This window comes from Euphorbia lathyris, chromosome 6, assembly GCF_963576675.1.
Source record: "Euphorbia lathyris chromosome 6, ddEupLath1.1, whole genome shotgun sequence".
Lineage (NCBI taxonomy): Eukaryota > Viridiplantae > Streptophyta > Magnoliopsida > Malpighiales > Euphorbiaceae > Euphorbia > Euphorbia lathyris.
This window is the reverse complement of record NC_088915.1, coordinates 18,693,952-18,766,040: the sequence shown is the minus strand read 5'-3', so window position 1 is coordinate 18,766,040 and position 72,089 is coordinate 18,693,952. Positions and strand designations below refer to the sequence as shown.

At 36.7% G+C, this 72,089-nt stretch overlaps 3 protein-coding genes across 3 annotated transcripts in view; 2 read left to right on the top strand and 1 right to left on the bottom strand.

The window, feature by feature from the left end:
• The window catches only part of LOC136232516 (CLP protease regulatory subunit CLPX3, mitochondrial), an 8,545-nt gene extending 5,008 nt beyond the window's left edge, over positions 1-3,537 (top strand). Inside the window, exons 6-15 of the mRNA XM_066021720.1 lie at positions 63-137; positions 249-326; positions 1,124-1,180; positions 1,493-1,563; positions 1,677-1,776; positions 1,947-2,051; positions 2,665-2,727; positions 2,802-2,924; positions 3,011-3,172; positions 3,260-3,537. Of these exons, the coding sequence (XP_065877792.1) occupies positions 63-137; positions 249-326; positions 1,124-1,180; positions 1,493-1,563; positions 1,677-1,776; positions 1,947-2,051; positions 2,665-2,727; positions 2,802-2,924; positions 3,011-3,172; positions 3,260-3,325 (900 nt within the window). The 3' untranslated portion in view covers positions 3,326-3,537. The remainder of the gene's footprint in view (positions 1-62; positions 138-248; positions 327-1,123; positions 1,181-1,492; positions 1,564-1,676; positions 1,777-1,946; positions 2,052-2,664; positions 2,728-2,801; positions 2,925-3,010; positions 3,173-3,259) is intronic.
• Positions 3,538-34,650: 31,113 nt separating this feature from the next.
• Positions 34,651-40,131, top strand: LOC136232727 (probable fructokinase-5). The gene is made up of 5 exons (XM_066022099.1): positions 34,651-34,867; positions 36,302-36,712; positions 38,318-38,452; positions 38,547-38,663; positions 39,924-40,131. The coding sequence occupies exons 1-5, from the start codon at positions 34,694-34,696 to the stop codon at positions 40,056-40,058; spliced, it is 972 nt and encodes a 323-aa protein (XP_065878171.1). The 5' UTR covers positions 34,651-34,693; the 3' UTR covers positions 40,059-40,131.
• Positions 40,132-41,675: 1,544 nt separating this feature from the next.
• Positions 41,676-48,921, bottom strand: LOC136232725 (protein root UVB sensitive 1, chloroplastic). Its single transcript, XM_066022098.1, has 8 exons — positions 48,709-48,921; positions 47,264-48,537; positions 46,870-47,145; positions 46,371-46,427; positions 45,872-46,070; positions 43,235-43,341; positions 42,903-43,079; positions 41,676-42,283 (listed from the first exon to the last, which is right to left on the bottom strand). Exons 2-8 carry the CDS (start codon positions 48,044-48,046, stop codon positions 41,999-42,001), a joined length of 1,884 nt encoding a protein of 627 aa, XP_065878170.1. The 5' UTR covers positions 48,047-48,537; positions 48,709-48,921; the 3' UTR covers positions 41,676-41,998.
• Between the last annotated feature and the right edge of the window lie 23,168 nt (positions 48,922-72,089).

Sequence of the window (72,089 nt, the reverse complement as noted above, 5' to 3'; positions counted from 1 at the left end):
TAGATATAATTTATCCTTCTATTTTTGTAACTTATGGCTAATCTAAGCATAATCTTTGTTAGGTGGCCGAGTTCAATGTGCAAGCAGCTCAGCAAGGGATTGTCTATATTGATGAAGTTGATAAGATAACTAAGAAGGTTCTCCAAGTCTAATTTTATATTTTCAATCATTTAATGCTTATCTTCCTTGTCCAAATTCTCTGCAAATTGAGATTTTGGTCAATTTCTTCATGATTATACTGATTTCAGGCAGAAAGCCTAAACATTAGCAGAGATGTTTCAGGGGAGGGTGTCCAACAAGCATTGTTGAAAATGCTGGAGGGAACTGTGAGTTACTGGTCTCTATACCACTTATTGGTTGTTTGCTTGTTTAATATCTTTCACCAAGTTTCTTTGTCCTTAGCTTCTAAGATGATAATTGCTAAAAATTTGAGGTATTTTTTATTTGATTCATTGATGCCTTGTGGTCTATGATGGTTGTGATTATTTTCTTTGATGGATATTATGAATTTATATTGTGGCATTGCAATTGTTAACAGACCGTCATTTTCCTCAAATTTGATAAAATATTGCAGTTAAGACTTTCTTGTTGCCCTTCATATCTCGTTGGAAAATATAAGAAAATCTCTTTGGCAATCCATCAATAAACTTTTGTCTTTGGGACCCCATGACATCAACTAAACAGTGAGGATAAATAGGTACTAATAGAACGTCTGACTGATCAATGGCTGATAAATGGGTCTGTTCTGTATTTTCTTTATAAACAATGGATTGCCGATGAAAGTTATTATCTTGTTGTGAAGAATGAATTGTGGTCAACGTCTGAGTCTCTGTTGTCATCATTGTACAACAGAACATCATTCGGGACTGAGTTCTTTTCATAACATGAATGTAACCATGTTTTCTTCTCTTTCTCTTTATTGCATAAATTGTTATATATAGATTTTGTTCTAGAAGAATCTCTTTAGCTTCTTGGGTCTTCCTGTTGCTTTAATTTGTAACACTGCATTCCATTTATCGCATTTTGTTAGCAAATAGCATGCGCCGACAGATGTCTTTTTTTTTTTTCCAGATAAATCATAATTTTGATGATGCTGTGTAAATATGGTTTTTATTTTTTCCAGATAGTGAATGTTCCTGAGAAGGGGGCAAGGAAGCATCCTCGCGGTGATAACATACAAGTAAGATTTTTTTCCCTAGAAATTATTATTAATTCAGAGTGAATTAAAATAAGGGATTTGTGTTTGTATAATATTAGATTTAATTCATTAGTCACAACCACGGTTTAAAGCAATGTAAACAACGCTCTGGGCCTTTCTTTTTCTTTTTGATAATCATGGGAATTAAAGAGGTTGATTATTGAACCTGTGACCTCTCACCTCCACTTTGTGTGAAGATGTACCAATGGTGCTAGACGCCATGATAAATTTAGTCTAGTCTAGAATCAGAAAAGTTGTCTTTGCCATCATCATAATTTGTTATATATCATGCAGATAGATACAAAGGATATCCTCTTTATATGTGGTGGAGCATTTGTGGACCTTGAAAAGACCATTTCAGAGAGGTACTCCTTCTTTTGAATTTAAATAATTGTCTTTCCCAGAAATTTGTGAAATATTTTGGTTATGTTCCAGGGAGTTTTAGCTTGAAATTTGAATTATTTGTGGCATTTGCTAGACGGCAAGATTCTTCAATTGGATTTGGAGCACCTGTCCGCGCTAACATGAGAGTAGGTGGAGCTATAGATTCTGCAATCACATCATCATTGCTTGAATCTGTAAGAATGAATCTCCAAAGTCACTTAAATGAGGATTTAAAGATTTTAGCCATTGATTGTGCTTGCTTTTCTTATATTAAAACAAAGTTATGCATGCTGTTCATAGAACAGGAAAGAAAATATGCTAAAATGATTGCGATACAGAACCTGAAATCTCATTTTCGTTGCAGGTTGAGAGTGCTGATCTCATGCAATATGGCCTCATACCAGAGTTTATTGGGCGGTTTCCTATATTAGTTAGTTTGTCAGCTCTTACTGAGGACCAACTTGTGCAGGTAACTCTTCATTAACACTGGTCAATCATGGGTTTTCTGCCTTGACCATATCTTGAAATGGAATATGAATATTCCATTTATCAATTGTAGAAATTTAGGTATATGATGAATATTTATAGGTATACGTGACTTTGTATTTGCCTAATTGTGTCGCTATAAATTTCCGTTACTTTTGACTATATCTTCACTTTTTCATGTTGTGTTTCATGAAGCTCAGTTTAGAATTTTCGAACCTTGTCTTGAATCTAATTCAGTTATGGTGGCCGATATGCAGTTTAAGTGCACCTACATGGCAAATTTATGAAATATAAATATTTTATTTATGCAAACTGTTGGAGCCTTAAGGTATATTAGTTCAATCCCGCTTTTGCAAAGCGCCTCAATTAGAGTAGTTCAGAGACAACATCCCACAAAACTAGCTTCTTAGCAGGTTGAGCCTGGACAATTCCTGGGCTCGTAAGCAAGCCAGCATTCAAGTGTGTATTTCTACAAGTTACACTGCATTGATGCATCATTCATCAGTGTTATTTTGCTTGAAAATAAGCTATATCTAGATATCCATCAGAACTTGCAATGTGCTTTTCTCTAATAATTTATCGTCTTTTTCTATCAGGTCCTGACAGAACCGAAAAATGCTCTTGGCAAACAGTACAAGAAATTACTTGGCATGAATAAAGTACGAACAGTACTCTCTCCATGCTCATTCTTCCTCTCTCTTTCTCTCTCTGACTGTTGGACTTTGGATCTCAGGTGAAGCTGCATTTTACAGAAGAAGCTTTAAGATTAATTGCCAAAAAGGCAATGGCTAAGAATACTGGTGCGAGGGGTTTAAGAGCTCTACTGGAGAGTATTCTAACTGAAGCCATGTATGAGGTATATGCAAGACTTGACCCCTAGAAAGCAATAAGGTTGTCAGTAATATGCGGAGAAATTAATATTATGGTTTGCATTTGTTTCAGATCCCTGATGAGAAAACAGGAAGAGATAGAGTAGATGCAGTTGTAATTGACGAGGAGTCTGTAGGTTCAATAAATGCTCCTGGATCCGGCGGGAAGATCCTTCGCGGAGATGGTGCTTTGGAGCTTTATCTCGCAGAACATAATAAGCTCAAGGAATCAGTGGTACTTATATCTCCTCTCCTATAATCCATTGAGCTGATTTGTAGGATCAATTTAGTTATTAGAATTGAATTGTGGATTTTTTTATAGGAAAATGTGGAGGTTGTCGATGCGGAGGGTGAATCGGAAGTATCATCACGAGCCATGAGCATGTAACCACTGCAACGGTAGAGTAGTTAGTGAATTTACCATTGTAAAATTGATCTTGTTATTTGTAAAAGTTACAATTCATAATGTAAATCTTCTTGTAAAACACAATAGAAAAGAAAGTTCTAATAATAACACAAAAGAAAATGATAAGGAATTTGTACATTTGCTAGTTTATGCAAAACATGTATGCTCAATTTGATGAAAGAGCTTCAATTTTATCAATTTCTAATCTCTCTTAAACTTTAAAGTGACTTATTGATTTATTGATTCCTTAAGGACCTTTTTGTATATTTTCTGTCAATCTTGTATTATACCACTAGAGATGTATTTATTTGAATCTTTAAATTAAGAGGTGTATTTATTTGTATTCTCTCACCTGATGGTGGAACGGGAGGTGGAAAGTATGGCTGACGCCGTTGCCACCACGGGCGGAACGAATTCGTTCCGCCCGTGGTGGCAACGGCGTCGGAGTTCCGTTTAGGAAAAAAAAAAAAGGGTTCCGCCTCTGATTTCGGAGGCGGGACATGTGATTTCGGACATATTTTTTTTTAAAAAAATTTATCGGAAGATTCATTAAGCCTTTTCCCATTCCTTCTTTTGGTGGCATGTCGTTTTAGGCCGGGTTTTATGAAAAGCTTCAAAAGCTAGAGAGGATTTAAGAGTTTTTGGTTATTGGTTTGAAATTGTAAGGAGGGCATAAATGTCAAAAGGGTGTGGTGGAAAGTATAACCTTTGCGGTATATAGCAATACCCTATAAATAATTGACCCATTTTCTTATTGACATGTGAATTGAAACTAATAATATTTTTATGTTTCTTATTGACAAGTGATTTGAAACTAATAATATGTTATACATAAAAAAAAAAAACGGTAATCTTTATTAATAAAAGTATTTTTTTATATAATTAATAATTATTATTCAATATTCATCAATAACATAATATAATTAAGGGTTAAGGTGCAAAAATACCCCTAACGTTTTGGGTCAGGAGCAATTTTACCCCTAACGTCTAAAATGGTGCAATTTTACCCCTAACGTTGAAAGCAAAGAGCAATTTTACCCCTAACGTTGATAAATTGGGTTAATTTGAGAAATAATTCATCAAACTGTTTTCTCGATCATGAATCTTGTATCTACACTTTACAAGTGCGTCATTTTATCAATAACAAATCACAAACATATAGGGATGTGAAAAAATATAACAAATAAAATAAAATAAAGTTATATGTTTTTTGTACGAATTAGACAAAAAAAATCAAAAAATTCACCGAATTTATAAATATTAATCTCCAATTCTATTATTAAATTACAAAAAAACATGAAATCCTTTGTTTTAGAACGAATTGATATGCAATTGGTGCAAAATAAGGAGCAAAAATATATGTGTTTTATAATAGGGGTAAAATTGACCCAAATTATCAACGTTAGGGGTAAAATTGCTCTTGGCTACAAACGTTAGGGGTAAAATTGCACCATTTTGGACGTTAGGGGTAAAATTGCTCCTGACAAAAAACATTAGGGGTATTTTTGCACCTTAACCCTATAATTAATGGAAAAATTACAACCATGGCCGCTGAACTTTTAATTCTTAACAATATGATCACTGAACTTTACACTTTTTAACATCGGTGACCACTCAACTTTATCTAACTCTTCAAAATGATCGTTAACAACATCAAAATGAAAATATTCAAAAATTAAAGTTGTTCAGAACGACATTTATCATTTAATCACATTTTTTATTTTCCAAAATTACCTTTATTGGAACTTTCTCTCTCTAAAGATTCGTTCACTCTCTCCTAACCAAACAACACCTAAATGACCTCAAAACAAAAAATTTCAAGAGTTAAAGTACCTTAGAATATCATTAACTCTTTGATTTTTTATTTTGAGACCGTTAACGGTCGTTTTGAGGCGTTGAGTGATAAAATTCAGTGTACATACCGTTAAGACTTGAAGTTCAATGACTACAATGTTAAAATAAGTAAAGTTCAGTGACCATGTGTGTAATTTACCCTATAATTAATATAAAAAGTTAAATTAAATTAAATAAAATGTATTATGTATTCACATAAGGAAAATACTCATTAGAGTGTTGTTTTTGTTAAATTAAGGGTAAGGGTCAATTAGGGTCCTCAAATTGACATATAAGTCCAATTTAGTCCAACTCTTTAAGCTGCAATAAAGTTGTAATATTTAACAAATTAGTCCAATTCAATGAGCTTCAATACCTATTCCTTACTTAACTGCCTTATCTCTCTCTTTCTATCCGATACTAACTTGAGCGTCGGAGCGTCCCTAAGGACCGATCCCTACACAGAGACGCCGTTCGAACCCCCTGGACGAAGGCTATTCCAACTCCACATTAAAAGCTATAATGTAAGTTTAGTGAATGAATGAATGAAGTAATGTACCTTGTCAGAAATTAATATAAAAATTATTATTGGACTTTAACTATCAGCTTAAACTTTTAGTTCAAATTGGGGAGTGTCTAACTCTATTTATACTGTGATCGAGTTATGAGATGTGGTTATAAACTGATTTGGAATATCACAAAGGCCCAACAGGGCCCAAAAGCCCAAGGAGCAAGGCCCACTAAGCCATCTCAGCTCATGATAAATACCCCCAACATTGGGAGGTGAAGGGGGCAGAAAAACTAGCTAACGACAATCGGGTAACCTCTTCAAAGCTATTCGATTATTTCCTTTCCTTTAGAATCTCGAACATTTAACTGTCTTGATCGTCGGAGTGTTCGCAGGGACCGCTCCCCGCGCAGAGACGATCCCCGAAGAACGACCAAGATCCCCGACGAGCCGCTCGAATCCCTGTAGTCCGTTCCCTAATTATTTGGTGCGGTGATCGTGGACTACAAGTGATTTTCAAAATTTTCAGCGGGATGCAGACACCAACTGAGTCCACTACGACCGGAGTGCCAAACATCGCGGCTACCAGTTCCATGACCAGCGCAGAAGATCCAGCGTTTTTTGGATAAAAGAGCGCTCGGAGGAGTAATGGGGGGAAGTATCACCTCCAGCAAAACTCCGCTGGTGCAAAGAATCATCGAAACAAGGTTCCCTCGTGACTGGAAGGCCCCACGCTTATCCCTGTATTCGGGAACCGAGGACCCAAATGATCACATAGCCTCTTTTATGAGCACCATCAACCTCTACTCCAAGGATGAGGACATCATGTGCAAGGTTTTCCCCACCACACTGTCCGCAAGTGCGCAGGAGTGGTATCGAGGATTGGCACCTGAATCCATTGACTCCTTCGACCTATTAAAGGACCTTTTCCTCTCCAGATTCGCCGCGACAGCAAAAGTGAGGAATATCAGCTTGGACCTCAACGGCCTCAAGCAACGGACAACCGAGCCCCTACGCAATTTCTTCTCAAGGTTCCACCACATGGCCTCTCAAGTCAAAGGCCTCAATCTGGAAGTGGCCCACGATGCCCTTGCAAAGGGTACTTCGTGTGAGCCCCCTAAACAGAAGTGCTTCAGGAAGATGCCCCGGTCTTTCGAAGAGCTCATGACCATGGCGCAGACCTTCGTCCGGTACGACGACTATGATCGGCCTACATGGTATGAGGAATCGGAGAAAGACAAGGCTAGAGGAGACTCCCGGAAAGAAGAAAAGGGCAAGGGGACCGAGGATGCTCGGGATGGAGGACGGAGCCGCAGGGAGGTCCCTTTTCCATTTCCCCCGCGAGTGGAATCGACAAACTCGGATCGCAGAGGCGACCGGTCCCGCGGTAAGGAGGTGCACTATGTCACTCAGAACCCGGCTCGAAGATACGCACACCAGACCCCGCTAGCGGACAAAGGCAAGACCCACATTGAAAAGGAATACTGCAAATACCACAAGTCCTCCGGACACTCCACGGAGAACTGTTATCAACTGCAGAAGGAAGTCGATCGCATCACGCAGCAGGGAGCCCCGCCGAGATCCCTCAGGCAAAGAGAGAAGAGCCCAAAGCAGCGTGACGCCGGCCGTGCCGAGGACCCGAAAAGACCAAGGTTCCACGGGGAGATTCACGTCATACGAGAAGGGGCACCAGCGCTCTGCCCCCATCCGGACACCTCCCGGAAGAGAAAGACAACCGATCAGACCCTGACACTACATCCACCACTCCGAACCAGCCACTCGGAGGCCCTCGTTGTCACTATCAATATCGCCAGCTTTAAGGTACACCGGGTCCTAGTTGACACGGGAAGCTCAGTCAATTTGCTGACCTGGACAGCGTTGCGCGCCATGAAAAATACCCACACCGCCCTCCACGTAGGAACTTTTCCCCTCGTAGGGCTATCCGAGATAGAAGTCCCCGTCAAGGGAATCATCTCTCTCCCTACGATCCTCGGTGATGGCGGTAAAGAGGTAGAAAGCATCACCGAATGGGTAGTGGTGGACATCCCCTCGGCCTACAACGCTATCATCAAAAGACCCCTGCTGGCTAGCCTGAAGGCTATGATTAACGTCTCCGAGTTGTGCCTGACCATACCACATCAAAGCGGCGAGATCACCGTCCATGGAGACCGAATCTTGGCTAAGAAACTGCAGTGGCAGGCTACTCAACCTCGGACGGCTCTCTATCTTGAGGACGATCTGATGGATATGAGGGGGTACAATCCCACTCCCATTGAGCCGGTCGCAGACTGCCCGGTCGGGGAAAGCAAGACATTGAAGATTGGGACTAAGCTGCAACCTGATAGGGGTCAAACACCCCTATCTTTGGGTACGGTTTTAGGACGGGTTTTAGCATTATTTAGTTAATAAGCGAGCATTTTTCGCATTTAAATGCTTTTGTGTGAGTTAGTAAGGAATTGGAAATGTTTTATTTATTTTTCGTTGTTTAGGCTCGTTTTATGACCAATTTAGGCAATTACGGCCAAAATAGCATGCATAGTATAATTCCGTTATCTTTTGAAGCTAATTGGTCCGTCAAAAGTCGCACCAAACGAAGCGTTTGCTCAAAATAAGCGATTGGCGGGTCAATTTAGCCTTTGGACTAATGTTATCTAGAGTTTCTGTACATGCGCAGGTATAAGTTCGGACGAAAAAGGCATCGACGGCAGTCGGAAAGCACGCGGGGGCATACCGGGTAAGAATGCTCGACGAGCGGGCCTCCGTAGGCCATGCCTGCTCGCCGAGCAGGCCCCTGGAGGCCTACTCGCCGAGCAGGCCATGCCCGCTCACCGAGCAGGCCACCAGAGGCCTGCTCGCCGAGCAGGGCGCTGCTCGCCGCGAGTAGCGCCTGCTCGCCGAGCAGCTCGCCCTGCTCGGCGAGCAGACCTGCGGGTATTGGTCAAAAAGACCAATTCCGCCCCCACGATGCCACGACGGACCCCACGACTTCCTACCTGCATAAAGACACGAAAATAGGTCAAAAAGAGGGCCGAGCCACGCCTATAAATAGAGTTTTTCCAATGTAAATTAGTATCTTTTATCTTTGTAATTTTCTTAGCTTTTCATCTTGAGAAATCCTCTCCACCTTCTCCATATCCTTCAAACCTCCATTGAAGACAACTCCGAAGCTCCGTTCACCGAGGATTGCTCAAGCTCCATCCTTAAGTCCTAGGAAGACGCCTGCATTGGTAGACAGGTTCCCTGAAAGGGATTTTTCTTCTTTTATATTCTGTCTAGCCTCTGATACATGTTATGAATCCTAGGCTCATTGTAACTTCGTGACAATACTTTCATCTTTGATATATATTATAGTTCTTGTTCATTCAATTGTTTTAATGCTTTAATCTTTGTCTTACGCTTTGTCTGATTGGTTTAACTCATTCGATAATCCCAAAATCAAGTTGGCACATATTGCAAGCTGAATCTGACCTAGTCAGTGCCTATAGGATTGACGACCCTATAGAAAATTAAGCCCAAATTGCTGAGCCTTAGAGCTAGTTTCGGCCTTACAAGGGAATCACGAACTAGGGACTTTAGGAGGATAGGTCGGGTTAATCGCCTCGGACACAAGTGACTTAGGTTTTAATTCAATTGCTTAAACAATCTATTTTCATTATCATCGTACCCCTTCATGTTCCTTCGGATAATTGCATTGGTAAAAGATCACTTAGGAGTAGTTTAACTTAATTAGGGGTAGAGTAACTTAATTAGGCGTAGAATAACTTAGTTAGAATCAGATAACTTAGCTAGGAATAGTATAATTCAACCTAGGAGTAGATTAACTTAGAAAAACCAACTCAAAACCCCCTAAGCCTAGATAACACCTGAAACCAAGTAACTCGATACTTGCAGAAATAAATCCTGTGGACGATAACCTGGACTTAACCAGAAATTTATTACTTGATAACGACGGGGTACACTTATCCCTTAGTGAGTCTTCATCCCAACTTAGGTGAAGGCGCATCAAGTTTTTGGCGCCGTTGCCGGGGATTTATTTCTTCTGAAATATCGAACCAAAGGTCGATTTGTTAGTTTAGGCATTCATTGTGAATATCTTTGTTTATATCACTCATACTTGCCTATAGCTTATACTTGTCTATATATATACTTGTTTATATCATACTTGCTTATATTCGACTATAACTTATACTTGTATATACAAATACTTGTTGATATACTATTACTTAAATTTTGTAACATTACTTGTACTTATAAAATCGTTCTTCCAGCAACTATGGACAACAGAGCGTCAAATCCGTCCATGAACGATCTCAACACAAAAATGGATTTCCTTGTGGCTTCATACAGCCGTAATAACCAACCAAGGACACCATTTTGCGAGAGATGCGGCCAGAATCACCCCGGTAGGGTATGCCACATCAACTATTACGTACCTAGAGGTGAGAATGTAAGTTACTTGGGTAATCATCAAAGGTATAATTCTGAACCCCCAACTTACAACTATTACGATCAGGAGCATACACGATATCCACCGGCGCAATACATGGCACCCGTGGATACCCTTCCATGTTCCCATTCTAACTCTGATTTTTATGGCAGGCAAACAGAGTGCTCAGAAGGAATAATGACCCTCTTAAGAGAGATATCCGTCTGAATGGCAGCCAACGAGGAGGCATGCAGGACCCTGAGCAACTAGCTTGCCGCAATCAGACAAGAAGAAAGGGAGTGCCAAGAGGCGTTCCTGTTACAAGAGGAGGCAATTAAGCCATCGCCCTAAGGAGCGGCAAAGAAGTGGACACACTCATGGCACCTCCCTCGCAAACACATCTGTCACCTCAGGTAAGTAGGGAACCGGAAGTGGTAAGCAACCCCGGTCCCGCATCTGAAACTCCAGCTCCTGAAGTAGCTGTAGAAAAAGTAGTTAGGCCTTATGCACCAAAACTGCCATTTCCTCAGAAACAGAAAAAGGCCAACCTAGATAAGAAATTTGCTCGGTTTTCGGAAATTCTTAGTAGACTAGAAATCAATATTCCATTAATGGAAGCATTATAGGAAATGCCGAACTATGCAAAATTTCTTAAAGACATGTTGTCGAAAAAGAAAAAGTTTGGGGAAAATGAGATAGTGGCTTTAACAGAACAATGCTCAGCCATAATCACCCATAAATTACCCCCCAAGCTTAAAGATCAAGGGAGCTTTACCATCACGTGTAGGATAGGCAACATGCACATAGATAGGGCATTATGTGATTTAGGAGCAAGTATTAATCTTATGCCTTTATCAATTTTCAGGAAATTGAGACTCGGAGAGCCTAAACCAACAAACATGACACTGCAGCTAGCGGATAGGTCGATCGCACGGCCTAGAGGCATAGTTGAAGATGTATTGGTAAAGGTGGACAAACTGATCTTCCCGGTCGATTTTGTGGTCCTCGACATGGAAGAAGATGACTCCGTCCCCATTCTTCTTGGGAGACCGTTCCTTGCAACCGGTAGGACACTGATAGACGTCCATGGAGGTAAATTGGTCCTAAGGGTGCAGGACGAAGAGGTAACATTTAATGTTTATGAGTCTATGAAATTTCCTCAAGAACGCTCCAAAAGTTGTAACTTTGTAGATGCGCTAATAGATGAATGTATTGAGGAAGTTGACCTTAACATGAGAAATACCTCTTTAGAACTCGGTCTAGGTGGTGAGGGATGTGAAAACTCGAATGAACCATTTGAAGATCTCCCACCTGAAAAAATGTTATTGGGTCAAGGGTAGAAAAGAGGATCTTGATCGCGAGATTAAACCTAAACCCAAAACCTCGTTAGAGGAACCTCCAGAATTGGAGCTTAAGCCCTTGCCCAACAATCTGAAATATGTTTTTCTTCAACCTCCCACAGATTTACCCGTTATTATTTCTTCTTTGTTGATAGTTGAACAGGAAGAAAAATTGGTGGAGGTGCTGATGCGACATAAAGGGGCCTTTGGATGGTCAATCCACGACATCAAAGGCATCGACCCCAAAATCTGCACGCATAGGATTTTCCTTGAGGAAGAGATCAAGCCATCTGCCCAACCTCAACGACGGCTCAACCCTAACATGAAAGAGGTGGTAAAAGCCGAGGTTATAAAACTCCTCGACGCAGGTATCATCTTTCCGATTTCTGATAGCCAATGGGTAAGCTCGGTTCAATGCGTGCCCAAAAAGGGGGGGGGGGGCGACGGTAATGGAGAACGAAAAGGGGGAATTAATCCCAACTAGAAAGGTTACGGGTTGGCGTGTATGCATAGATTATAGGAAATTAAACGAGGCCACCCGTAAAGACCACTTCACTTTACCATTTATTGATCAAATGTTGGAACGGTTGGCAGGGCACGAATTTTTCTGTACTTTAGATGGGCTATCCGGCTATATGCAAATTCCTGTAGACCCTTTGGACCAAGAGAAAACCACATTCACTTGTCCCTATGGGACTTTCGCATATAGGCGGATGCCTTTCGGATTATGTAATGCCCCTGCCACATTCCAACGTTGTATGATGGCTATGTTTTCTGACATGGTCGAGGAGTTCCTAGAAATTTTCATGGATGATTTTAATGTTGTAGGACCTACTTTCGACCAATGTCTTGAAAACTTGGACCGAGTCTTAGAACGTTGTGAAGATAAAAACTTGGCACTCAATTGGGAAAAGTGCCAGTTTATGGTCCAAAATTGGATAGTGTTAGGACACAAGGTGTCGGGAAAGGGGATCGAGGTCGATCCGGCAAAAATTGAGGTAATTGAAAAACTGCCACCCCCTACCAATGTAAAATTGGTTAGGAGCTTTTTAGGACATGCGGGGTTTTATAGACGGTTCATAAAAGACTTTCAAAAATCACTAAACCCCTCACTCAATTATTACTGAAAGATGCTGATTTTAATTTCAATGAAGAATGTATGCTTGCATTTAAATTACTGAAAAAGAAATTAATCGAAGCACCTATTATGGTAAGCCCGGATTGGTCCCTTCCCTTTGAGTTAATGTGCGATGCCAGTGATCTGGCTGTAGGAGCCTGTCTTGGGCAGAGGGTAGATAAACTTTTTCGACCAATCTTCTATGCTAGCAAAACCTTAAATGATGCACAGCAGAATTACTCAATAACTGAAAAGGAATTGCTAGCCGTAGTTTTTGCCTTTGACAAATTTAGATCTTATTTGGTGCTGTCTAAGGTAATTGTTCTTACTGACCATGCAGCCTTGAGATATCTAATGAGCAAGCAGGATGCAAAACCTAGGCTGATCCGTTGGATCTTACTACTCCAAGAATTTGACATCGAGATCAGAGACAAGAAAGGGGTGGAAAACGTGATAGCGGACCACCTATCCAGGTTAGAGTCAGATCAGCAATCCTTAGAGCATGAGGCAATCAAGGAGGTATTCCCGGATGAAACGTTATATTCGGTAAAAACTCTCCCCTGGTTTGCAGACATCGCGAACTACAAAGTCGGTAACATTCTTCCTCTTGATTTAGATGCAAACAAAAGACGTAAGTTTTTGTTTGAAAGCAAACAATATTTTTGGGAAGAACCTTATTTATTTCGATTCTGCACCGATGGCATGATTAGGAGATGTATACCTGAGGAGGAGGTAGAGTCAGTGATTAACATGTGCCACTCTAGGGAACCAGGCGTCCACTTTGGGCCAGATAGGACAGTGGCAAAAATCCTCCAAAGTGGGCTTTGGTGGCCACAAATGCATAATGATGTCAATAGTTATATTAAATACTGTGGTGCATGTCAGAGAGTAGGGAATATCTCTAGGAGGAATGAGATGCTTCAACAAGGCATACTCGTCTGTGAGCTATTTGATGTTTGGGGCATAGACTTTATGGGACCTTTCCCTATGTCACACACCAACCAATACATTCTTGTCGCGGTTGATTATGTCTCTAAATGGGTAGAGGCCGAAGCCTTACCCACAAACGATGCTCGAGTAGTGATAAAATTCCTAAGAAAGAATATCTTTGCCAGATTTGGAACCCCCCGGACTATCATTAGTGATGGGGGATCCCATTTCTGCAATAAGCAGTTTGACACGTTGCTCCAAAAGTATGGCGTAGCCCATAGGGTCGCAACACCTTACCATCCTCAGACAAGTGGTCAGGTAGAAGTGTCAAACAGAGAGCTAAAACGTATTCTTGAGAAAACGGTGGGGAATGCTAGAAAAGATTGGAGTCTTAAACTGGACGATGCTCTATGGGCATACCGGACAACATTCAAGACTCCCATAGGAATGTCCCCCTACCGTTTAGTTTTTGGGAAATCTTGTCATTTGCCTGTTGAATTAGAGCACAAAGCTTATTGGGCTCTGAAATTTCTAAACTTTGACCCTAAACTTTCAGGTGACCTACGGTTAACACAACTACATGAACTGGATGAGCTCCGATATAACTCTTACGAGAATGCCAAACTGTACAAAGAACGAACCAAGAGGGTGCACGATAAAAAAGTACAGCGGAAAACCTTCCAAAAAGGCGACCAAGTGCTGCTTTATAACTCTCGATTGAGATTCTTCCCTAGCAAGCTCAAGAGTAGATGGTATGGACCATTCTCAGCTCTTGACGCACATCCCTCCGGTATGGTTGAGATTATGTTGAATGATGGAACCACCCAGAAAGTAAATGGACATCGACTCAAACTTTATCTCGGTAAAGACACTTCGGGTGTCCAAATCCTCCGTCTTCAAGATGATCAGTAAGTTGTCTTCTCCACCCTAACTCTTTACACTTGTTCTTTATGATATGTGATGCAATGTTGGAACTTATTGCATATTTTTAGTGTGAGGAGGAGGGGTAGACAAACTTACAAAAATTGTATAATTTTTAAAATTTTTGTTGCGTCGTGTCTAGTTTAGTTTTGCATTTTTCGGGTTTTATTTATGTTTTGCATGTTTATGACCTAAAACCGTGAACCTCCTTCGAATCTAAACTTCGTTATTTGTCATTGAGGACTGAGAACCGAATCTAAAATTGCATGACAACTAGTTTAGGTATAGGACACAATCCTTGTATCTGTAAAAGCATGAGCTAAAGTTTGCATTTAGACCCTACTTTTGAAGAAATGTCAAAATCATTACTTAGGTAGATAACTTAAGAATTGAAGGCATGTGATGTTGAACTTGATTTTGGGGAAAACTAGTAAACACAAAATTGAAACCCAAAGAATTGTGAGTTGGATTTGAGCCTAAGAGCGAACATCAAAAAGCTCTTTTTCTTGACATTTTTGTGTGAATGCTTTGACTTGTGGAAAGATTACAGATTTTGCACCTAATACTGTGTTGAACCTACATGCAATGATTTGAGATGATAAACGATGAATCAGCCTCATTAGAATTAACCCTTTTCTTTACCTTATTTTCTCTTTTTCGTCCACTCTAGGAAGCCCCTTTGAGCCTATATTTTTGTAGTTTATAGATTTTTCTTTCGTTCTAACCTATTTTTGCAAACCACAACTTGGTTTGCTACTTAACCCAAAATTTTTGCAAAGCTCAAATTGAGCCTTTGTTTTCTTCTAGCGCTTTTTCTTTGTTTATGGAATTATAGTAGCAAGCCAAAAGGCTAAGAAGTGAATGAGCATCACTATCCAAAAAAAAGGGAAGAAGAGAAAAAAAAAAAAAAAAAGAAGAAAAGAGACGAACTAAAAGGGGAGAACTTCATCCCCCAGTTCTTTAAATCAAAACGTCTCAAGAAAACATCCCAAAAAGAGAATAATGGATGAATAAAAAGCTCAATCACTTCATATTTGCTAAAGCCATTTGAACTTTGTTTTTCTAGCGCTAGAACTATTAACCCTTGTTGTACCTTTAACCCTCTAACCACATTACAACCCCAATTCGAGGCTGTTTTTGATATCATCGGAGTCATATAGCATAGTAGAGGAACTCGGATGAACGTGCAAAATCAACGTAATCCTAAGCAAGAATATAAGCCGAGAGTAAACACTTTAGCCACCAAAATTGTGTGAATTGAGTGAACTACCTATGGTGAGGTGTTTTACTTAGCGATCCCCTCAAGCTCGTTTAATTGAACATGTGTCCTTTTGCTTAAAACTATGACCTATGATAATTGAAATGCGGCTTTTGGATATTGTGTCTCTACTTTGTATTTCTGAATGCATGTAATTACAGATGCTCGAAATTGTGTCAAGCACCTAGTCAAACCGGGAGGTTTTCTAGCTTGCTTGTGATTGCGGGTTTAGTTTTTTAGTTTACTTGGGGACAAGTAAAGTTTTAAGTGCGAGGAGGTTTGATAGGGGTCAAAAACCCCTATCTTTGGGTACGGTTTTAGGACGGGTTTTAGCATTATTTAGTTAATAAGCGAGCATTTTTCGCATTTAAATGCTTTTGTGTGAGTTAGTTAGGAATTGGAAACGTTTTATTTATTTTTCGTTGTTTAGGCTCGTTTTATGACCAATTTAGGCAATTACGGCCAAAATAGCATGCATAGTATAATTCCGTTATCTTTTGAAGCTAATTGGTCCGTCAAAAGTTGCACTGAATGAAGCGTTTGCTCAAAATAAGCGATTGGCGGGTCAATTTAGCCTTTGGACTAATGTTATCTGGAGTTTCTGTACATGCGCAGGTATAAGTTCGGACGAAAAAGGCATCGACGGCAGTCGGCAAGCACGCGGGGGCATACCGGGCAAGAATGCTCGACGAGCGGGCCTCCGTAGGCCATGCCTGCTCGCTGAGCAGGCCCCTGGAGGCCTACTCGCCGAGCAGGCCATACCTGCTCGCCGAGCAGGCCATGCCCGCTCGCCGAGCAGGCCACCAGAGGCCTGCTCGGGCGAGCAGGATGCCTGCTCGTCGAGTAGGCCACTAGAGGCCTGCTCGGGCGAGCAGGATGCCTGCTCGCCGAGGAGGCCGCCAGAGGCCTGCTCGCCGCGAGTAGCGCCTGCTCGCCGAGTAGCTCGCCCTGCTCGGCGAGCAGACCTGCGGGAATTGGTCAAAAAGACCAATTCCGCCCCCACGATGCCACGACGGACCCCACGACTTCCTACCTGCATAAGGACACGAAAATAGGTCAAAAAGAGGGCCGAGCCACGCCTATAAATAGAGTTTTTCCAATGTAAATTAGTATCTTTTATCTTTGTAATTTTCTTAGCTTTTCATCTTGAGAAATCCTCTCCACCTCCTCCATATCCTTCAAACCTCCATTGAAGACACCTCCGAAGCTCCGTTCACCGAGGATTGCTCAAGCTCCATCCTTAAGTCCTAGGAAGACGCCTGCATTGGTAGACAGGTTCCCTAAAAGGGATTTTTCTTCTTTTATATTCTGTCTAGCCTCTGATACATGTTATGAATCCTAGGCTCATTGTAACTTCGTGACAATACTTTCATCTTTGATATATATTATAGTTCTTGTTCATTCAATTGTTTTAATGCTTTAATCTTTGTCTTACGCTTTGTCTGATTGGTTTAACTCATTTGATAATCCCAAAATCAAGTTGGCACATATTGCGAGCTGAATCTGACCTAGTCAGTGCCTATAGGATTGACGACCCTATAGAAGATTAAGCCCAAATTGCTGAGCCTTAGAGCTAGTTTCGGCCTTACAAGGGAATCACGAACTAGGGACTTTAGGAGGATAGGTCGGGTTAATCGCCTCGGACACAAGTGACTTAGGTTTTAATTCAATTGCTTAAACAATCTATTTTCATTATCATCGTACCCCTTCATGTTCCTTCGGATAATTGCATTGGTAAAAGATCACTTAGGAGTAGTTTAACTTAATCAGGGGTAGAGTAACTTAATTAGGCGTAGAATAACTTAGTTAGAATCAGATAACTTAGCTAGGAATAGTATAATTCAACCTAGGAGTAGATTAACTTAGAAAAACCAACTCAAAACCCCCTAAGCCTAGATAACACCTGAAACCAAGTAACTCAATACTTGCAGAAATAAATCCTGTGGACGATAACCTGGACTTAACCAGAAATTTATTACTTGATAACGACGGGGTACACTTATCCCTTAGTGAGTCTTCATCCCAACTTAGGTGAAGGCGCATCACAACCCCAGCTGGTCAATGAGATAAAGGCCGTCCTTACCGAACACTCAGACATGTTCGCTTGGTGCACCAAAGACATCACTGGCGTTTCACCCGAGCAGGCAACTCACAAGTTGAATATCGATCCTTCTGTCGAGCCTCTGAAACAGAAGAAGCGGGTACAAGCAAGGGACAAGCAGGCAGCTGTCAAGGCAGACACTGTCCGGATTGGTTTTCTAATGTTGTACTTGTAAAGAAAGCCAGCGGAAAGTACAGCATGTGTATAGACTTTACCGATGTTAATAAAGCATGTCCCAAAGATTCTTACCCGCTGCCTAACATAGATCAGCTTCTCGACCAAATAGCAGAACGCAAAATCCTATCCCAATTTGATGCCATAGCCGGTTTCCAGCAGATACCCCTGGACCCAGCCGATGCTGAAAAAACCTCTTTCATAACGCATGAAGGCACATATTGTGTAACGACCCGGTCCGGAGTGGGTGGCGCAGGGGTAAGAAGACCTGAGCAAGGAAAGGCCCTAAGGGATGGCGATGGGGACAGGAATGAACGGAATCCCACATCGGAAATGGAGAGGGAGTGATTGGGGCTTATTAGTAAGATGTGAATCCAATACATGCAGACGCGTTTTAAAGCCGTGAGGCCCAATGGGTTGGAATTGGGCCAGAGCGGACAATATCTACATGGTATTGGATCGGGGTGTTACAATTGGTATCAGAGCCGACTCTCCACGTACGATGTGTGGTTCGGGGACGAACCAGGCGGAAGCTGGTGGGCCTGTAACGACCCGGTCTGGAGTGGGTGGCGCTGGGGTAAGAAGACCTGAGCAAGGAGTGGCCCTAAGGGATGGCGATGGGGACAGGAATGAACTGAATCCCACATCGGAAATGGAGAGGGAGTGATTGGGGCTTATTAGTAAGATGTGAATCTAATACATGCAGACGCGTTTTAAAGCCGTGAGGCCCAATGTGTTGGAATTGGGCCAGAGCGGACAATATCTACATGGTATTGGACCAGGGTGTTACATATTGCTATAACGTAATGCTTTTTGGTCTAAAGAACTGTTTGCACCAAAAATAAAGTTTTTTTATTGCATACTCTGGTTTACTCTTTTTCATGGGATAAACTTTTCTTTTTAGGAAACTTTTTCTTAAAAGAACATTTTAGGAAACTTTTTCTTAAAAGGCCTGTTTAGGAAACTTTTCATTTCGGGAAACTTTTCATATTTTCCTAGTACATCGTTCACTTAGGATTTCCTAGAGTGAACCTTAGTTTCCCTCAAGAGAAACATCTAAAATACTGTACCAACTTCCTAGACGGTGTACCTTAGGGGAAACCATGGTCTACCTTAGGGGAAACCATGTAGTGTACCTCATGGGAAATCATAGTGTACCTCGTGGGAAACCAACTTCCTATAACGGACATCAGGGGGACTTAAAGTAAACATATGGAAAATCATGTAATGTACCTCATGGGAAATCATAGTGTACCTCACGAGAAATCAACTTCCTATAGTGGACATCAGGGGGGACTTAAAGTAAACATATGGGAAATCATGTAGTGTACCTCATGGGAAATCATAGTGTACCTCATGGGAAATCAACTTCCTATAGTGGACATCAGGGGGGACTTAAAGTAAACATAAGGGAAATCATGTAGTGTACCTCATGGGAAATCATAGTGTACCTCATGGAAATCAACTTCCTATAGTGGACATCAGGGGGAACTTAAAGTAAACATAGGGGAACCAAGTGCCAGCTAATATTTTAACATGTTTTCGTGAGCCAATTAAAAAGCAGGAACAATCAGAAACTGTACGTATCAATCCATCATGGAAGTTAAAGTGGAGGTTACTCAATGTGGCAGAGAACGTGGATTAGTGGAAGCAAACAGGAAGTTACCTCCAACATTTATAAATGGAAGGAATCACGATGAAATAGGCCCAATAAACCAACCGATCAATCAACTCAACAACAACTATCCAAAACTCTAGCAAATTATCTCTAGACTTCAGCATTTTTACAATTCTCGATTGTTTCCTTAGATTTAATTTTCAAGTGCAAAGTTCATTCCAGCTTCCAGTACATTTTTATTTTATTTGTTGTTCAACCATTTTATGTAAGGTCGGTATCGTTTTGATAATCGAATCTTAGGAATTTTACGGTCTCTTTATTCCTTACAATCGTTTTGATAATTAGAAGTTAGCAAGCGCACTCAATTTCACTCCATAGTTTGATAATACTATAATTATCTGGCACGCCCGTAATTTCCCACGAAAGAGCCAAACAAAAATTGGCACGCTCAGTGGGACACGAATCACAATACCGCCAAAGGAAAATGATAAGAAAAGCAAAGATCATGTAGCAGCCAACTCTAAAGAAGAAGAGATCATGGCAACATGCAATGTTCCACACACGGTGGGAGGAATTGAAGGGGAAAATAATGTTAACCCCAGAGGACACACTTGGATCTCTGGAGAGATCCAAAATTCACAATTCTTGCATAGACATTTCAATTCCATTGACAAGAATTTGGAAGCTCTAAGGAGCGATATGAATCAGAAGATGGACAAGATACTCGAGAAGTTATCACAGCCAGGGGCATCAAAAGTGGAGAAAACCATGTTCCTCAAGGCTCCTTGGAGTCCAATAAAGGATGTGGTGTGTCCATCACTGAGAAGTATCAGATTCCACCTTTGAGGGAGGAAGTTGTCTCAAATAAGGCCGCTAGTTCTGCAGGCCAAGAAAATTCTAGTAAGTCACCTGCTCCTCAATGTTTTGAAAACACTAATCCTACCTCCCATACAGCTTCATATCACGAGGAGACAGGAGGCCATCATATCATTGGAGAGATAGGGGGCAACCATAAAGGAAATGGGAGAAACACTAGAATTTGTAATGTGCCTTATGTTCACCAACAGATTGGCAACCCTCAACAGATTCCCCTAGTTACTGCAGAGATCATCCAAGAAGCTGTCCAAAAACTATATGAGTATGGCCTTCGTCAAGTTGGCCACTTTGAGTTTCACAAGCCAAGAAAAAAATAAAGCAGCGATGAGATGCTAAGTCAATGGAGAAGTAAGAGGTGAAGTTGAGGCTGGTGAGAATTCCTCTGATTGAGGAAATGAGATATTAGTATGAAGGTGATACAAAGGCTGACTCCACGGCCTATATATTTTGTGTCACCTAAAGAGTTATCATGCAACACTTTTAAAAGCTGACACCACGGCTTTTGAAGAATCAAGCATGAAATTTACGTTCCTCAAATTTATGCTTGAGGGGGGCAATTGTTTGCACCAAAAATAAAGTTTTTTTATTGCATACTCTGGTTTACTCTTTTTCATGGGATAAACTTTTCTTTTTAGGAAACTTTTTCTTAAACGAACATTTTAGGAAACTTTTTCTTAAAAGGCCTGTTTAGGAAACTTTTCATTTCGGGAAACTTTTCATATTTTCCTAGTACATCGTTCACTTAGGATTTCCTAGAGTGAACCTCAGTTTCCCTCAAGAGAAACATCTAAAATACTGTACCAACTTCCTAGACGGTGTACCTTAGGGGAAACCATGGTCTACCTTAGGGGAAACCATGTAGTGTACCTCATGGGAAATCATAGTGTACCTCGTGGGAAACCAACTTCCTATAACGGACATCAGGGGGGACTTAAAGTAAACATATGGGAAATCATGTAATGTACCTCATGGGAAATCATAGTGTACCTCATGGGAAATCAACTTCCTATAGTGGACATCAGGGGGGACTTAAAGTAAACATATGGGAAATCATGTAGTGTACCTCATGGGAAATCATAGTGTACCTCATGGGAAATCAACTTCCTATAGTGGACATCAGGGGGGACTTAAAGTAAACATAAGGGAAATCATGTAGTGTACCTCATGGGAAATCACAGTGTACCTCATGGGAAATCAACTTCCTATAGTGGACATCAGGGGGAACTTAAAGTAAACATAGGGGAACCAAGTGCCAGCTAATATTTTAGCATGTTTTCGTGAGCCAATTAAAAAGCAGGAACAATCAGAAACTGTACATATCAATCCATCATGGAAGTTAAAGTGGAGGTTACTCAATATGGTGGAGAACGTGGATTAGTGGAAGCAAACAGGAAGTTACCTCCAACATTTATAAATGGAAGGAATCACGATGAAATAGGCCCAATCAACCAACCGATCAATCAACTCAACAACAACTACCAAAAACTCTAGCAAATTATCTCTAGACTTCAGCATTTTTACAATTCTCGATTGTTTCCTTAGATTTAATTTTCAAGTGCAAAGTTCATTCCAACTTCCAGTACATTTTTATTTTATTTGTTCTTCAACCATTTTATGTAAGGTCGGTATATCGTTTTGATAATCGTATCTTAGGAATTTTACGGTCTCTTTATTCCTTACAATCGTTTTGATAATTAGAAGTTAGCAAGCGCACTCAATTTCACTCCATAGTTTGATAATACTATAATTATCTGGCACGCCCGCAATTTCCCACGAAAGAGCCAAACAAGAACGCATGAGCCACCTATCAGCGACTGATAGACAAGATGTTTTCTCATCTCATTGGTAAGACGGTACAAGTATACATTGACGATATGGTCGTCTTAAGCACGGAGGAAAGCGATCACCCACGGGATTTGGCAGAGGTGTTCAAGATTTTTCGAAATTACAACCTTAAACTCAACCCGAAAAAGTGCTTCTTCGGAATTCGTTCGGGCAAGTTCCTCGGTTGCGTAGTTTCGGAGAAAGGTATTGAACCTAATCCCGCGAAGATCGAGGAAATCTTAGAAATGAAAGCACCGCACAATCTACAGGGCATTCAGAGACTTAATGGGAGGATCATTGTCTTGGGGCGGTTTATCTCCTGCTCGGCACAGCGTTGCCTCCCTTTCTACAAAGCAATAAAAAAGGAGCATCCATTCAAATGGTCAACAGACTGTCAGGCGGCATTCAACGCCATCAAAACCTTCCTCGCCACTCCACCCCTGCTGTCAGTACCAAAGCAAGGCCGAGACATCCAGCTATACTTCACCATAGCCGACGAAACCGTGGCAATGGTTCTCACTCAAGTCGAGGGTACTGAGCTCTACCCGATATATTTCTTAAGCAAGGTGCTCAAGGGAGCAGAAATCCGGTACTCTGAGGTTGAAAAGGCTCTGTTCTCCATCACACAAGCATCCGAATGCCTACGGCCGTATTTCCAAGCACATACGGTTGTCGTCAAGACCAATTACCCTCTCAAGAAGGCAGTCCAGAAGCCCGAGGTTTCCGATCGCATTACCAACTGGTCGGTCCGACTGTCGCAGTTGATGTACACTTTGAGGCCCGCACCACAATCAAAGCTCAAGTGCTTTCAGATTTCCTCATCGAGTTCACCAGGTCATCAACCGATGACCTCTCCCTGGATAAAGCTCATAACAGCGACCAGTGGACTATGAGTGTGGATGGGTCTTGTGGCCCACGATGGGCAGGCGCGGGCATCGCCATTCAAGGACCTAACGACCTCCGCCTGTGATACGCCATCCGACTTGATTTTCCAACCACAAACAACCAAGCAGAATATAAGGCCCTGATCGTGGCCCTCCGGCTAGCTAAGACAATGGTAACAAGGCACCTGACAATGTACTCAGACTCCAAGCTCGTCGTCAGCCACGTCAGTGGTACTTACAAAGCAAAGGACCCAACCATGTGTCAATACTTGGAGCTTGCCAAGTCCCTGCTCGAGGATCTCAAAAGCAAGGGAGTTACATTCACCCCTAAGCTCGTTCCGCGAGAAGAAAACGAAGAGGCAGACGGCATCGCCGCCCTCGCAGCAGGAGAACAGTCCAGTGATCCGCATACCCTTATAGAAACCACTGCTGCCCCAACAATTGGCACACAATGTTCCTTACATATCGACACAGCCGACGCAGCAACAAACGGATGGAGGAGTCATATAATCAAATATCTAGAGGATGGAGCCCTACCGGAAGATAGGACTCAAGCATCCCTCGTGGTTCGGTGATCCTGGCGATACGCGATGCATGAAGGCATCCTGTATCGAAAGTCGTCCAGCGAGCCTTGGTTGTGATACATATCCGAGGAAGAAGGAGATCGCTGTCTAAAATAAATACACCAGGGAGTCTGCAGCTCGCATCAGGGTGCTCGATCCATTACGAAAAAGGCCCAGCTTCAGGGACTTTACTGGCAGACCATGGACTCAAACGCGGTCCGAATAGTGCACAAATGCCAGGCATGTCAGATGCACGCGAATACCCATCATGCGCCGGCAGCTCCACTCATGGGCATCATCACACCCTGGCCTTTCGCCGTATGGGGGGTTGATCTGCTCGGTCCTTTTTCGCTAGCCTTAACACAGAAGCATTTCATTGTAGTCGCTGTCGACCACTTCACAAAGTGGATTGAGGCAGAAGCCATCGCAAAGATAACCGCCAACAATGTCATAAGCTTCCTCAAACGAACAATAATATACTGCTTCGGAGTCCCTCATTCTTTCATCACAGATAACGGATGACAGTTTGACTGCATTCTGTTCCGCGACTTCTGCTCCGAATGGGGCATCAGGGGGCGCTACACATCGGTTGCACACCCTCAGAGTAACGGACTCACTGAAGTCAGCAACCGAACAATTTTGCGAGGAATAAAAGCACGCCTTTTTGACAAAGGGCAAGCATGGCTCGACCACATCCCAGCGGTGTTATGGTCATATCGCACAACCCCGCACTCCGGCACGGGGCAAACTCCTTTCTTCTTAACCTATGGAGCGGAAGCAATGGCACCCTCCGAAGTCATCCTTCGATCTCCTCACCAAATCACTTACACGAAGGCCAGTAATGATGAGGAACTTACTGAGGCCGGTGAGCGACTCGAGGAGGAACGCCTTAATGCCCTGCTCCACATCACGGCCCATAAATAAAACTTGGCACGGTATCACAACAAACGGGTGCGACCCCGCACATTCCAAGTAGGGGACCTTGTGCTCCGAGATGCGGCCGCCGCTCAATCCCCGCTCGTCAAAGGAAAGCTAGGACAAATGTGGAAAGGACCCTACAAGATTGACACGGTCCTACACAACGGGGCCTACAGAATCGCCTCCTTAGACGGGCTAGTTTTCAACAATAGTTGGAACATCTAGACATTGAAAAAGTATTATCAATAGCTCATGTAACCTATCAATGACTAATCAAATCAAATGCTTATTTAACAACATCAGACGTTATTCAAAGGCTTCTCGAGCATCTCGAACGCCTCTTAGAAATCGCTTAAACAACCCCATGTTGTTACCGATTGACCAAAACGCGAGCTACCCGATACGGTCCTTGCTTAACAACATCAGATGTTATTCAAAGGCTTCTCGAGCATCTCGAACGCCTCTTAGCAATCGCTTAAACAACCCCATGTTGTTACCGATTGACCAAAACACGAGCTACCCGATACGGTCCTCGCTTAACAACATCAGATGTTATTCAAAGGCTTCTCGAACATCTCGAACGCCTCTTAGCAATCGCTTAAGCAATCCCATGTTGTTACCGATTGACCAAAACGCGAGCTACCCGATACGGTCCTCGCTTAACAACATCAGATGTTATTCAAAGGCTTCTCGAACATCTTGAACGCCTCTTAGCAATCGCTTAAACAACCCCATGTTGTTACCGATTGACCAAAATGCGAGCTACCCGATATGGTCCTCGCTTAACAACATCAGATGTTATTCAAAGGCTTCTCGAATATCTTGAACGCCTCTTAGCAATCGCTTAAACAACCCCATGTTGTTACCGATTGACCAAAACACGAGTACTCCGATACGGTCCTCGCTTAGCAAAATCAGATGTTATTCAAAGGCTTCTCGAGCATCTCGAACGCCTCTTAGCAATCGCTTAAACAACCCCATGTTGTTACCGATTGACCAAAACGCGAGCTACCCGATACGGTCCTCGCTCAATAACACCAGATGTTATTCAAAGGCTTCTCGAGCAGCTCGAACGCCTAAAAAACGACCCGATGTTATAACCCATTGATAAAAATACAAACTATACAAATTTCGAAGCTGGGAAAAGCGTCACAAAGTTCATCGACAAACAAAAAGTCATACATTGCACATACATTAAAAGCACATATCCAGCACAGAAATCTAGAAGCATAAATAGAAACCGCTCGCAAACAGGGTACGTCTAAAAAAACCAACATCCACTAAGGCAACACGTTGGCACAGTCAAGATTAGGGATAGCCTCATCATCCATCAAATCTTGATGCACTGCTCGCCAATCCGCACACTCATCAGTATTATGCCCATTTTGCCTATGATACAAGCACGCCTTGCCAACATGAGTCACGCGATGATTTGGGTTCGCTGGGACAGGCCCGAGATAACCCTGCCTGGCAAACTCAAGGAAAACCACGCTACGAGGCTTCAGAGGGTCAACAAACGTCGGGCCATACGGGCGAGACCGTGAAGCATGGCATCCCACACGTCGGTACTCAAATTCGGGAGGAAGATTTGTCACCCTTTCCAGTTCATCGGCAAGAAGCCTCTTAATCCACGAAGGGTGCGGGTTCAACACAGGCGCGACCGTCTCATCAGGGTTGAGAAAGCCAATACCATCTTGCGACCAAATCTTTTTCTCGATCATAGAGAACGCACTAGCCGCCACTTCGCAGGAATCCGTCACTGATCCATTATACGGAGTAGAACTCTCACTCTCCGTATTTCTTTTTTACGAGTTAGCACCTCGTTTCATCCACACCGGGGAGGCATACCGGGCTTTCCGCTCCCCGTCATGATCCACAGTCGGCGGATAGTACACATAGGGATGTGGCATCGCTGATATCGCCTTTTGCACCTCAAGCACTCTGGCAGGATCGACAATATCCCGAAGAGACATTACAAAAGAAGAACAGGTCAAAGAGCGACCAAGAAAAAATCCTAGCAAACAAAGCAACCCAAAATAAACACAAAATCGGCTCCTATTTATAGCCCAGAAAGACGGGACATGAAAGACAGTTCAGTAAAAGTAAACATCAGATCAATTGTAGAAGAATAATGATAGAATTCAAAGAATCCGTCCAAAAGATCTTCCGATCCCAAAAGTATGAATACATCATTATAGAAGAAAACAAATAAAAGATAAACTATCTTCGCCTACTTCTTCTTCTTAAAGCGCCCACAAAATTCGACAGCTTTCGCCTGGGCCTCTTTATCGAAAACATCCGGAGAAAATACAACCTCTGGAGGGACAGCATATCGGGTAGTATGAGCAGCAGCGATCAGCATCATTCGGTCCATCTTAACAAGTTTTTCTTCGTGCTGCCTCGCGAAAGCACGAAGGTCAACAGCCTCTTTCCGCGCTACCTCGAGGTCCCGACGAAGTCTCTCGTTCTCCGTCTGCACGCTCATCTTCTCCTCGGCCAGCACGGCAATCTGACGAGTCTTGTCTTGTAAATTCTCTTTGACGCGATGAGTCCAGAGCATTGCCACCCTCAACAGCACCTTACGACAACGTAGCTCTTCGGCATCGCGTGCCAACGCCTGCAGCAGCTCAGAATTTTTCTTCTTTTCCTCCGTCAGCTGATCGGACAAACTGGCAATCTTGGCTTCATGACGCTCCAGCAACTCGCCAGCACTAGCCAACTTCACATTCGCCGCCTCTAGCTCGTCCACAGCACCTCGCAGACCCTGCTCCATCTCCCGGAACACTTTCTCATCATTAACGCACATGTCGAACACCATATTAGCATTCGCGGTGGCCTGCGGACAAAACAACACAATGGGACTCTGATCTTTAAATGAATCACAACATATTAAGGAAAACTTACCACACCAAGCACCGACAAAGTCTCTATCCCCAGATTCATCTTCGATACACCATCCATCCGAAATGACTCTCCAGGGACCCTGGCAACCCGGGCCATCACCCGCGGCAAGTCCGACGACATCATGTCTGCGTGCACTAATAACCCCATGACGAAAAAGCGAAACTTCGCCAGTTTCACGTCCATCCTCTTCACCATCTCAAGATGATCACCCACCCTATCGACCAGGTCTGCCGCCAACTCGGCCTCCCCCTCGGCACGTGTTCGCTTTGAACCCTCGCTAGCACCACCAACAACGTCATCTGCGACCAACCCTTCCTTCTCGCTCCCAATCACTTCTTTCCCCTTGCTCATTTTTTGCTTCCGGGATGACACAGCCTCAATCTGACCCTCACCAACCGAACTATCTTCGAGCACAACCTTTGGTTCCTCCCCGGCCTTGACCAACTTATTTTCTTTCACGGGAAGCCCCCCGGGGACCTCTGCTGTCATATCACCATCATCAGCGGTAGAAAGCACCCCACCCATACTTTGGATCACCTGATTCGCATCTTCGAGTGACGAAAATGAGGCCAAAGAAGCCGAAGCAGCAGCAAAAGCTTCCTCAGTATTCTCGATACCGACACCAAACTCATCCGGATCAAAGTCCATACTCACCCGAGGATTCCCAGCACCTGCAAAACAACAGAGGAGTCAAATACTTAGCACATTTCCAAACGAAAGAAAAATCACTATCACATCTAAGCCACCCATATGCCTCACCTATAATGGCAATGTTTACGGTTATCGACTCCAATTCGGCAAGCTCACCGGGTGAGAAATTGTACCCTCTCTTCCACTTCTCGAAATCCGACGCCACCCATCCCCGCAGCTGAGCCATCTGCCACTGATTCCAGATATAATAACCTGAGGCAAGGAAGTGACCGACGAGTTCATCCATATCCTGTTTCTGATCCTTTCCTGTAGGTAAGTCCTTCAGGTACTTCACCAACTAAATCTCCGATTCCAGCATCTCCTGAGACCTCAGCCACCGACCAGAGTGCATGGGATCCTCATTCCAGACCACTCGGAATGGAAAGTCCCCGTCCAGCTTCCGGACAAGCAGGAAGCGATGCCTAAATTCATTCACTTTATCTTTCAGACCCCCTATTACTTTGAATTTTTTGTGGGAAAAGGTAACATGTTGTGATCGCGGTCCTTTGTTTGGCCGAAAGAACTGACGAAATACAAGACCAGTTGCTCGAAATCCCGCTGACCGGCACATGGAGTAAAATGCGACCATCATCCTCCATCCGTTCGGGTGAATTTGGCCAGGACAAAGGTCGTACTCCTTCAGGGCCTCCACGAAGAAAGGAAGAAGGGGGAGCCGCATCCCCGATTCAAGCTGCTCCTCATAAACTATCAGCTCATTTGCCCCACCCGCATGATGAGCACGATCCTCCTCGTCCAGTGCAGCCAATTCGTACGGTTGGCCTATTTGATAAACCGCGGAGATAAAGGCTAGATCTGCGGACACAATAATACTGTGGGCGTCCTCTACAACGAAATACTCCGGCCTCTTCGGACGCTCCACCCGCTCAAAGCGCCTACCATCGGTACCCGATGCACCCGGTTGCCTCGTCCATAACTTAGCCCTCATCTCTTCGTATATCGTGCCCAAATGACGAGCCGACGTTATTAAACCGTCTGGAACAACCACCACAACCTCAAGAGCCTCGGCAACAACACCACCAACAGGTCATTCCTTACTCGGTACAGCTCATGGCACGACCGACTTTTTCTTCTTCGCCTTTACAACAGGGGAACTACTTTCCCCTTTCGATTCTATCTGCCTTTTCCGCTTCGAGGAGCGGGTCCGTGATACGTCACGAAACGTGAAATCGTCCGGAGTAACAGGCGGCAATCTTCTGAAGGCTCCCCGGGAAGAACCTTCTGACATACTCCCTCTCTCCCAAAGAAAATAGTAAAACAAAAGCAGAAAGAGGAAGGTATGACTGACCTTCGAAAAAAACAAGAGGAGAAACGGCCAGAAAGAGCTTTCCCCAGATGACACGAGAAGCACTAAAATCCTGGACACTCCAACCTAAAGACGATCGAACTCCACGGAGCGGCAGCCAACTTTCGCAAGTTTGGGATCCAGTTGGAAGAGACGAGTCACGCCAAGAAAAATAGGAAACAAGAAATGAGAAGAAATCATTCTCAAAGTATTTATACTAAAGCCAAAAGTAAAAGCGCCGGCAAAGCACTCCATCCAAGGTATCTGGCGGCGCGTGCAAACAAAAAATAAATGTCACATTTAATGCTACAACGGTAGCCCTAAAAGCACAGGTGTGGAAATTGAGGAATCTCTTCAGTGAAATTCGGACCGCTTACGCTACCTCCGTTTCACTACTCGACCACGTCGTTTTATGATACTCACTCCACCGCTCGCATGCAATGCTCGCCATGCTTGTTTGCGGGGGGACTACTTGATTCGGAATATCACAAAGGCCCAACAGGGCCCAAAAGCCCAAGGAGTAAGGCCCACTAAGCCATCTCAGCTCATGATAAATACCCCCAACATTGGGAGGTGAAGGGGGCAGAAAAACTAGCTAACGACAATCGGGTAACCTCTTCAAAGCTATTCGATTATTTCATTTCCTTTAGAATCTCGAACATTTAACTGTCTTGATCGTCGAAGTGTTCGCATGGATAGCTCCCCGCGCAGAGACGATCCCTAAAGAACGACCAAGATCCCCGACGAGCCGCTCGAATCCCTATAGTCCGTTCCCTAATTATAAGCTTTGGAGCGGGACAAGCTACGTGTCACCCGTTGATAGGTGAATGTATCCTAATAGATCGGTGTTTAGAATTCCCAAAACCCATTTGGTCCATGATTCATGGGATTGCATGGTATTGCTGTAACGAGCTAATTCTAAAATCATCTTTTGGTACCAAATTCCGGGTTTTGAGTTTGACTAAAACTTGCGCATGCCATAAATTTTTCGTTAGACCTCTGGTTTTGTCATGCAATATGGAGTCGGAAAGCTTATGAAAAGTTATACGAGTCTCATGAATACTCTGGGACCTAATTCGATTTCGGTAAAAAAAGGTTGACTTCTTTAGCTTGATATTTTAACTTTTATACGACTTTTCTATTTTCATCCATTGCAAGTGTATGTTTTTTTAAAGTAACTTATTTATAACAACACAAATAGCATGTTATGCATACTCGAGCACGTCTAACAGGCTCAGTTACGGACGTTGCAAAAAAACTTTTTGTAATGTGCTTTTACACGATGCGTTACAATTTAGGAAAAATTATAAAATTGGATCAAATGGGAGACTCATTTTTACATTTTTAATTTATTTACTCAATTTACTACATATCTAGACTGTTTTTATGTGACTTTCCCATAATACCCTTAATATATATATAACACTTAGAAATTTTTTAGCCTTTCGTCTTTCTCCCTCTGTCTGACTACGCAGATTTTCGCATATTGTGAAATCTGCGGAGCTAATGTTTGGTTCAGTAGATGATTTTAATTCGTAGATTTCACAATATGCGAAAATATGTGAATTGGTAAAAGACGTGTTTTTAAGCATTTTTAACTTCGCATATTGTGTCATCTGCGAATTGGTATATAACAAAAAAAAACATAACAACAAAGGATTCTAACATTAAAATCATAACATTATCAAAATTTACAACAAGATTGCTACAATAACAACATTAAAATCATAACATTATCAAAATTTACAACAAGATTGCCCCAAATGGTAAAACATTTTTCCCAAGACATACGCGTTTAGAGAAAAATAGGGAAAACGTTAAAAAATGTAAAAATATGAAACCCGGAAAACATGAATAACGTGAAATCGTTACAAAACACGAGAATATGAAAAAAAAACCCTGCAAAAAACATGAAAAAGTGAACAAACGCGAAAAATACAAAAACGCAAAAAAAAAACACTTGAAAAAGCACAAAACATGAACAACGCGAAAAAGTGACAGAACACGAAATATACAAAAATGTGAAAAATACAAAAAAACACGAAAACGTGAAAAAATACGAAAAACATGAAAAATGCTAAAACGCAAAAACGTGACAATACATGAAAAAATGTGATAAACATGAAAAGACGAAAGATGCAAACAAAACACGAAAACGTGAAAAATATGAAAAAAAAACGTGAATAACACGAAAAAGTAACAAACTGCGGAAAATAAAAAAACGCGAAAAAAAAAAGAAAAAGGGAAAACCGAAAAAACCGAAAAACTAAACGTGAAAAAATGAAGAAAAAATACAAAAAAAAACGTTAATAACACGAGAAAACGTACAATTTATAGTAATAGATTTGAGGGGTAAATTTCATGAATGGTGTACAACTTTTATTCAATTTCACACTTTGGTGTATAACCTTCAATTTGTCTCGTTAATATGTACGAACTTATAGGTGAACTCCCACTTTGGTGTACAGCCGGTAAAAATGACCGGTCAATGCCTGGTCAACGCGCCACCTCATCATTTTTCATTAAAGTCATTAATAAAGTGGGACCCACAAATTATTTTAAAAAATCAATTTTTAACCTTTGTCTCTTTTACCCTTCTCCCTCTATCTCTATCTCTTCATCTTCTTCCTTCTATTCTTTTCTCTCTCTTCAAAATTCTTTCTCTCTCTAACCCCTCTCTTTAAATTTCTCTCTCTAACTTGTTTAAAGCTTACATGTTATTATGGTTTTTGAGGGATTTGTACCACTTATTGTTAAGAGATATATTGATCACTGGTGAATGGCTTATCGCCAGGAACAACAATCTTTTCGCCAGGAACAACAATCTTTTCACTGTTTAATCACATAGCTAACGAGTTGACAAACATGACAATAAACAACCCAGAAATCACCAAGTCTGATGGTTCAGATGTTTCCATTTCTTTTCGCTTTGTCATTTTCGGTTTTGATAAGATTTGATTAAGGAGTTTTAATAGCATAAGCTATATACGGATGATATTACAAATAATTGGTCAGACTATTGGAGAAGTCAGATCTATGTCTGATATGCACTAAAGAAAAGCAGAAATCGCTGGTCAAACTGATGCCTTCATTGCACTTCCTGGTAAAATTAAGATTTCGTCCATAAATTAATTAACTTTATTAATTAATGACCTAACATTTGAAAATGACATTCATTAATGATAGGTGGATATGGCATCATTGAAGAATTGTTGGAGGTTATTATCTAAGGTCAGCTTGGTATTCATTCAGAAACTAAAAGTAGAGCCAAAGAGAGAAGGAGAAGATTGAAATTTAAACAAGTTAGAGAAAAACTATAATGTAAACGAAAGAACATTGAAATTAAAATAAAGAAAATCACAACTTCCCTAATTACTTAAAAGTAGAGTCATTTATGGATTTGTTCTTGTTTTTCTATAGTAATACATAGATGAATAAAAATTTATTTAGCATGTTGGTAATGAAGAAATTATTAACATGGAAGCTTTAAGCAAGTTAGAGAGAGAAATTTAAAGAGGGAGAGAGGTTAGAGAGAGAAAGAATTTTGAAGAGAGCGAAATAAATAAATAGAGAGAAGAAGATGAAAAGATAGAGGGAAAAGGGTAAAAGAGAGAAAGATTAAAAATTGATTTTTTTTTTAATAATTTGTGGGTCCCAATTTATTAATGACTTTAATGAAAATGATGAGGTGGCGCGTTGACTAGACGTTGACCGGTCATTTTTACCGGATGTACACCAAAGTGGGAGATCACCTATAAGTTTGTACATATTAATGAGACAAATTGAAGGTTGTACACCAAAGTGTGAAATGGAGCAAAGATTGTACACCATTCATGAAATTTACCCTAGATTTGAGGGTAATGTTGTCTTTTGAATGAAAAATTATATATTCTATTCTATCTTATTCCACCAACCAAACATATGAATAGTTATTACTAAGGTATTTCTATTTCATTCTTTGTTATTCTATTCCTTTGGAATAGCAATTCTATTTCATTCCGCGAACCAAACGACACTTTACAATTTATGAATGTTTTTTGTGTTTAATTTGTGCTTAATACATGTGAATCTCTTTTTTGCGTTTTATATATACAATTGAAAATAAAAAAAATACAGAAAATCTATATTTAGTGGTTGGAAAATATTTTCCAGTGTTGTAGCAAAACACCAGAAAATATTTTTCAGTGTTGTTACCAAACACAGAAAAATATTTTATTTTTGTGCATAAAATTTTCCAAAATACAATATTTTTCTCTAAACAAACGGAGCCTAAATTTAGTTAAAATTTTGAAACTGAAAGGAGAAGAAATCAAAATTTATTAGAAATAATGATAACATATTTAACATGTAAATAAAATACAGAAACGATGAACAGTAAACAAAGAAGAAAAAGCAATTTATAAGCTTAATATATCTTTTGCTCACTCAACTTGTCTAAAAAACTTGATTGAACCCTAAATTTTCAAAGCATTCCGATAGCTCTTTTAACTTATATAAAATATTCAATTAGCCCCCTAAACTTACGCCAATATGTAATTAATTGATCACTCGGTTATAAAAAAAAGTAATTTAAATTAGAAAGATATATTGCACGTGTCTTAAAAAAAAGTAAAACGATCAATATTATAGTACGCGGTTCTAATATTAGAGTTGACAAGTTTTATAATTAAGCAAGTCATAACTTCCTTTCTAATCTATTTTTGAATTGTGTAATAACGTTCTAAGATGCGTGGAATACATTTTCCGTATTTAACTTACTTTTTTTACAATCGATTGATCAATTGATTACATTTTATGCAAATTCAGGGAGTTAACTAAACATTTTATGCAAGTTCAGAGGGCTATCAGAATAATTTGAATTATGAAAAATATTGAAAAATAAATAAAAGTTAATTAAGAAATATATCCCTTGATAATAGTAAAATTAAAGTCGAATGAATAGGTATAAACTCTAAATATTACATCATCTCAGGTAGAATAGGTATACACTACAACTGAATCTCAGATTTTCTAAACATAATTTAATTAATTATTCTAAATAGGGTATAAACCAAAATTAATTAGCATTTTAGATAAGATTTAATTGCAGATTCTCTGTATATTTATATGTGATCACAAACAGAAAAAGGGCAAATTAAAGATCCAATTATATATCAAAGAAAATGACGAGCCCATCGATAGTGAGCTTTGGAGAGATGCTGATTGATTTTGTGCCGGATGTAGCTGGTGTTTCCTTGGCGGAATCCGGTGCCTTTATTAAAGCTCCCGGCGGTGCTCCGGCTAATGTTGCTTGCGCCATTACTAAACTTGGTGGTTCTTGTGCTTTCATTGGAAAGGTCAATACAACTCTTCTCTTCCTCTCTCTTTTTTAGGGGTTAAATGCTTCGTAACTGAACTTAATTTCAATTTTTCTCAATAAAATGACTCGGTTTTGAGTTTTGTCTCAATTAGGTCATCCCATCAATTTCAATGAGATTTGTCTCAATTAGGTCATCACGTCAACATCAGCATGGGTCAAATCAGATATATGACCAAAACGATACATGACATCCATTTATACACATATTTTTATGGAAAAAAAATAACCAACATGTGGCTGCAACGTGTCATTTCGGTTAGATATCTGAGTTAACTCATGCTCACGTGTCAGTCATGATATCATTCCGATGCATTTTAACCATTGAAAGCCGGAGTGGCCTAATTGCGACAAAACTCAAATTTGAGTGTTTTTATTGAGACAAATTGAAGTTGAATGCCCATTTTGAAACAAACATATAAATTCAGTGACCAATATTGCATTTAACCCATTTTTTTAGAAATAAGTTTTGGTAATTTAGGTTATACACATGACGTAACATAATTAAAGGACTCACTAACGGAAATTGATACATTAAATGATTGTGTCATAGCGGGGAGTTCTTATATTAAGCACCGGGTCTTCCATGTCACTCGAAGGACCTCCAATTCACATTTGGACACGTGTATTGTGACCCCATGTAATAATTAAAATAGTGGGGCCTCTTATAATATACGTGGGTCCATGTTACACGTGTCAAAATATGTATGGAAGGTCTTCCATTTGACATGGAGAACCCGGTACTTCTAATAATTTGCCCATAGCGGGAAGAGCTAATTTGAGATGTGTCATGCCATGTGGATTAGAACGGAAGCATGAAGTGGTAAATTGCATTCAATATGTAATCGTGTCACTAATTATACTTAGTAGAACAAAAATTTATATATGATTGAGTAGCTAGAAATAAATATATGGGAGTCAATGGACGAAAATGTAATAAAAGTTGCAGAATTTTATCGAAACTAAACATCTAACATATAAATTTGTCGCATATTCTATCATGATATCAAGTTTACTGCGGATTCTAATTTATTTTATTTCTCCCCGGCATTGTGGACCGACATATCATCCCTTCACCCTTAGATCTCATATGTATGGGACCCACACGCATCAACGAGTATAATGCATCATAATCTATCTATTCGGGTAATGGAGAAAAATTTAGTAAGAAAAACAGTTTTGTGTCTTTATTAAAAGTCGGGACAGCAAAATTCGTCACCAATTCCATCGTGGTGTCAAATTCGTCCCAGAAAATGAAATTACGGACATATTTCTTATGTTTGGCGACGCAAGTATCCATCGTAAAAGTAATTCTTGTTAGTTCCATTAGTTTCCGTAAGTAAACATAATGTCCGTGAGTAAATAAATTTAGTTTCTCTTCTAAATATATATATGATTGTTAATAATTTGATAGGTTGGAGATGATGAATTCGGGCACATGCTAGTGAACATATTGAAAACTAACGGAGTGAATAGTTCCGGAGTATGCTTCGATAAAGAAGCAAGAACCGCGTTAGCATTTGTGACATTGAAGAAGAACGGAGAAAGAGAGTTTATGTTTTATAGAAATCCGAGTGCGGATATGCTTCTTAAGGAATCGGAAATCAACATGGATTTGATAAAAAAGGCGAAGATCTTTCACTACGGATCGATCAGTTTGATATGCGAACCTTGCCGATCTGCTCATATAGCTGCCATGAAATCTGCTAAATCAGCTGGGATTTTGCTATCTTATGATCCTAATGTTAGATTGCCTCTTTGGCCTTCTCCTGATGCTGCTAGAGATGGGATTAAAAGTATTTGGAATGAAGCTGATTTCATCAAGGTAATTCAGTTCTATTTTTTTTTTTTTATCGCTTTTCAAAGGATTTTGTGGAAATTACGGACGGATTTTTATTTGTCGGTAGTATTCGTTGATAATGACTTGAAAAAGGGCAATCCGAACTAGAATAAAGACCACGAGGACAACATTGAACCCTTAAAAACGTTAAGGTATAATTGTGACTATACCTGTTTATGAGTTGGGCCGAGTTGGGCTCATATCTAATCTAATATGACTTGACACTTAACTACCTTGTTCGAATCCATTCCACACTATATTCAAGTCGGATTCGGAATAGACTGGCTAGGCTAAGAAAACTAATTCTAAAATCTTTAAAAAAATTAAACTATGTCGATGAGCAATAAAAAGGCAAAAAACATTCTGATGCTCCTTATCGTTCTAATTTGGTACTAAAACATTTGATCTTTCATTTTTGTCACAATAAGTTTATATTTGCCAAATTAGTTAGTTGTGAACTAAAACTCAGTTAATAGAGTGTTATTCATTTCATCTGTATTTGAAATGATATGTTTTATAGTTCGAAATAAAAAAATTACAGTTTTCCTGTAATCATTGCACATGTATAAAAAAATTGCCAAACTATTAAAAATGCAAATTTTCAATGCAGATTAAATGAATAGTACTATTATGTTAACTCTAGTTTTATATTAAAAACTTACTTTTCTAATCATTGGAAACTTAATGTGGCCAAAAATAAAAACTCGGGAGTTTAATATGTTATAATGAAATACTAGAGGCTCAATGCACCAAAATGATCAGCGGTCTCACAATGCTTTTTGCTAATTAAAAAATGAAGCAAATTGATTAATTCAATAAAACTCAACCATTATAAAAATAATAAGAAATCAAATATAGCTAAGAAGAAAAAATATAATAAATACAATATAAAGGCGGGTTGGGCCAAGTTCAAACTTTTGAAATAAATCTCAAGAATTTAGTTGGATCCAGGATGGAGACAGGGGGGAGGGGGGCCGGAGAGCTTGGGTCTCTCCGGCCGCCGGAACCACCATGGTCATGAGTAGTTTCGGTCTTAGTCTCCATAAAATTTAAGGTTCTGGTGATTCCGGCCCCTCTGTTTTCAAGAAATTTAGCTCGGGTGCTATATTAGTACCCAAAAATTGGCCCAAGTCCCGTTAAGTCCTCTCTAAATCCAAAATTCCAAATTTTTTTGGGCCTATTAGGCTCTCTCTAAGTCTAAATTTCTAATCTTTTTCACATATTAGGCCTTTTCTAAATCCGATTTTTTTCCATTAGAAACCGAATTAGAAAAAAACAAATTTTACACACCACGTGAAAAATCGGCCCCCAACCGAACAATCTTGTATTCGCCACTGGTTGGATCAAATATTAAATAGGTATGTCTAAACTACTCCATATAAAAAAAAAAAAAAAAAAAAAAACGGGTTTAGATGGGCTGGGCTGGGTTGGCAGTAAGCCGATGGACATGTTTAATTGTGACTCACTCAAATAAAATAGGAGACTTTTTTTTATCGTTAACCCAATATAATTAGGTAAGACTAATTTTACATTAATGGACTAATTAATTAAAATTAGTGATAAATTAAGTAAAAATTAACGATGATGCAGGTGAGTGATGATGAAGTGTCGTTTTTGACAAAAGGAGATGCTAGTAAGGAAGAAGTTGTTCTTTCTCTATGGCATGATAAGCTTAAGTTGCTTCTGGTCACTGATGGAGAGAAAGGCTGCAGATACTTCACTAAGGCATACTTCTTTTTTTAATTAAATTTCTTAATATATAATTAATCACTTAATTAAAATATAATATAATTGGAATTAATTTTATTTTATTTTACAGAAATTCAAAGGAAAAGTTGGAGGGTATTCAGTGAAAACAGTTGATACAACTGGAGCTGGTGATGCTTTTGTTGGTTCCTTTCTGCTTTCTGTTGCCAAAGACACTTCTATTTTTGAGGTACTTTTTTATACATCTAAACTTATTTATGGGTCAAGGTGGATCGGGTTCGAGCCGAGCCAATGGGGTTTTGGCTAAACCCAATCCAGCTTACTATTAATTTAGACCGGTTTGGACTGGACTGGGCTCTAACTTAAAAAAATAATATCAAGCTCAGTAAGCTTATATAAAAAAAAAAAAAAAAAAAAAAAATTAGGTGTACATCATTTGTCCAGTCAACTTGTCCAAAAAGCTTGAGTGACTTTCTGAACTTTCAAAGTGTTCCGATAGTCCTCCTCCCCCAACTTGCTTAAATTGGCCCGATAGCCCCCTTAAGTTGTTTAAAATGTAGTTAATTAATCATTCCGTTGCAAAAAAGTAAATGTGTATGCTTTGAAAGGTTAGGATATTGGGTTCTAATATCAGAAAGGACGAGTTTTACAACTGAACAAATAAGAACTTCATTTTGAATATGTTTGAATCTATTATCTCAATTATGTAATAACATTTCAAAACGCGTGGGGCACATCTTTTGCATGCAGTTTACTTTTTTGCAACCGAGTGATCGATTGATTACATTTTAAGCAAGTTGAAGGGCTATTAGACTTGACTTTTTCAAAGTTTTAAGGACCAATCAACTTTTTTGAACAAATTCATGGAAGCAAATGATGCATTCAGACTATCAAATTTTAATTTTTATTATGATATATATATATATATCATAATAAAAATTAAAAGTTATATTTAAAAAAAATATTTAATATATAAATAAATAAATTTTAATAAGTAAACGGGAGTGTGCCTTGTCGGACAAACCCATCCTATTTTTAGAATTGGCGGGCCTAAGCTAGGTTGGACTGAGCCTAATGCCAATTTATCCAAGCTTGGTCCATTGGCTACGGGCCTAGGTGACTCCCAAGCCCGTAAACATGTCTACTTATATTGGACTTATCACATGCATAAACTTGTCAATTTAGACCTATTATACATCTAAACTTATTAATTTTGAATATCTCACACTATTATTGGAATATTCCAAGTTACATGTTGTGTCAGATGTCTTTGATTGACCTGAATAGTGTTTAATATATCTGAATTGATAAATTTAAGTGTATGATAGGTCAAAATATAAGTGTATGATAGGTCAAAATATAAGTACAGAATGTCAAACTGGCAAAACATTACAAGTTCGGATGTGTAATTATATATTAAGCCTACTTTAATTTATTTGTTTTGAGGAAATATGATAAATGTTATTAATTTCATATAATAAAATTGCAGAATGAAGAGAAATTGAAAGAGGCACTATCATTTTCAAATGCATGTGGAGCAATTTGCACAACAAAGAAAGGAGCAATTCCAGCTCTTCCTTCTGAATCTGATGCTCTTGCCCTTATTAAGTCTTCTCCCAAATAATTTTTATTATTATTTTCTAGTTTTCAATATTTCCATTTTATGTTCAATTTCTAGTACCTTATTTGTTTAGTTTTCTCCATTGAAAATAATTTTAATATCATTATTCAGTACTCATCTTCTTATATATTTGCAGAAACCTCTTCACTCATTATACCATGAGAAACATGAAATAAAAAAATAGATTAGGAAAAAGAAATGTGAAATAAAAGTTTACTACAGTATATAATTAAAATTTTAAATTTTAGATAAAATACCTCATTATTTCAGAGTTTTGATGTTTGTTTTTGGATCTCCTAAATTTGTTAGATGCATAAAATAACAATGGTGCAAGCTATAGTCACTTTGTTTCTAACAAAGTAAACATTACTTTGTTTTTTTCACCATTGGATGATGAAGTGTAGAATTCATCCAATGGTGAAAAGATACAAAGTAAGGATTACTTTGTTAAAAACAAAGTGACCATAACCTTTACTAATAACAATTGAATGTCCTAAATTGAAATATTACTAGTTTATTTTACTTTCTTTTTTATAAAAATATATTATTAGTTTTAAAATTAACTTAGATAATAGTGCTGCTATTGGTAAAATATTGGGTTCACATTAATTGAAATGTAGAGAAGAAAAGAATAAATCGGTAATTATAAAATGAGTTTATCTTGGCAAATAAGCCTACAAACCTGAAGAAAAAAAAATTTAACTTTCAGTAGGTACTCTTTAAATACGAAATTATAAATTCGTAAAATTAGCTCAATTATCACAACTACATATAGACATTTAATTTGCAAAATCTTTATCAAAATTGTTAAATTAGGAAAAAGTAACCTTGAGAAAAGACTTTAGGATGAGAACAAACTTAAACAAATGAATTCTGACATCTATGGTAAGAATTTGAGTAGGATTGCAAACGGGATGGAAATTCCCCTATTAGAATTGGGATTGTTTTGTCCCCTTGCAAACGGAGATAGATATCCTACCCCGTGGGAATCTCCTTACATGTCCCTAATATAGGTATTCCGTCCCATGGGGATCTCTGTACTTATCCCCGATATAGGTATCCCGTCCTGCGGGGATCTCCGTACTTGTCCCTAATATTGCCCCACAGAAATCCCCACGGACTCTCCGATTAATTCCTCTTTTAATATTTGTTTTTTTTTATTCTTATATATATTCTATTATTCTCAGGGCGGCTTCTACGTCTCATATCTTCTCTCACTTCAAGCTATCGAATTGTTGTTAATATGGTTTTGTTTACTTCCATTGCAGACTTGCTCTTATTTTTTACCCTAATTTTTGTTTCTCCTTGCTATTAGACTTTTTTTTCTTCTTTTTTTTTCAAAAAGATGAAGAAATAAATTTTGATCTATAAGATTAATTCATAGGAACAAAAGAAAAAATAATATAATTAAGTATCTGGAAAAGCATCTCTTCATATAGAATAAAAGTTTTATATGTAAAAAAAACAGAATGAAACAGGTCTTGCAGGGATGGGGACAAAATTGTCTTCGTTTAAGTTTCGGGGACGGGGACGCGGAATCCCTGATAGGTCAGGAATCCCCGCCCTGCCCCGCCCTGCCCTGCCCTGCCCTGCCCCGCCCCGCCCCATTTATATCCCTACTTAAGGGAAAAGTTCTTTGTAAATAAAATAGGTACAGAATAACTAAAATGTAAACACTAAAATTCATTTCTAAAAGCTTCCTTCGACATGGACTATAACTCTGTAAAATGACAATATATATGCAGAGAAACAACTGCCTATTCATCCGTTTCAAAAAATCAGAATGCTCTGTAAAAGCAGATTGATTACCGACAGAACACAGCATTTTTGCAGCAAGAGTAGTTCAATAAAAGCCACAATGGATCGACAACATATGAAGAGGATGGGAAGTTTATACCAGTTTGCTTCATATGTTGTGCAATAGAATTCACCTGAAGATCGCATCAACTTGCCGTTAAAGAGGTCATATTACCTGGACATATCCTATTTGATAAAGGCCTTGCAATAAGTCCGTCGACAACCCAACCCGTTGCTACACTATCGTTTCTTACATGGATAAATTCCCTTTGCATATATTCCAAGGATATCTGTAGCAATCCCCCCATTCTGGAATCAACTGAGGTTCCTCTTGCTTTAAGTCCGGCATTTCTCTCCAACCAGTACAGATAATTCACTTGGAATACTGCCTTGAGCATGTCTTGCGCTGAACAACTTTCTTTAAGTACTACCTGATTCCGGTCAATAAACGAAATAAACACTAGTAAGCGTAAAAGGAACACCGAGAAGAACAGGGAACGACTTTCTCTAAATAATTGCTTGTACTCCCATTTTCTGCTACTAAACAAATGGGGTTTTTTACTTATTTCAAGACATGCAACACCAAGAAGAACTTGACCAGTAGTTACAGTAGCAAGATATCATATTGAAAAACGAGACAGATACGAAAGGACTATATAGACACACACATATATATATACAAAAAGAAAGAAGTAAAAATAATGAAGTACAAAGGTGAGAAAGGGAAACCAAATTAGACTTAAACCTCAATATGCTCTTTAAGTTGAGATGAAGCAGGAGAAAACATGATTTCCTATTTATTGCATTTTGATTTTAAAGTTTACAATTTCTTATCATTTTAAATATTATCATTTACGTATCTATATAATTTTATTCTTTTAGTGCACCTTGGGTCGCCCAGGCACGCGTCAGCACCTTAAGCTGTGCACCAAGGCTCCAGGACGCCTTTGCGCCCTAGTGCGCCTTGCACCTTTAATAACTATGGGAGAAACTATATAGATTCATAAATAAAGAAAAACTAAAGAAGAAGCGGGTAGAGTTGGTGCTTACACAGAACCTTCCCTCATGCTCAGTCAAAATGTAGCCTTCGTCTTTATACAGATTGAACAATGCAAACACATCATCCTTGCTGTTTACAATATCACTGAGCTTTGACCCTAATTGCAACCGCCTCTCAATTTCAGAAGCTGCAAGCTTTGCTTCAGGAGACAGTACAACTGATTGTAGCTGAAAGAGATATCCACAACAACACAATAAGTATAAAGTGACTTGCACAGTCGTACAATAAGAAATACAACATTTTTCATGACTGGGAATTTTTTTGACTATCTCAACCCAGGAATTTGAACTTACAAGAGGATAAGAAATAGAAGGCAACTCACTTGACTTTTAAGACTAATATTCAGAGCTGGGAAAAGTGGTTCCTCATCATTAACTTCTTTAACTGGAGGTACTTGGCCACTGAGAAGATATTCACTAAAAACTAAGCCTGCCAACAAAAATGAACAGTTTCTATTACATGATGAGCTCATTTACTGTAGGAATATGAGGACACCAAGGCCGAATGCCATTAGTCACAGCTCAATCTTAAAATTTTAAAACTTAGAATTATAGATGCAACCAAGCACAGCCAAGTCAGCAAAGTGCATTACTCAAAGTCATTTCATTTCAACTTAAGGCTTGAACTTAAAATTTAACTCAATCTGTGCTGACTGCTGAGTCTTAAATTTTAATTTTGAACTATGCTCTATATGGTATTTCAAATACTGGAGCTGGACTGAGCTTAACTTGATCACCATAAGGAATTCAAATAGTCCATGATCTTGAATGAGCAGTAACAACCTTGACTGAGCATTGTTGAGTTCTGCTAGACTCGTTACCAGAAGAATGTGAATATTGTCTAAATAGATTCAAATTGCATTGAATTTGCACTTTCATGTCCAATCTCAGTACCTTTATCTAATTTACGTCTTATCTAAAACTAGTCTCCTCGCCAACTCTTCTCAACTATAAGGGTATGCGGTGGATCAGTTGACCCAATGGCAATGACAAAACAAATGAGCTAGTCAATAAAAGGCAGCGGAATAACTTAAACTGCTGCTACATCACCTAACCTACGAACCTAATATGAGGATTTAATACTTTGCAAGAGGACTGATTGAATCATTTTATGCCAAACACTTGACCAAGTGTTGTTCTGTGATCATTTTTGCTGAGTAAAAGCAAACTCTCTCCTTAAAAGTTAAAACAACATATATTCCAAATTATTAAGTCCCTAAAATATCAGTTTTTGTTCTATTCAGCCCTCGATTTTTTTGTTTTGAGTTACATTAAATTGTCAAGTTTCAATTTCTATATCACATTGAGGACTCTTGTAACAATAGAATGTCATTCCTAGACTAACCCTCTGTGTGGCTTAAAATATCAAAAAGATCAGTGTGACTTAAAATAATAACTCAAGTTTGAAGGCACAATAAAACAAAATTGAAGTTCGATAACTCAATAAAGTAAAACTGAATAATTCAAGAGGTAAATAATAGGTATTCCAAATGCAACTGATGTATAGTTCACAACTCTTTGGCTTATATATTTTCCTAAAAGTAATAGAAAATTTAAAAATATAGAAAAACAATAGTGAAAAAGGTTCAAAAAGGTTCAAAAACAACAATGAAAAATTTGAAGGATACCCCTTGCTTAAACTTTAACAACAAATACAATTGCCCCTTTCAAACCTTGAAAGTTTTTCTTCTTAGTTTGATAAATATTCCAGTTATTACTACTGCATTTGTGAAAACGTGAGAAGCCCACAACAGAAAATGCATATCTACTTTGTTACACAACACAACTCCTTAACATAGAGTTCATTCAGAGATGATAATAAACTGATATTTTCACTTCAACCAGTGTCAAATGAATCAATCATTAGAAGCCATAGAGCTTCCCACTCACTCAGCTTAGCAAAGATAATTCAACTACACAACCCATGACCCTTTCCATTTTAACTCTAAACATGCCCCTCAGTCTTCTGTATCCTTCCTGTAGTAGAATTCCTTTTTTAGGCTGAACCTTGCTGTTTAACTTAAGGTCAGGCTTCTGTGTATCTTTTCATTGGAATGAAATATATTTACATAGAATAAATATCACAATATCATAAAAAAGAAAAATCGATAAGCTATAACGGTTTCTTAATTGTAGGTTCCTAGTCAAGAAAAGTAGTATTAAGTTCTCTTTCCTTTCTATGGAGAAAATGTTCCTGATCCTGAATATAAACGAGCTTCAGAAGTATATGCCTATGATGGATGTGCAGGATGCTATTTTCAGCATTTCAATTCCCTAATGATCTGTGCTTGTTCCAAATCACAAATTGCTAAGGTATATGTTTTCTTGTAACCCAAATGCCTCCGCTGAAATTCGACTGACTTCCTTGCAAATAACATAGCTAGAGAAATCGAAGTCCAGGTCTGAAATACATTACTCTCTCCGTCCCAAAAGACAATCCACTTTTAGCCTTTTCATACTTTAAAAATTATAGTTAAGATAGCCTACGAACAAAATTTTGCTATTAATTTTCTTAATGCATAAATACCCCCTACATAAATTTGACAATTATTGGTCAATTCAATTCATAGTTTCAAGTAGAAGTTAAAAATCTCTTTTATGTTTTGTAACTAACAATGTATATTAAATAAGGGCATATTGAGAAAATAAAAAAAAATATTTACAATATTAAAAAGGAAAGTGGGATATAATTTTGGACAGACCAAAATAGAAACATTGACAATCTTTTTGAGATGGAAGAACTAATATATATACCAAACGTAAATGATATAAAACCAATGAAATCCCATCAGTGTTGCATCATAGTGATAATACTGCCAAGTCTTTGTGATTGGATAAGTCAATTATGTGCGACGCATTGACTTCATTTCTTTTTTACAAACTAATTTGATGAGAAAAGCATGAAGCAAGCAACATACTCCAATTGGGAGAAAGGATATATAAGAAAATATATAACTTACTTGCACGATAGGGATTTAAGGTTCTCACTTGAATGGATTGATATGACTTCAGATTGCAATACATGTGGATCGACGTCACCACAATAAAAGAAGCAAGTGCAAGGGGAATAGAAGAGCCTATGCAATTAGCCAATCCTATACCAAGCACGATACCAATAAACTTGCTCACCATTCCTTGAGCTTCGCCCTTCGCGATCACCTACAACCACAAATTGCTTTTAGAAAGGAAACCTATACACCAAGGTCAAAGCATCAAGGGATTCAGAACATTTATCGGCTTAGAATCCAACTTTATTTTTATATTCATGTGATTGGGAAGTGCAGGGGCTTGTTTTAGAACCCAGAATCTCCACCTCCACTATGGAGGTTTAATTGGTACCAGAATCTAACTTTTACTTTTATCTTCTTTTAAAAAATAAAAATAAAAAAAACACTTGTGTTGTCTCTTCTATCCAAAGGCATCCTGAATTTAAAATAACTCAAAGTAATCATGTTTTACCTCAGCAAAGTTCCTTTGAGCAGCAAAGCCAGCATAGAAACAGCTCCGAGTAGCAGCCTATAAATTGTAAAATTCCAGCACCTTTATAAATTATAACATCAAATTAAATATAGAATTGTAATCAGGAAATCAGACAATATTGAACACAGCATTTTACTTTAGGAAACTACACCATGAAAGAAGAAAACATTACACCAAAGAAAAAAAAAAGAGCCCAAAGAAAGCATTTACCTGACATAATTTGAAACTTTTACATGATTGAAAAGACACCCAAAAGGACAGTGAAGAGCACAACAAGTATACATGTTAAAGAAATACTCCAAAAATTCCTTGACTTCTTTTGTTAATATATTATCCGATGTCAAGATTAACAAGGACCATTGCATGGGAGTAGCCAGTAAAATTTGAAGTAATCATGTACAAGCATAAGAGTAATGAAATATAGCAAGTCTAGAAATGTTGGTCTTGTTTAACACTACATAACAGCATCAGTAGGTACCTGGATAAGAGCAGCAGCAGATCGTCCAGCTCCAGCAGCAGCACCAATGAAAATAAAGAGATGAGGAAAAGCAGGAGTCAAGATCTCCAATCCAAAGGCAGCATTTTCCAGAAGATCAGCGAACAACCTCCAACCTTTAGGATGGACATCAAAATGGCGTCCATATTTGGACAAGAAAATTTTGCTTAGATATCCAATTCCATCCTTAAGGACCCAATTGATGGCCGCCGCAGTTGGAATAGCACCTTTCCCCAATCCAACAGCATAAAGCAATGCCTAATTATATGTTTATTGAAAATAAATAAACAAATATAGTGACTGCAAAACTGCACCTAAAAAAGAAAAAAAATGTAAAGAAAAAGCTTACAAATAATACTTCAAGAATGGTGTATACCTGGGTTGCAAGAACACCGCTTATTTGGCTGGCAACTCCTTGAACAGCCCGCCAAAGAGAGTAATCCAAGTAGTCAGAGGTAACACTGAGAGGAAATCCTTCAGGAAGCATGAGGCGAGTGAAGAGAGCTCTACATTGTAGCCATAAATTTCCACCAATATGCGACAATGATGATGCATTATAATTTGATGGCGTTGACGAAGGAGCAACAACAAATTCATCCTTGAAGAGATCAGGAATGAGCTTAATCCGCCTGCTTCCTTTAACTTCCCAAACAGATTCCTCAACCTCTTCTTGTTGAGAAAGTGTTGCCCGTGCAAGTGCAGAAGAAGCCAATTGTAAGTGGATGAAGCTCCAGAAGACCACAGAGCAGCATAACAACCAGACAAATGGATCATGACTCTCTGAACCAATACTTCCATCATTCCACCACCATGGATCAACAGGATTGTTGTTATTATTTTTGTTGTTGTTGTTGTTGTTGTTTTTATTCCAACCACCACCACCACTCTCCAAGGGAAAATCAAAAGAAAATGGATTTGCTTTGGTAATTGATATTTCTTTATTACAACTGGTGCTACTATCTGATGATGCCTTTATGCGAACTACAGCATCCACGCAAAATAGTGATGTTGAAGGACGAGGAAGAAAAACAGGCAATGATGCCACAGTGAAGCTTCTTTTACTAATACTACAACCAGAAGTAGTTGGTGACGAACTCATAGCAATAGAAGGAGACACCCATGTTCCCAAAAGGAACAAGGGAGTGCAACTGCAGCTCATTTTATCTTTCCTCTCTTTAACAACAGAACAAGAAAGGAACGTCTAGCTTTTACTAAAGAAGTAGAAGAAATATAGATTACCTTGGTTTTGCTTGAATCAAGAAAACTAGAATTGGCGGTCAATTTCAAACCAGGAACTTCAGAACCAAACCATGAAAACCAACTTCTAGAATCTCAAACTCAACTTCATAGAGCCATCAACATGCTCACCAACTTCTTGACATAGTTCTTCATCCAAATGTCATCCCAATTAACTATGTCATATTTTCACAATTCCCAAATTAAACTACTTGAAACAATAGTAGGACTCCAATTGAGCACCACTAAATAGAAACCTTGTTGTCAACATTTAATTCAGGCCTCAAGAAGACATAAAATGTGAGCGGAAGACAGACCTAAGCTCCTCCATGTTGTTCTATTTTCTTAGACAGGCGATACGAATTGCAGGACGACAAGTTGGTACCGTTCAAGAAGATATCCAGATTACAATTGCTGAAAAAGCAGGTGAATAAATTATTTTCTGCTCATTTTTCACAAACACCCAATGTATAGATACAACATAATCTATTTCTAAGAAAACTAGACCTAATGACCCATGAAAATTACAAACTTATAAGAGATAAATACTATATGATGCAAACTCCAAGAGTAACGAGGTTCTACCTTTTCCTGTTGTGGCGGCGTGTGACCGGAATAATCACAGGAAGGTCTTCCTTGTTCCGGGGAAGATGGTTAAGTGTATGAGTAGCGACTGGCAGATAAAAGAAGGCGGCAATAATAAGAGTAGAAAAGAGAGGGCGAAGATCAAAATTGCTAATTTGTCATGCAAAAAAGTTGTTGGAGTTTAAGAGTACTAATTGCATTTTAGCTTCTAGGACACTTGCTATCTAAATTTTAATTTTGTACCTACAAAATTAGGGATCTCAAAATGAGTTGTGGGTTATAAACCCAGGTTGTATCGATTTAATATGGATCCGTGAATAGTTAATTTTGACACGATCTATTTAATAAACGAGATAATATGCTGTGGTCCATTTATTAAATGGATTAACACGAATTGACTCGTTTAACCCGTTTAACTAAGTGAATTTTTTTTTTGGTAGGAAAGGAAAGAAAACAAACAAACACCATCCGCTTAACCCGGGATCAGTCTGGGAAAACTGACCCCCACCAAATCATCCAAGATCATAGTGGTCCATTTATTAAATGGATTAACACGAATTGACTCGTTTAACCCGTTTAATTAAGTGAATTTTTTTTTTGGTAGGAAAGGAAAGAAAACAAACAAACACCATCCGCTTAACCCGGGATCAGTCTGGGAAAACTGACCCCCACCAAATCATCCAAGATCAGAGACGAAATGACAAACGGAGGAGAAGAAAAGGTTGAGAGACCCAACATCCTTGAATGACCTTCAACCGCAAGACAGTCCGCTACTCGATTTTGCTCCCTATAAATATGAGTGAAGCTAAGAAAATCAAAGGAGGAGCCAATCCTTCTAATACCTTTGATTAAATTTTGGCTATTCAGGCAAATAGCATTGTTTTCTGATATCATTTTGACCGCTTCAAGGTTATCAGACTCTACCAGAAGCTTCTTCACCCCCAGCTTTTTTGCTAGCTTAAGGCCAGAAAAAAAATCCCCCAAAGCTCTGCAGAGAAAGACGAACCTATACCCAAATTCTGAGAGAAACCAGAAACCCAACTGCCACCATCATCTCTCAGAACCCCTCCTGCGGCAATTCTCCCGTCCTTTAGACAAGAGCCATCAGTGTTAAGCTTAACCACACCTTCACTCGGCTTACACCGGCCTAAGAGATGGACCTCCTTCCTCTGAATAGCCCTAGCCAAAGGGTCCTCAACGAAGCTATCGACCAAGGTGCAAATCTTTTTGGAAAAGAAATCCAATACATTAGGCAACCTAACCGTTTCTCCTCCAAAAATCTCTTCATTTCTCCATCTCCAAATCTGATGGCATACCACCACAAATAAGAGAACACCCTGATTCAACTCAGCCAAAAATTTACCATTAATCTCATCCACAAACCAATCATTCTCAGAGTGGGCTAAAAAAGAAGATAGCACATTTATAGGGAGAACTTTCCTCCAAACCTCTTTACTTTTTTCACAGTCTCTGAGAGCATCTGCCACAAGCTCCAGACTCCACCAAATGCCTCCTTTTCCTATCAGAATTAGTAAGCAACCTATTTTTAACCCCTAGCCACAGGAAGCTTCTAATACGGTACGACACTTTTAAGGCCCAAATCGTCTTCCACACCCCTGGGTGCGAAGTATCCAACTCCTGATAGAAAGCCTGAAAAGCCGAATTACAAGAATAGGCACCGTTGTTCGTCAAGGACCAACAGAAACTATCCCTGTCTTCCCTTTTACTACTAATCTGAACTCCTCTAATTCTTAGGAGTGATTCCTGACTGAGGTAAGAATCAAATTTTGACCAAATCCAATCACCCTCGGAATCCACCACATCTGCAATCCTCCAGTTCTGAATTTCTAAGGGCGGTAAAGACTCACAAACTTCCAATAATGGCTTTTTACCAATCCAAATATCATTCCAGAAGTTGATGGATCTACCATTCCCCACATTCCACCCAATCCCTGAACAAAACTCAGCAAAAACCGCACTAACGCCTTTCCAAAGAAAGGAACAATTAACCACTCTATCCTTAGGACCCCCAAAGACCTTATCTTTTCGATATTTCCCGCATAAAAGTTGAACCCAAAGAGCTGAAGGAAGTTGCCACATACGCCACAGAAGTTTCATTAATAAGACCCATTTAACCTATTAGATAATAAAATCGATTAAAAATTTTGTAAAATTCATTGAACCATTTTTTCTGTTTGCAGCATTTATTTAAAAACCTAATTTAAAATTTGAAAAATCAAAACTAAAAAAATGTCAAAGATACTATTCAAATTCAAAATATTTAATATTTAAGTCACTCCGTTAAGGCTTTCATTACTGTAAAAAAAAGGGGGGGTTAATTCACGCCCCTCGTGATACCTTGCTAGTTGAGAATTTGTGCTTCCGCGAAACTCTAAATTGGCTAAAAGATAAAGACTTCTAATCTAAGATGTCTTTCTCAAGTTGAATTCACAACTTTTGACCCCAAGCCCTTCATAGTAAAATGATTCAGACTCGGCTATTGGTATTATTGTTTGTTGTAAAACCCTCTTACATGACTTAGGAGATTGTCGTGTTAATTTTATAAAAAATTATTTAAATCAAGTTGTTAACGTTTAGTTAAAACAACTCATATTATGTTCTTGGAGCTTGGGAAGCCATCTCTCCTCCCTTCATTCGCAATACTTTGTAAATTGATCGATAATCCCCCATTTTTTTTTGTAGTAAAAACCGTTATGTACTTCAAATAAATACATATTTGAAGAAATCAACTAAATAAGTTAAAATTCAACCTAAAAAGCTAAAACTTAATTAAGTACAATAGAATTATAAATTTACATTTAAGTTAGACAGGTTAGTAATATGTTCACGAGTCAACCCACAATCAACCCGTTTATTTTACGATTTATGTCTGAACTCATTAAGTCTTAATCCTAATTCGTTTAATTTTCAGATTATGCAGGTCGTATAATCGTGTTTTGACCCATTTTAACAACCTTAAAAAATACATAGATTAAAACACTCACGATCATTAGAGTAGATGGTATTTATACCATGATCATTAAAGTTATTTTTAGAATAATAAAGTGGTTAAAATAGTACGTATGTATAAATAAACTATGGCCAGATCTGATAACTTGCTCTACTAAAAAGTTGATATGGTGATAGTAAATTCATTATCTTAATTGATGTTAGGGGATCGTTGTCAAGCTCAAAGTGATGATCATTATCGAAATTCTTGATATTTTCGTGTGAATTAGATGTATATATGTTCCCAACTGTAAGGTAGAAAACGTATAACAACTTAGACTTTTTTTATTTTTCCGTCAACTTATGATCGACATCATTAAACTCACTAATTGTATTCGACATTTCTCTTAAATGTTTATTCATAATGTGATCATCATGTTTTTTGTAAGTCTCGAACTTAATCGTCAGAAAACAAAGTTAGTTAAAGGCACACCTCAAAACTTATCTTTCAAAGCGGACCACAAAACTTTTGCATGCTTATACTTACAAAATTGCTTAGTGATGTCATCATCCATTTCACTGAGCAATATAATGTAAGAAATGAATTTTTTCCTTCCAGGCCCCATAGTGCGTGATTGGCGCATGCACTGCACCCGCCGCCATGTCCTTCCCCCTTTTAAATTCTCCTTCAGCAGCTTTATGCCTGGAAAATACCTTTTTCAGACCTCTGATTTCATAATTCTTATTTTGTGGAGCTCATTTTCAAAAGTCGGACATTTTTGTATTTCATGACATAGGACTAAAAATGACTATATATGATGTTATTGTCCAATTTCATTCCAGAATTCACTTGAAACTTCACTTAATCATAACTTATTCGTTAGACCTTTAAATTGAACCTAGAAATGTGTGTTATGACACTTTGGAGATAACATTTACTAAGATATTCTAAAATTCAATTTGGTTCTTTGAAAATAATGATTTTCGATGGGAAATAGTTGACTTTGACTTTCTAACGACTGATTTTTCCGTGATCTATTTCCGATCGTATTTTCTGAACATGCTTCAAAGGTTTCATTATAAGACTCTGACTCTAATGTCTATAGTCGCACTTGGCTTTTCTCACTATAGACGAGAACAACATGTGTGATGCACGACTTTTGCCTGTTGTGGCCAGTATTGAGGATGTGACCAATCTCGGCCTCTTTATTCGGGCAGAGACATTGGTGGGAATCGGAAGAGGCGTTATTGGTGACCAAATCCTTTCTTGATGAAGCCTTTGACTATTTCAAGTACGCTATCATATTAAATGGAAACAAATCCAAATACTCATTTACATGAATTCCTCGAGCATCGTCAGCAAATTAAAGATCGTACACCAAATTCCAAACTTCATAATGCACTAATTAAACATCTTAAGTATCGATGAATGTTTTTTAATGTAAATGTGTGTAGTCTTAAGTAATATATGCATTAATTTAAATATTATTGTTTTGAAAAATTATCCACATCACCCATCTCATAATTTCGTTGTCCGGAGGCCATAATTCAATACACAATGTAAAAATATAATCGATTTCAGCATGTACACAACTCATAAAGTTCCATTCATTATGACATTAAATAAAAGTTTAAGCAAGTACTTAAGAAGAACTATTCAATGTTTTACATCTTGATGGTAACTTATAGGCCAACGGTCATTATAAATTTAAACAAATAATAATTTTATTTTGAATTCTTTTTTAAAATAATCAAAAAAGGATAATGATGGATTTAAACCTTTAGATGTGACAACTTAAGATGCAGGGTTTCAGGTTAGCTATAAAAGGAGAGGTTCGGGCTAGAAATTCATTTCTTTATAATCACTTGCCACATTGAAATGAAAAACTCAACAATCTAATATCAATGGCAGAATTCACTCGTACACAACTACAGATGCAATGTTTCATAATTTTACTCGTGAACTCAACATAGTCTTCACCCTCAATAAGTATGGTCACATTTCAAAGATGTTTGCTTATCAATATGTTGCAATTCAAACACACATAAAAACATATGTTTTTTTAGAAGTGTTTCATCCAGCAACTCCATCCATGTTTTATTTTAAGCTTTCATTAGTTGGATGGTTTCAAGTACAATCGTTACACGTATTATGGTTTTTATATATGACGCATTACAGGTCATTGAATTTTCTCTACCGACGGTTTAATGCTTTTGTTATGGAAAATGTTCAAACATTTCTTAAATGTGGTTTATAATGGAAAGAGATATTCAAATGAATTGTTGATAATTGGAATGTATTATTTTTTTAGATGGACGAAATATAATATATTTTATGAGGTTATCAACATTTTCCAATAAAAACTCGGATCAATGTTGTCTAGAAGCCCGAGAACTACAAAGGGTTATCACGTTGAAGAATAATTATCTTGAAGGTTGAAATTGGCTTTAGGAACGACGTTCTATGGAAAAATCTTCCAAAAGATCACACAAAAACAATTGAAGAGTTTAAACGTTGCAAAAACAATCATTTGGGATCGAAACATATTCAGAAAAATATTGAAGAAATTATTGGAAGCACATGGTTCTCCATGTCAAATTGAAGACTTTCTATATATATATATATATATATATTAACATATGTAATAGAGACTCATATATATTATAAGAGGTTCCATTATTTTATTTATTCGTTGAAATCACAATACATATATTAAAATTTGAATGCCAGATCCTTCAAATAACATTAAAAAAAACCAAATACTTAATATAAAAATTCAATATTTTGAATATTATGATAAGGATAACGATTATTGCGATTTGACTATTTCACCAAGCCACAAGCCCTATCAATTGATAACCAAATTCATTTTTATTTCAAATTTATCGATGTGGCTCTAAATTACTATGCAATGTCTTATTTGTTTATTGGTTTTTTATTTCTTTTTTCATTTTAATTTGTACGTGTTTTGATAAATTAATAAAGGCTAAACCCATTATTTTTACAGTAATAATTAGAATATAATTATTAAGGTACTAGCAATTTATTAAATACATTAATTTAATTTTTTCATACAAAGTTTAATATCATATATATGTCAGATATTATTAAGCCTTTAACTATCAATTTAAAAGATGCTTGTTTACCTACTTTTCACCTCATATTTGCATTTTCACTTTAAAATAGAGAATTTTAAGTGTTCAGTTAGGAACCTTATGTTTGCCTTTTATACTTGAAAAGTAGTTTTTTTATAAAAGAATAGAATCTCTGTTTTTTTCGAAAAACAATTTTTTCCAACAACAAACAGCAGGGAAATCAAACCGGACCTAAATTTTTAGTTCAATTGTTTTCATGATATGATATCAGAGTTTTTTTTACCAAATGATTTAAGAGCCTGATTCCTTACAATCTCATTTGTTGATTAAATTGCAGAACGTAGTAATATAGACATGTATTGTGCACGCTTCAAGTCCAGTTGACATTCGCGTACGGAAATGTGTTAGATATTAATATGAATTGAATATTTACTATTAGTTTAAACTCTTAGTTCAATTGGTTTCATGATATATTATTAAATAATATGATATGAGTCTGTTTTGTGCAAACTTCAAACTCAATAAACATTTGCGTGCAGATATGTGTCAGACAGGGGCGGAGACAAGGAGGTGTCCGAGGGGGCCAGGGCTCCTCCGACCGTCGGAACCACCTTGACTAGGGGCGGTTCCAACCCCCCTGTCTCCCCAAATTTTAATTAAGTGGGGGTGCTAAATTAAAGATTTGATTAAACTTTGATTGGAGATTTGACGGGTTAAATGCACCGTTGGTGATTGAACTTATATGGTTGTCTCAAAACGGCCACTCAACTTCAATTTATCTCAATAAAACCACTCAACTTTGAGTTTTGTCTCAATTAAGTCACTCCGACAATTTCAGTAGTTAAAAGGTATGAGAATGATGTCATGGCCGACACGACAGCATAAGTCAACTTAGATTTCTAGCCGAAACAATACGAGGGCAGCCACGTGTCGGTTATTTTTATGAAAAAAAATTAATTTTATTTTTTTCATAAAATTAACCAACATGTGGTTGCCAGGTGGCACATATGTGGATTCCTATCATTTCGATCAAAGATCAAAGTTAACTTATGCTGATGTGTCACCCATGTCATCATTCTGATCGTTTTTAATCATTGAAATCGTCGAAATAACCTAATTAAGATAAAAATTCAAAGTTGAGTGATTTTATTATGACAAATTGAAGTTGAGTGATTATCTTGAGACAATCATGTAAGTTCAATGACCAATGGTGCATTTAACCCGAGATTTGACCTAGAATTTTGATTGGGTATTTGATAAATTAGTTATTTAACCTGGAACTTTGATTAGGTATTTGATAAATTGAGGATATAAATTGGGGATTGTTATATGAGTAATACAAAATTAATTCATTGATGTTGTATTTAATTAAGGTTCAAAATGGTTAATTAATTCATTAAGTTTGTATTTAATTACAACATTCAACTACATTAATATATGATAGACAGTCAATTTCCCAAAGTTTGTTAAAAACGACTCAATCTTACTTTTATAGTCCAAATCTAGCTTAATTTTTAGAAGTTTTGCATTTATACGTAAAAATTGGTTATAGACTTTTATAAAAAAAATGGTTATGGACTACTCAGAAGATAACACCTATATATTTGAAGAAATTTGATTAACTTCGATTTAGCAAAAAAAAAAAAATTAGCACACAAGTGTAAAATCGGCCCCTCCGACGGACCAATCATGTATTCGCCACTGGTGTCAGATATTAATATGAATTGAGCTTTTATAATAACTAGTCGAAAACCCGTGCGATGCACGAGGTATGAAACTTTTATATAATTAAGATAAATAAATAAATTGACATATTTACTTTTAAATAATTTTATATCATGCTATGAAAAAAATTATATTATGTATATTTGAAATTAATATATATTTTTTTAATGATAATTCAAATTAAATTAATTTTAAAAATAATTGACTATTTTTTTATACAATTTTAACTAAAGATGAATGATTTATTTATTTTTACAAAATTCAATGATTTGTACTTTTTAGGAATTTTAATACATTTTTATATTCCAAATGTTCTGTGAAATAATAATAATAAAATAGCAGATTAATTAAGAAATATATTAGAATATAATAAAAAAACCAAAAATTGAATTAAACTATGATTAAAATTAAATATTATATTTACGATACAAAAGAATTACAATATAGGTTAAACAAAAATTGAATTAAACTACAATTAAACAAAAATTGAATTAAACTACAATTAAAATTAAATATTATATCTACGATACAAAAGAATTACAATCTATGTTAAAATGGAAGCAACATCAATATATTATTCTATAAACTATTACAATCAATACTTTTCTAATGTTGCATATGAAGAAACTTTATCAATTCAATATGCTACATATAAAAAAATAAAATTCGTAAGAATTAGTCACAAATTCATCTTGATGATAATTATTTTGGTTGATGGAATTTCATGATCACCAAGTATTCGAATTCAATTATTCATTCTGCTACAATAACCCAATATATCTAATTGAATCAGTTTAAGATGATGATTTCTCCTATTTTCATCTCGTAATATCTCATCAAGACATTCGATCAATTTGTTCTTCATTCTTTCACTATATAGAATATCAGCCATACTCGCAGATATCATTTATTTGACTTCATTGATATTTTCTAATAATTATATATTATTGAATTTTGTAAGTAAGAAAAACAAACAAAAGAATTAAAAAAAAAGAAGGGACAAAAAAGATAATTAGGAGAGAACCATCTTCCTCTCGGGTTTTTTTTTTTTTGAAAATAAGAGAGAATGACGATACATAAGCGTATAAAGAGGAGAGTGAAAATATTTTTTGCCTATTAATTAAACATTTTATTTTTTCTTAATGAAGTACTAAGTCCATAAATTAATTTTAGTTAAATAGAATTAAATCGCAATTGTAACCACTCAGTACAAAAAAAAACGTTTTATAATTAATATGTGAAATTAATTATATTAATTAGAATCATTATGCTCAACATTTGAGAATTTGAAGAGATTCAAATAATAATATTTTCTTAATTAATATTTTTCAATAATTTGTCCTATGATCATATTTCATTTTCATCTGTTAAAAACTCTTGAAATACTAACAATTTTGTACGAACTATAATATAATAGTTAAAAATTATATAAGCCAATGTTGCAAAAACAATTATCTCAATATCCATAATTAATGTACATTTTTAGGATTTTGAGCATCAAAATTTATTTTTATTTACCTTGATTTTGAATTCGTATCTAGCATAATCCACATTCTTCAAGAATAAACATCTTATCAAGCGTATTAGACGCTTACAATCTCCTTGTCTAGAAAATTGGAAAAAAATAACTTCTTGATAATAATAATAATAATAATAATAATATAACATAATTTATATTGAAATAAACTTCACTGTAAGTATAATATTCCAATATCTCTTTAATATTTTATTTAATATGTCTCAAACTTCAATGAACAACTAAAAAAATAAAAAATACAATCCATATCAATTAGCTAAACTCAAACTAAAAAAATGAGTGGATTTCAACATGTTCCGAATTAGAAAAATTAATCTAACTTCAATTAAAACTAAAAATTGAGTTCATAAAAAGCCGAAAATCTAAATTTTAGTTAGAGTTAACCATCAAAACGATAACACCTAGGAACATATACTAAAAAAGAATGCAAATATACAAAATCTTTATTTTAGTCATTTTGAAAAATAAATAAATAAATAAAAATATGGATAAGGTAGCGAGATGTATGGAATCTGGATAACGACAGAAATGGAATTTCATCTCTGAAAGATGAAACTATAACAATAATTGTTTAATAAAAATAAAACAACAGCACAATTGAGAAAGCCAAAAATTGAGTTCATATAAAGCCGAAAATCTAAATTTTAGTTAAGAGTTAACAATCGAAACGATAACACCTAGCAACATATACTAAAAAAGAATACAAAATTATAAAATCTTTATTTTAGTCATTTTGAAAAAAAAAGACAAATAAAAAAGAAAACATGGATAAGGTAGCGAGAGGTATGGAACCTGGGTAACGACAGAAATGAAATTTCATCTCTGAAAAATGAAACTATAACAACTATTGTTTAATAAAAAAAAAATAACAACACAATTGAGAACAAAAATAACTACAACATATGAAAAAAATCGAATAATTACCTTGAGAAACATAAGAATTTCTTGTAATTTTTGACACTTTTGTGTTTTCCGGTTTTAGTTGTTCATGCATCTTCTATTTCTGTCGGATTTCTTCAATTGAAGCTATCAATTTGGAAAAAAAAAAGACAAATAAAAAGAAAACATTGATAAGATAGCGAGAGGTATAGAACCTGGGTAACAACAGAAATGAATCTGAAAGATGAAACTATAACAACTATTGTTTAATAAAAATAAAACAACAACATAATTGAGAACAAAATAACTACAACATATGAAAATAATCGAATATTTACCTTTAGAAATATAATACTATCTATCGTGACCAATGAATATAATGGTTGAATACTATCTATCATGCTTTATATAGAAGTTTATTTGTGACTTTTGGATTTCTTTTGCTTTGTGTTTTTTCATATTCCCGTAACTCTTGCTTTCTTTTATTATTTTAATTAATAGGCTAGTAATTATTTTATTTTTTTTGTAGAAAATAAAAGTTTAGGTAAGGGTAGGTCTACCCACTCCCAAGGTGAGGGCAAACCACAGACCTCGATGAGGGTTTACAGTGGAATTTACAGATCACCTACCAATGAGGGCTAAATTTTGACGGAGTGGGGAATCGAACCTCAAACCTGTCAAGCAGAGGTTCAACGCCTTACCACTCGGACCAACCCTCATTGGCATAGGCTAGTAATTATTTAATATATTATAAATATAAATTTGTTATTTTTAATTAATTAAATATTTATTTTTAATTAATTAAATATTTTTAATCTGATTTTTTACTACGTTGACAACTCATCAAAAAGACCTCTAAAACACTTCTTCTCATTCCTCTCTGCTTCCTATAGTATAGATTACTATCCCTTATTTTTATTTATTATAATAAGTATTTTGAATTGTTTGTAAAATATTTCTAAATTTTTTTTTAGTATAAATTGATAAACGATAAAAATAATTTTTTTATATCAAATTAATTATAATATTAATAAGGGTAAATTACAAAACTGATTCCATTGATAGACTTGTTTATATATTTAGACTCAATACACTACATCTTATTAAAGTGGACATTTTCAAATTAGATTTTTTCAAAATACCTTTAGTATATATATTATCTAGTTTGATAAAATGTAGTGTAATTATTCTAAATATATAAATAAATCTATCAATTGAGTCAGTTTTATAATTTACCTATTAATAAAAGTGGTAGATTGAGAGGGTGTTTGTTTCAGCTTTTCGGAGGAGCGTTTAGCGTTTCACTCCAAACCGCATGAAATATAGCGTTTGGTTAGGTTTATATAACCGCGGCGTTTAGCATTTTCTCTGGAAACTGCAGCGTTTTGGAGCGTTTCACGAAAAGCTCATATTTGGAGCTTTTCATAAACAGCTGTTTGCAGTTAGTTGTTATTGACAGAATTATCCTTATTATTTCTACAAAAATATGTTTATTCTTTAACATTATTTATATTTCTGCAACATAATTACCGGAAAACAAGATTTTGTTGCGTTCAATAAATTTTTTATTTTTTATATAGATTATTTTTATTAATTTGTATAACACATTTTTTATTTTATAATAGGATAAGGTGAAAAAATACCTCAATATTGTCTTTTGTACAAGTTGGACAAAAAAATTCCGATATTTCATCGAATTTATAAATATTAATTTTCAATTTTATTATTAGATCACAAAAAAATATGAAATATCTTTTTTAGAACTACCGGTATGTGCAATTGGTGTATAATAAGAAATAAAATATCTTTGTTTTCTAATAATATCTGAAATCAACCCAACTTGCCAATGTTAGAGGTAAAATTGCTCTTAACTGCCAGCATTATAGGTAAAATTGTACCATTTTAGATATTAAGAGTAAAATTATTTCTAGTTGTAAACGTTATGTGCATTTTTTCACATTTTTCCTTTTATAATTTCATCGTTGATTAATTTAAAACATGTCCATTTTAGACATTTTAAATCCGAACAGCAACAGTTCAATATAATTTTACCAAACACTAGTAATTAAACAGCTAATAACAAACAGCTTATAGCAACAGCTAACAGCTTACTGCAACTGCAAACAGCTAACAGCAACAGCTATTAGCTAACAGCTGAACCAAACAGGCCCGAATAAATAAAATGAAGAATATGCTTATGAGAAAATAAAATAATGAATTGTGAAAAATAGAAAAATAATAGTTTTGCATTTAGCATCAGAGATAGACACAGAAGGCACTTGGCTGTATCTGGTGCCTGTAGCAGATGCAGCGGCCATGTGGAAACCTTGTGCCATGCTTTGAGGGATTGCCCGAATAGTAGAAAGGTTTGGGAATGGGTCCTTCCTCACCACATCCTTCCTTCCTTTATGGGGTTCTCTGATATTGACTGGTTCTCTGAAGGCGTTAATGGGAATTTGTTGGCTAGTATGGAGCACGGGGCTATTCTCTTCGCTATTATTTGTCACCAAATGTGGAAATGGAGGAATGAAGAGTTATTTGCTGAGAAGACTGTCTTTATTCCTGACCTCCGGTTTTACTTCTCGAAAAAACTCTCTGTTATTACAAAGAGTTTTGAAGGAGAGCCCCTGGTTCACCCCTCCCCGGTTAAAGAGGTCCAGTTAGTTGGTTGGAGGAAGCCCAGGGAATGGGTTGTCAAGTTGAATACGGATGGCTCCTGCCTTAGTAATGGCAGAATTGCTGCTGGTGGAGTTCTTCGGGATGCTGGTGGCGACTGGCTGGCTGGGCTTACCCATAACTTAGGTACGGGCTCCTCCTTTACTGCAGAGCTCTGGGGGATCTTGTCTGGCATTAAACTCGCCATTCGCATGGGTGTTAAAAGACTTTCGGTGGAGTCTGACAATTTGGAGGCTATCAACAGGATTTCGGATAGACAGGCTGTTTGTCTTAAGAGTCAGAATCTCATTAAAACCATCTTGAGGCTTCGTCCTGCCTTCGATTCTCTTACCTTCTCCCATATTTATAGGGAGCAAAACCGCGTGGCGGATCGCTTGGCAGCTGCTGGGCATGGGGGATGTTAGGTGTTTCTACCCTTTCCGTTCCTCCTTCTTTTCTGTTACCTTCTCTTCTTGAGGATAGAATTGGGGTCAGTCTTTCTAGACTGATCCCGGGTTAGGTTTTTGTTTTTTTTTTTTTTTTCTTCCCTTCTTACCAAAAAAAATTAAAGAAATCCAATAAATGATGTTTTTCTCTTCTTATTTATTTTTCTAAATTAAATTAATCATTTTAAAAAGTGAGGAAGAAAGATAAACATAGTCATAAGTAATGTATATATATATATCTTTTAAGTTGGGCCACCTTAAATTAAAAAGGAATTAACAGTATTTATATGATAAATCCCATAAAAGTGGACCAATTAAAAATAATAAAACAAAGATAAAAGTCGGAATTCTAATCATTAAGAATTGGATAATCAAGCAATCAATCAATCATCCATTCCTAAACGAAAGACACCCACTCCTCCCCTCCCATACGTAACCTTATCTTCTCCTTCCTCTCTTAATTATTTATTTATGGCTTAATACATAAATAACCCCTTGAACTTGTCCAAATGTTGCAATTGCCCCCTTCAACTTTCAATTATAACAACTTATCTCTTAAACTTATCCAATTGTAAAACATAACTCCAAATTGAGAATTTTTTTACCCTGTATTTGAAGCAATCGTAAAAACGTTTCCCCGGATTCGTATTACGCCAAAGATCTGATTATCACACTCCATGAGCGTTGCAAATTTTGTATTTCACGTGTTTCTTTAATTGCAGTCCATGTCAGCAATTTGGAGTTGTGTTTTACAATTGGACAAGTTTGAGGGGTTATGTTTTACAATTAGACAAGTTTGAGGGGTAAGTTGTTATAATTGAAAGTTGGAGGGGACAGTTGCAATATTTGGACAAGTTCAGGAGGTTATTTGTGTATTAGACCTTTACTTATTGGTTTTTAAGAGAACTTAATTATTTGCTTTAAAAAAAAAAAGAGAACTTAATTATTTATTCCTAGGCATGTTTGGCTACTTGCTGTTCATATTTGCTGTTTGTTTTTAAAAAATACTGTTTTTCAAAAAAAAATAGAGATTTTATACTTTTATAAAAAAAACTACTTTTTAGTTGTAAAAGACAAACAGAAGATGTATAACCAAACATTTTAAACTATGCCTTTTAAAGTGAAAAAGCAAACACGAGGTGAAAAATAGGTAACTAAATACGCCCTTAATCTTTATTTTATTTTTTTTCTAAAAACAACTACATATAGCCTTCGACCCTTTCACAAGTAAATATAGTTTTTGTAGGTAAATCTAATTAATTAGTTCTCAAATTCAAGAACCCTTTGATTCATATGTTCCTATTTGCTATTAGTTGTTTGCTGTTTCCTGATGTGTAGTAAATATTAATTGATTTTTTTTACTAAAATAGTTATTTCAAAATTTTACAGCACATTTTTGTATCTCATTTTAGAATTAAAAGAAAAAATTAGTTTCGAAAAATAAAAACAAAGAAACGCGTCCGCTCTGGCCCAAATCCAACACATTGGCCTCATGACTTTAAAACGCGTCTGCATGTATCCATTTTACTAATAAGCCACAGTTACTCTCTTTCCCTTTCCGATGTGGGATTATCGCCATCCATTAGGATCGCTCCTTGCTTAGGCCTTCTACCCCGGCGCCACCCACTCCGGACTGGGTCGTTACAGGCTGACACTGAGATAATGAGGAAAGTGAAGAGAAAATTGTCAACAAACCAAATGAAATTGGTTACGAGGACTTCTTTTGGGCATTTGGTGGATATGGAAGTATATACATTATCTACTCTCATATGTCATGATTAGAGAGATTACTCCGCCAAACTCAAAACATAACGAGATGAGGTTCAACATTAAAGGAGTTGAACTTAAATTTGGAGATTGGGTGTTCCGATTGATCACTAGGTTGAGATTTGGCGATACGAAGCCAATTTTGCAAAGGATGAATCATTTAAAGAATAATGACAGATTAGGAAACATGTACTTTGGAGGAAGTCGAAACTTAATGCACAAAAAATATATAAAGCTTTCGATAACACAAATTGGCACGACAAAGAATTTTGTTTGGACTATACGTTGTTTGCATGGCCATACGTAGGACACATGATGTTGAATCAACACGTGCAAAAGTGTAGAATCCCTCTCGTAAAATCTCGAAGTTGATTTTTGTTGAAAGCCGAAGTAACTACAATTCACCGTCCACGTATATCATGACTTTTCCCTTTGGTTTCCTTTGACCGTTCAACGTGATCACATACAAAAAAATGACCGGTGAGATACTGCTACTATTGAGAAACAAACACATTGTCAATAAAGAAAAATAGTCAAAGAAACTTGCTTTGCATTTCAAACAACTGCGGAACATGGTAGAAAACTGGAAAAGATATGTGCTTCGCAGTGCTTCGTAGTTAAGTTAACTGCTAACCCTATTCTCATAACCCTATATCTAACTGCGGATCGCAGTTTACGATTCTGCGAAACCAATTTGATAATTGTGTAAATTTCCTTGGCTGGAATCTCTTCCTTGTGAGGTACCGTTAGGATCGGCGGTGGATATTTTGATGCCAAAGTCAATATATTATTTGAGAATAATAAGAATAATTGATAAGCGCTTTAAGGGAATCAGTAAACATACGTAGAATACCTTAGTATTTTTTGTAACATTTGGCATCTTAATGATGTTGTATTCGAACAGTCATGTCATTACTCCCCTTAATGGCTATTAATTGCTATTTAAATGTATTTATTCCAATTTATGGATGGTTATACAGGTGCTCATTGGTATTCTTAGAACCGTCAAAACGTATGTATGCTCTTTTTAAGACGTCATGGTCCACGTAGCGTGGCATAATGCTAGAGACTCCTTCCTTTTCTTCATTACTGTATATTCACCCTTCATTAACTCCACATTAATCATGCATTAATCGTCACTAATCCTTCTTACAGAAGGAATAAAGGTTTGTCATTATTTCTATTAATTGACTCTTATTTCGTACTCTAGAAAGAATAATTTGGGATGTTATCACAATTGCTTCGCAGTTTATGATTTTATGGAGCAAAATCATAAACTGCGAACCCATCGATTTGGATAAGCCCTCCAAATTCCAGTCTCTAAGGTGCAAACTAACCTAAAATAGACAAAACTAACCTGTAAAAAAAATTTATGTTTGTAAAATCAACAAAATACTTACATGAATAACTTGGATCTTAGATTGGTGTATGTAATTAAAGTTGGATAATGAAGGGTGAGAACTGATAATATATATACTAAAGATATTTCAAAAAAGTTAACTTTGAAAGTGTATAATTTAATAATAAGTGTTACAATCCTTAAAAAAAAAATAATAAGTGTTACAATGAGTCTAAGGGACTGTTTGGTTCAGCTGTTAGCTAATAGCTATTGTGGTTACTTTAACTGTTTGCGGTTGCAGTAAGCTGTTAACTGTTTATTGTTAACTGTTTAATTACTAGTGTTTGGTAAAATTATATTGAACTGTTGTTGTTCGGATTTAAAATATGTCTAATGTGGGCATGTTTTAAATTATACAAGGACGAATAAATTATACAAGGAAAAATGTGAAAAAATGCTCATAACGTTTACAACTAGGAATAATTTTACTCTTAACGTCTAAAATTGTGCAATTTTATCCATAACGCTGGCAGCTAAGAGCAATTTTACCCCTGACATTGGTAATTTGGGTCAATTTTAGATATTATTAGAAAACATAGATATTTTATTTCTTATTCTACACTAATTGCACATATCAATAGTTCTAAACAAAAGATTTCATATTTTTTGTATTTAATAATAAAATTGAAAATTAATATTTATAAATTCGGTGAAATGTTTGATTTTTTTTGTCCAACTCATACAAAAAACAATATATATTTTTTATTTTCTTAAAAAAAATTCACGTCTTCTGTTACTAACAATGATAAAATGGTACAAATGTGAAATGTAAATGACAACATGCATAATCAATCAGACAGTTTGATAAATTATTTATCAAATTGATCAAACTTGTTAATGTTAGGGGTAAAATTGTTATTGGCTGCCAATGTTAGGGGTATAATTGCTCCTAACTATAAATGTTAATGGTATTTTTGCACATTTTTCTATTATAAAATAAAAAATGTGTTACACAAATTAATAAAAATAATCTATATAAAAAATAAAAAATTTATTGAACGCAACAAAACCTTATTCTTCCGGTAATTATGCTGTAGAAATATAAATAATGTTAAAGAATAAACATATTTTGTGAAAATAAAAAGGATAATTTTGTCAATAACAAATAACTATAAACAACTGTTCATGAAAAGTTTCAAATATGAACTTTTCGTGAGACGCTTCAGAACGCTGCAGTTTCCAGAGAAAATGCTAAACGATGCAGTTATATAAACCTAATCAAATGCTATATTTCTCGTGATTTAGAGTGAAACGCTAAACGCTTCTACAACATAATTACCGAAAGAACAACGTTTTGTTGCGTTCAATAAATTTTTTATTTTCTATATAGATTATTTTTATTAATTTGTGTAACACATTTTTTAGTTTATGATATGATAAAGTGCAGAAATACCCCTAATATTTATAATCAGGAACAATTTTACCCTTAATATCTAAAATTGTGCAATTATACCTCTAATGTTGGCAACCAAAAACAATTTTACCCTTACAATTGCACCATTTTAAACGTTAAGAGTGAAATTATCCCTAGTTGTAAACGTTATGGATATTTTTTCACATTTTTCCTTTTATAATTTCATCGTTGATTAATTTAAAAACATGTCCATTTTAGACATTTTAAATCCGAACAATAAAAGTTCAATATAATTTTACCAAACACTAGTAATTAATAGTTAACAACAAGAGCTAGCAGCTTACTATAACTAGAAACAGCTAACAACAACCGCAACAGTTACTAACTAACAGTTGATTGTCCGCAAACCTGTTACTTGGGCTATTTTTATAATTTACCAAAAAAAAAAAAATCGCGTTGGTTACATCAATAAAATAATGTCGACAGTATGCAAAAATAAAATAAAATAAAAAGGGACAAAGTAACGTAATGTAAATTGTAATGATAGTAAAATACAAAATATTGAGTTAAATACGGTTTTATAGTAAATGAATATAATATAATATTACGTGTAACGTTAAAGAGTAGTAGTTGTCAGCTCTTCTTTGATGTTGCTGGGCATCTGTACTTCATGCGTGTACTGTAGGAAAAACCAATACTTTCTGTTTTTATTTTCTTTTATTTAATATTATACCAATTATTTATTTTTTTATTTATTTTTTATTTCCTCGTAGCATCTATTGTTTCTCCTGTTTTTTAATTAATAATTTTTTGTTATATATTTATGAAATTTATTTCATTTTATTTGTTTAACCATTTTATTATATGAATTCGGATTCAAACATAAACCAAAAACGTTATTTTTTCTATATGTATAAATTTATTTTAATATTTAGAGTTATTTGATAAAATTAAATTTTTTAAAAAATTAGTATTTATTAACTACTCAAACTGTTTAAATGTTATGTTATTTAACTAGTTTTTGGCCCGTGCGATGCACGCATTCATCTTAATATATAAATATTAATAAAAATACAATCTAATAATTACAATTAATGACATAAATGTGTTATATAAATTAAATATTATTATTTGATTTTCACATTTACTTTAAATAATATTTTTATAGATAAATATAATAATAAAATAAAAACTAATATATTATATATTATATTATATTTTTTATTAGTAAAAAAGGAGGAAGTGACACCTCAGTTCCATCGTTACTGTTTTATATTATATATATAGATATGTAGAGAATTAGAGAGATTTTAGGGATTAATTTAAATTTTGTAGTACTCTTAGATATATGGGATAAAATAATCTTTTTATAGATAAATATACATAATAAAATTAAAATTAATATATTAAATTTTTTATCACTAAAAAAAGGAGGAAGTGATACCTCAGTTCCATCGTTACTGTTTTATATTATATATATAGATGTGTAGAGAATTAGAGAGATTTTAGGGATTAATTTAAATTCTGTAGAACTCTTAGATATAGTACGGATAAAATAATCTTTTTATAGATAAATATATATAATAAACTTAAAATTAATATATTAAATTTTTTATCACTAAAAAAGGAGGAAATGACACCTCAGTTCCATCGTTACTGTTTTATATTATATATATAGATGTGTAGAGAATTAGAGAGATTTTAGGGATTAATTTAAATTCTGTAGAACTCTTAGATATAGTACGGATACAATAATCTTTTTATAGATAAATATATATAATAAAATTAAAATTAATATATTAAATTTTTTATCACTAAAAAAGAGGAAGTGACACCTCAGTTCCATCGTTACTGTTTTATATTATATATAGATCACTAAAAAAGGAGGAAGTGACACCTCAGTTCCATCGTTACTGTTTTATATTATATATAGATGTGTAGAGAATTAGAGAGATTTTAGGGATTAATTTAAATTCTGTAGAACTCTTAGATATAGTACGGATAAAATAATCTTTTTATAGATAAATATATATAATAAAATTAAAATTAATATATTAAATTTTTTATCACTAAAAAAAGAGGAAGTGACACCTCAGTTCCATCGTTACTGTTTTATATTATATATAGATGTGTAGAGAATTAGAGAGATTTTAGGGATTAATTTAAATTCTGTAGAACTCTTAGATATAGTACGGATACAATAATGTTTTTATAGATAAATATATATAATAAAATTAAAATTAATATATTAAATTTTTTATCACTAAAAAAGGAGGAAGTGACACCTCAGTTTCATCGTTACTGTTTTATATAGATATATAGATGTGTAGAGAATTAGAGAGATTTTAGGGATTAATTTAAATTCTGTAGAACTCTTAGATATAGTACGGATAAAATAATATTTTTATAGATAAATATATATAATAAAATTAAAATTAATATATTAAATTTTTTATCACTAAAAAAGGAGGAAGTGACACCTCAGTTCCATCGTTACTGTTTTATATAGATATATAGATGTGTAGAGAATTAGAGAGATTTTAGGGATTAATTTAAATTCTGTAGAACTCTTAGATATAGTACGGATAAAATAATATTTTTATAGATAAATATATATAATAAAATTAAAATTAATATATTAAATTTTTTATCACTAAAAAAGGAGGAAGTGACACCTCAGTTCCATCGTTACTGTTTTATATTATATATAGATGTGTAGAGAATTAGAGAGATTTTATGGATTAATTTAAATTCTGTAGAACTCTTAGATATAGTACGGATAAAATAATCTTTTTATAGATAAATATATATAATAAAATTAAAATTAATATATTAAATTTTTATCACTAAAAAAGGAGGAAGTGACACCTTAATTCCATCGTTACTGTTTTATATTATATATAGATCACTAAAAAAGGAGGAAGTGACACCTCAGTTCCATCGTTACTGTTTTATATTATATATAGATTAGCACTAAAAACAAAGTATTAAATTTTTTAAGATGGATATGAAAATTATTTTTAATGATCATATAAATAAATAAAAAATGTATAAATTATTTTTTAAATAAAATTTTCAAATAGTATTTTTTTTTTAACCTGAAAGTGAAACTTAAATAGATGATGGATTTGAATTCATATAAATAGAGTTCACAAGCCAGTATGACACAATAGTTGAAACGAAATCGCTAGCATTGGAACAGGCAAGCCTAGCTACCAAATGAGCCGCACTGTTCGCTAAGCGAGAAATAAAAGCTAATTTAAAAGATGGGGTGGATCTTAGCAGGACTCGACAATCCTCCACAATCATACCAAATTCAGAAATGTCCTGCTTATCAGAGTGAATAGCGTCTACCACAACCTTAGCATCAGATTCAAAAATAACAGCAGAATAACCCAAATTAGCAATCCACAACAAACTCGTGCGAATTGCAAGAGCTTCAATGACACATGGCTCCTTAATGCTTGGGATAAGACTGCTACTACAAAAGAGAAATGCTCCCCTTTCGTCCCTAATAACCGTTCCCATGCCACTATTATTTAAATCATTGAAAATGGCCCTGTCGATATTGCATTTGATAAAGCCCGGGCTAGGCATGTTCCATCTATGTTGAGGGTTTGGCGAAAATTGGTTACCTCTCATCTGTGTGCCCTGTGTACGCGGGAGTGGTTGGACGGCCGTCGGCGGGGCCGTCTGTATGTGCGTTGCCTGCATGTGTCGATTGCCCAAGGGTGGCGCCTTCTATTGATAGGCTTTCCAATCCTGGACATCCTCCAAACTGATTCGCCATGCCGTGTCTGCCGGCCACCATCTCATGTGCCACAGGACTCTGTTTCTATGGTCCCAGATTGCTTTAAGTGCACAACAGATTCTAACTATTTCTTCCATATTTGAGTTGCTCAAGGCTTGGAGAAGCCACTCGTCAAGGTATCTGTTATCCACTCTTGGCACAGGAACACCTGCTACACGCCAAATGTCACCTGCGAAACAACAATCAACAAATAAATGGTTATCCGTCTCTTCTTGTTCCACACATATTGGGCATTCAGTTGAAATGGGGACTCTTCTCTGGGCCAACCGAGCTCTAGTGGGTAAGCACTTTGAACACGGACGCCAAATAAACTGTTTCAGCTTTGGGGGAATCATCAGCTTCCACAATCTCTTCCAACCCTCCTGGGGTCTACTAGCTTCTACTAGCCCCATACCTGACAAGTAGCCTGAGTGAACATTGTAGTGTCCATCCCTTGACCAATGCCAGATCCTCATATCTTCCCCTACATTATATGGCAAGATAATATCACTGATAGCCTGCACTTCCACTTCGCTAAAGCAGCCGTTTAGTCTCTGCATGTCCCACCCTCTCCCATTTTCAAGGAACAAGTCCGCTACCATCAAGTTCTCCATTCCAGGGACCAAAAAGGAATTTATGCAAAAACCCTCTAGATTAGGAACCCACTCATCCTCCCAAACTCTGATTGATCTGCCATCTTCCACTCTCCATCTAACCCCTGTTTTCAATATACTAATACCTTCCCATATGCTTCTCCAAACCATACTAGGATTATTGCCTAATTTGGAGAGAAGTAAGTCCTCCCTAGGGTAATATTTAGCTTTGAACATTTGATCACTAAAGTATTTGGGAATTTTAGTAATTTCCATCCCTGTTTACCTAACATTGCTAGGTTAAACACATGTAGATCCTTAAAACCCATCCCACCTGACTCTTTAGGTCTACACAATTTACCCCAATCGAACCAATGAATGTTTCTTCTGCCCTCAGGTTTCATACCCCACCAAAAAGAATTCATTAATTTTTGCAGCTCATCATAGATAGATAAAGGTAAGAGGAACGTACTCATACAAAATGTTGGCAAGGCTTGAGCCACAGACTTTAGCAGCACCTCTTTCCCAGCCTGGGACAGGAATTTGAGACCCCATGCACCAAACTTCTTGCGAAGACTATCAATCAGGAAAGCAAAAATCCTGCGTTTGGAACGCCCAATGAGTGAAGGCAAACCTAGATATCTACCTGTGTCAAGAGGAGTGCACACCCCTGTTGGTCCCTTGTAAGGTTGCAAATATAGTTCCAAGGGGGGGTTAGGAACTATTTTACCTTTTTAAAATGATTAGGGCAGATTTCTTTCCTTTGAGAAAAGATTATGTAACAGCGGCACTTAGCAATCAGCAAGACACTGGCTTAGTCAACTAGTGACTAAGTCAGCTTCGTTGCTTAGGTCAGGAAATAGCACTTAGAGTCTATTCCTGAACTAACTCGTTGGTAGCGCACAACTCAGCTTGACCTCTTTTACTTGGTCAGTTTTAGTTTGTTTTAAGCAAGCAATATATTAAGGAGTTAAGGGTTAGAAATACTTCACTCAGCGGAGTTATCCAGGTTCGGCTTCTTCTAAGCCTACGTCCTGTCCCCGGAACACGTTCTGAGATTTCCAATTCACTACTGAGCTCTTTAAAGGTAGAGACTCAAAAACCCTTTACAAGTCAGAAGCTGAGTATAACAAGAGTACCTTCCTCTATACCTCTACTCACTTCTATTCTAATTCACTAAGTACTAAAACC

Bases quoted from the DNA above. Each gene is read 5' to 3' on its own strand.
- LOC136232727 (XM_066022099.1), top strand. From the start codon at position 34,694: ATGACGAGCCCATCGATAGTGAGCTTTGGAGAGATGCTGATTGATTTT. The intron at 34,868-36,301 runs GTCAATACAACT...ATAATTTGATAG, and splicing joins CTTGTGCTTTCATTGGAAAG to GTTGGAGATGATGAATTCGG. The intron at 38,664-39,923 runs GTACTTTTTTAT...ATAAAATTGCAG, and splicing joins AAGACACTTCTATTTTTGAG to AATGAAGAGAAATTGAAAGA.
- LOC136232725 (XM_066022098.1), bottom strand. From the start codon at position 48,046: ATGAGCTGCAGTTGCACTCCCTTGTTCCTTTTGGGAACATGGGTGTCT. The intron at 47,146-47,263 runs GTATACACCATT...ACATATAATTAG, and splicing joins GCGGTGTTCTTGCAACCCAG to GCATTGCTTTATGCTGTTGG. The intron at 43,342-45,871 runs GTAAGTTATATA...TTTTGTTGGCAG, and splicing joins CTTAAATCCCTATCGTGCAA to GCTTAGTTTTTAGTGAATAT.